This window comes from Daucus carota, chromosome 6 (assembly GCF_001625215.2).
Source record: "Daucus carota subsp. sativus chromosome 6, DH1 v3.0, whole genome shotgun sequence".
NCBI lineage: Eukaryota > Viridiplantae > Streptophyta > Magnoliopsida > Apiales > Apiaceae > Daucus > Daucus carota.
The window spans coordinates 3716093-3776608 of NC_030386.2; the positions used below are offsets into that span (position 1 = coordinate 3716093).

Sequence of the window (60516 nt, forward strand, 5' to 3'; positions counted from 1 at the left end):
ACTCATTCTGATTTAGTCATCAAAGAATCAGGAACGATATCATCACTCGCCATCAAAAACTCTCAATCCTCGATCACATGTGTAGAGTGCGCATCTTCAACTTTGTTATTTCCCTTCATCTCTTTAAATGATCTCAAGTCTTCTTTAAAGTTCGGACAGAACATCTGCATATGACCTGTTTCACCACAATAATAGCACTCAAAAGTACTCATATCCTTCTTACTCGGCCGAGATTAACTTCTTCCTTGCGAGTCATTGTGCGCGCTATTCCTCCCCCTTTCAGCACTTTTGACAACTAAAAATGTCTCACCACTTTGAGAGACAACATCCTTTGTCATCCTCTCATTATCTCTTAATGCCTTTACACATCATCAAGCGCAAGAGATGTCCTACCTGCTAACAAAGTCTCCTTAAAATATTTGAAGGACTTCGGTAATGATGAAAACGGCAACAAAGCTTGTTCCTCCTCTTTCATCGGCTCATTAACATTAGCCAGATGATATACAGCTGATTAAAACAACTAATGTGATCATGGGGATTACCTTCTTCATCCAGTTTTAAGGAGTACAACTCTGTCTTCAAATTAAGTCGGTTGGTCAACGACTTCGAAGCGTATATGCTTGCTAACTTGTCCCATATCTCCTTCGATGTCGAATCCTTCAATTCGTTATATCTCACATCGGGTGCAAGTGCCAGCCTGATTGTACTCGCTGCTCTCTTCTGGATTTTTTCCCAATCTGTATCACTCATCTCTTTTGACTTTGTCTTCTCTAAGGCATCATCAAGTCCTTGTTTGATTAACACATTCTTGACGGTTAATTGCCACATAGTGAAATCCGTCTTCCCATCATACTTGGGTGCATCAATCCTCAACGATTTTAGATCCTCAATCAAGCCAAAAATCAACTCAAGATGAACTAACAACTCACACAGCCTACTTCGTGATTGCCTCCACTTTAACGTCGAATCTACTCCTCGAACCTGAGCTCTTGATACAAGTTTGTTAGGATCACATCCACTATAGATTGACGTTAATCAAACATAATAACAAGCACGAAAGTAAAAAACACAAACAATTAACGTGAAAACACCTCAAGGAAAGGTAAAAACACAAATCCACTAAATATGAATGTATTACAAGATTGGAGTCACTCCCTCACTCAACACTCTCGAATACAAACCCCTGAGCTGATCACAAAAGTTCTCTCTTGTGTATCTCTCACACAACTTTCTAACTTTTGCAATGCATAAAACTCCTACAAATAGTTATATTTATAGGCACCCAAATATTCTAATCATAATATACTTCAAATCCTGTTTATGATAATTACCATCTTTTCTATCTTAGATAGAAATTTTTTCGCAATTAATATTCTACCAAGAATTGGATTACCTCAATTATAATAAATAAGATATTTTCTCCGATTAGGATTGTTGACTTATTTAAAAATTCAGGACATAACCCAACATTATCCTCTCGTATTATAAAGTTGGCCAAGCATTTTGTTTAAATATCAAAGTTTGTTTTATGAACTCACTAGAAACTCTCCAACATAAACCTAGGCATGTCACATTCTTTTAATTATTCACGCCACATTGGCAAGATATTATCGGCCCATATATTTGTGTTGTTCGCCCCAAATAGGTTTTGGACCAAGCTCGATATGTTGAAGACAATGGCCTTGAAAATTCTCCTACGGGCCCATTACCATCTTTAAGACTCTGACCAATACAAAATGAAGTCATTTGGATCTTTTGTAGTATTACCTGACAAGTTTTGACTTTCCTTTATAAATTCTCAATTAAGTTACTTTTTTTTTTTTTTTTGAAGAATTAAGTTACTTTTTTATCAAATTCAAGTTGAATTAGATTAAATATAAAGTGTTTTTCGCTAGAAAATCATTTGAAATCAGGGTAGTGTCAAAACCATTCGGATGAAGGGCAAGGAAAATATTTCAAAGAGACAAGGGGGCTGGTAAATTTTTCGCGTCTTAGTTTCAATGATAGCAAACAACCGCTTTGACTATTTTATAAACCTCTTAAGAGTATCGTATCTGAGCTCTTATTATTGTTAATCAGTACCTACATATAAAGTTAAAGAAAACGGAAATGTTATATCGAGAGCAAACTTTTATATCTAGAACTGAAAAAATATAAAAAGACGAAATTATCCTCATATTGTGTTTTTTTTTTTGCTGTTATTGTGTATGCACGAGATCAGTTTTGTCTTTTCATGTTTGTTTGCTTGCTCTGGAAATTAAAATTTTGCTCAGGATATAGCATTTCCCAAAAGTATAGAGTGCTCGGATAATTGATGGGAATGGTAATTAGAGTGGGAATCAAGACTGTGAGAAAAGATATGAAAAAATGATTTATTTTTCAAAAGAGAATCAGATTCTCATTTCACACAAAAATTTTGTTAATCCTAATTTAATATGTATGCGCGGATCATGTTTATAAAGACTATTTTCGTGAAAACACTGATCTGTGTGTCATAGAAGAAATGCCTTACAATTATATATACAAAATACATGCGCGATACAGGGAAGTTGTAGCAACTTTGGTGGTAGAAGCTCATATATCTTGGCCAAACTTCGCAAAAGTCTTTTGCCACTTCCGAAAGTTATGTTTATTTCACAAAATATCGCACAGCATTTATCTAGCCCGGGAACATTTACTCCTGTTGCTGTTAATGAACACTTGAAACATAATTAATCGCGAAATCAAGATTATATTAATAACAAAGTCAATGCTACACCATTGCATCCATGTTGGAATCTATGTTTGACAATTGATTGTGCATAAAATACTTTCACTAATTGTTCCTTGAACGCAAAGGAAGCGTCATCGGGAAAATGCAAGACAAATTTGCTCCCTCTCCGTCTTTGTTGGACCTTGTACATCTCTAATGCACAACACAAACTTAATTTTAAATTTTTTTTAACCGACTTATGATTAGAGGTTATTTTAAAATATATCTTCAATAATTTAATTTTTTAATAAAAATTATTCATAAATTAATTTTATTTTTATTATTACATTTTTAATAACTCACAAATTATTAATAAGTCGGAATCATCCAAATATTCCCTCCGTCTCAAGATACACGTCACTTTTGACTTTTAACTAGTTAAACTGACTATAGTTTGACTATAATTTATATGTATTATATAATTGAAAAATAAAAAATATATAATTAGGAAATACATCTGATTTATTTTAAGATGTAACATTTTATTTTTCAAAATAATAAATAAATAAATAATCTTTTATATATAGTAAAAAATAGGTCAATTTGATTTCTTGGAAAAGAGAAAGAGACTTTTTGAGACGGATGGAGTAGTTATTTTAAACTCTCAATTTATTACTCCCTCCGTCCCATTTTAACTGCTTTTGACTTTTTTACACGTATTTTAAGATGTTAAAAAAATCATATCTAAACATAATCATTCTTTATAAAATTTATATCACATAAAAGTTTAGAATCTAAACTTTAATTTGATATAAAAATTGAATTTTTTTATTAAGTGTAGATATAGGTTTTCTGCATCTCAATATACGTGTCAAAAAGTCAAACATCAGTTAAAATGGGAGAGATATAAATTTTATAACTCAATTAAGTAGACTCCAAATATATACATGGCACAGATAGTGCTTGATGGAAAAGCAAAGTCATTCTGATGGATGTCAACTCTTAATTAAAGACAATTAAAAATTGTAACCAAAGTGTCCATACCACCACATATAAGTTGTAGTCAAATCCTTCTCTCAGTCCATCTCCTGAAATCCTTCAACATAATTGCATTTCCCCCATGATCTATTTTGTTCATACTTCCTACTATGGTATTAAAGACTCCACACCAATGTTCTTATTCACCAACTTGTAAAAACATCTTCATTTCACTCTTCTTTCTCCTCCTCTTGATCTTTTGTGGGGTTTCTATAAATAAAATACTTTGTCAAGACCACAATATTTATCAGAACCTCGTGCAGAATAGGAGATTATTACTGGCTAAAAAGTTCGATTTTTCGCCATTTCAGCATCCTCACCACCGCCACCGCCATCACCACCATCATTCAAGACATGCTGCCCCGGCTGAACCAGAGATCGATCCTCGATACGGTGTCGATAAACGCCTCGTGCCTAGCGGTCCGAACCCATTGCACCATTGAGGTCCATGCATTCTGGAGATTTTTGTGTTGATGTTAAAGTACGAGAAAACATCCTTTATTGCATTATATTTTTCCTTCAATTTTTCAACAAATTTAAATGAGTATTTCTTATGTAAATGTTTGAGTCCTGAGGATCTTTGATTAACCTGTACTAGACCATCCCATCTGTTTGTATTTATAATATTTGTATGATAGTAAAGCAAAAGAAACAATTTGCATGATTATTAAACTCGGAATTCCTGGATCAAAGAGAGTCGAGTAATTGCATCGAACATATATTTTGCTGTTCAAAACTCATGTTACTATGTTAGGCCAGTTAAACGAGTATAACTTCACAACAATATTACAATATTGTCCGTTTTAGAACTAGCCCGCACCACTTTGTTTTTGGACACCTCCCAACAAGCTCGTTCTATTAGAATTGTTCTGGCTAGCTTATATTTTGCTTTTTGCCACTCCACGATCGATGTGGGACAACTCCTAACAGATGATAAATATTTTCTTCCAGATCTTTTGAGTAAATTTCAAACTTCAGTATGTTCCGGAAATATTGATTTAATTATATTAACAATTATTTGCAAATTGTCGAAAAATTCAACGTAGTGGTTATAATCATCGAGTTGAGAAAGGTCATTGGGAGCACTACTCACTACACTCAAACATGGGATTTACTTTCTTTCCAGCAATAATGAAGGTATGTCATCAATTTAATTAAAAAAATCTCGTGTCAATTCTTCTCTTGATAAAATATTTTTTAAAACTATCATTTGTCAGGATGCTGAGACCTAACAATTATAATCCTAATATTGTTATTAAATTTAAATATATAGTTTTCTTGTAACATAAATTTATTAGAGTTTACTTTCGATAGATTAAGAGGATCCAATCCTTTTACTTTTTAAGATATTTTCGGGATAAGCCAGGTCGAATCCAGGACCTGATACGACTGAGGATAAGTTCTTAACCACTGAGTTATCCAACCGCGCTCGTATCGAAAGCTTTTCTTATAAAAATAGATGACTTAATGTCATTCAGGGGAGAAATATCATAAAAAATTTCTTATTGAGCGTTTTCTTTTCTTTTCACCGGATGTATATTACCCCATTCGATTATCATGGATGAGGCTCGATTAAAATTCGAATATCTTGTCGGTTTGTTCAATTGTCCTGGTCCATTTAAAAAGCTTCTGGTTAATTAGTGTCGGGCCATCCCCATACTTCAGAAAGAAATATGAAGCCCAATAACTCAATAACAAGCCTTACAACTTGGTCCTAAAAGTTTTGGAAACTTGTGAGTTGGAAAATCCAATGTACAGCCCAAAATGTAAATATGAGCCCCAGGGTACTGAAACATGGGCTAGAGGCCCGGATTTACCATATGAATAATTTTATCAGATGCTCAATATAAAAATTCGAAATGCATATCGCAAGTTTCGATAATTTCAGAGAAGATGTAAAGAAATAAGTGACCCACTCACTAATAAGCGACACATCACACATGACATGATTAAGAAATGTTGTGACTAAAATATAAGAGAATTAGGTTAGTGTATCAATTTAATTTTCTTGCGCATGGATAAAAGGTGGATGGCTCTCTCTTGTCATTATCATCAAGTCGTGTAATATTGTAATTATATTTAGAAATTTCGCAATGGTGACAGGTAAATTCTCGGTCCAAATTAGATGAGCTATTTAATTCTGAGTATATAATTTGAAATGTATTTATCATCTATTTTCATAATTTAATTTTTTAATTATAAATAAATAATATTTAAATTTTAAACTACAAGTAAAATTTAAAAATAAATCATATGATTATATATTTTTTGAGTTGAAAATAAATTTAATGATGAAAAACCATACTGCATCTAAAAAATAGTCGAACAAACATAAAACAGAAACAATCGCCGATTAATCTATTAATTTGTTCAAGATAAGATATTTACAAGACCCTCTGCACCACATCCGGTTGGAGTTAATCATGTTTGAGATATCGACCATAATTTCAATCTCTTAACAGTTTTTATCACTAAATCAAAATCATCATGCTCTCACAAATAAAGGACAGAAAAATCAGAACTCATCAATTAGCGAAACAATCTAACCCTCGCAGAGGAGAGACTACACCAAACTGAAATAATAACTAATAGATCTAGAGCAGAAGCGCAAAAAACAAGAGAAAACAGACTGAAAATTCACCTGTTTGAAACAGTAAAAAAAGACAGCGAAATCTCCGATTGTATATCTATGAATTCTCCTGAGAATAGATCCGAAGCAGAACCACGAAAACAAGATAAATTGGACTGAAAATCCACCCGCTTGAAATCAAGAAAGCGAAATCTCCGATGGTTTTAGATTTAAGTTTCCCGAAAAGAAGTGTTATTCAAAAATTAGGAAGAAAACAAAGCAATTAACTGAGACTTTCCACTCGTGAAAACCGATAAAAATCAGGCAACTACGACAAGGGAGAGTTAGAAAAAAATAAGGTTAACAGAGAGGCTAGAGAAATAGATAAATCATATAATTATATAATTGATATAACTTAAAATGTGTGTCTAAAACTAACAAGTTCATATTATATGAGAGATGAAATAATTTATAGATTTGAAATAGGTATAAGATGACAAGGATCAAGGATAATGTATAAGTTTGAACTGATTTTTGATTTAAGAATAATGAAAATGTTAATTGTGATTCTATAACATGTTTTTCATGCAAAGATCGATCCTAAATTGTGAATCGGCCCCTTAATGAACAGTCAATGAAATATATTTTCGAAAAGGACCAATTAGAGGTAATGTATAATTGTATAATTGGCTTATTTGGAATTTAGCCAATTTAAATGATAAAACACTTCTATGGATTTTTTAAAACCACTAGAATATTGGTATATTAAATAAAAGGTAGAAAATGTGGTTACGAAGTTGAGAGTTCTCATGAAATGCATGTTTCTTCTGCTGCCAAATTTCTATCAAGGAGTTCTCAAATATTGTTGGTCAAACCTTCTTTTGACTTATCAAATCCCCACTCAAAGATCAATTGAATAGACCTCCACAAATTAATATTTGATAAATCAATACATATTTCAAGTTTAATATATAGGATTAATATATATTTCATTTTACTAAGTTAGTATAACTTATTGATCTCAAAATTATTAGCTACTAGCTTTTCTTGCCCGCGCTCCGCGCACGGGTGTCTTGATATTGTAGTTGGTTTTTTGTGGCGTAGTAAAATAATTTTTGTAATTAAGAATAAAAAATTAAACTATCAAATAATCCCAAATGAAGAATAAAATTAAAAAATATATATATAATCCAAAATAAACATAGTCCGGATGATAACCTCATAATCTATAAAGAATTTGAGCATAATTTCAAATACTTATTATATTATTATTTCACAAAAATCTAAATATTGTAGTACGATTATTCAGCATTCTTGGAGATATTATAATCCGAGATCTGGAAGCTATACATATCCATCACGATCAAGCCTGGAACAATATAAAAAATTTATAAATTATTCTCATATTATTTTGATATGAAATATATAATTATACGATTCTGTGTGAATAAATGAGCAAATTAAATAAATAACTATGTCTCATGCTATATACCGCACTCAAATTTAAATTAACATCAACTTTTGATATCGGTGTGTTGATAAAACTTATATTTCTTGTAGTTGTATAGATTGTCACCAAACATGTTTCAGAATTAAATATATTTAGATGTGTATATGATTGTGACGAATGCAAATTATGATCCAACCTTCACACATTTGAACCTTCATACTTGCTAGAACCAAGATCACCGCCGTTTCTAAATCGTCTTGATAAATATGAATCAAATATTCTGCGAGTTCTCCACTCAAGTCAACAATGATTGACTCCCTACATACCTATACATGCATGTAATAAGTTAAAGTATGAAATATTTCTCAATTAATATTTTATAGTATATCTATTTATCATTTTACCTCCCATTACAATACATTATTATATTAAAAAAGTGTAACTGTAAATTTATATATTTATTAAACGTAGCGACAAAAATCTTTGTATATATGTTGTTACTGTAGTATATGCAATTTTAGAGTTGGAATTGACGTAGGTATTTTATAATAGCAGATGTGCAGTTTTTTTTTTGTGAGAATAGAGATCTGCAATATATACAAAAACAACATTTCAATAAAAAAGAAACTAAATATATAAGAGTTTTTGATTATGTAGTTTATGTTAGTAGCAGATTTAATTTAGCGAGTAAAATAGTGAATGAGATTTTATATTATAATATTTGATGAGTATTCAAATTCAAAATCTATAATAGATAGAATTTATTTTTCAGAATTATCAATGACTAAAATGCATTTAAAATAGATATTTTTTCTGTTACAGTTTTTTGGCATAGTAATGTATTTAAATTACGTAATATTTTTTGGCATTGTACTGAATTAAGACATTGATTTTTTATAAAATATTTAACTAAAAATTTTAACTATATGATAATATTTTTATAATGAATTATTTAACTAAACTATGATATTTTGGCATACCAATGAATTGTATCGTTTTGGGAATAGTAATGAATTATTTAACTAAATTTAAATATTCTGAAAGATATATATATATATATATATATATATATATATATATTATTTTTATACACTTTATTTTATCACAAATTAATAAATTGATAAAAAAAAAATACGTTAGCAAGCTAGCAATTCAGATCCTTCAGATCGAGTATCATCCATAAAATTTAGGTCTGATGTTCCATGTATTAGTCAGAATACATGATTTGTATTTCATCGAGCATTCAGAGATAACAATCAAATAACACCAATTAGTTATGTCAATTAAATACAAATGCTATAATGTATACAGAAATTCAGAGATAGTCAACCTACATATATAATTGATGTTATTCTCAAGATATTAAAAATGATATTAAACAAATCTACATATATAATTGATGTTATTCTCAAGATATTAAAAATGATATTAAACAAATCTACATCTAACAAATGATATTAAAAATGTTATTCTCAACCTACATATATAATTGATGTTATTCTCAACCTACATATTCTCAAGATATTAAACAAAGACTACACCAATGTAAATAGGGAGACAATTACATTGACATCATTTTGTTAGACTTCCCTATCTCACGTGATACTTCCTCAATGTTAACTGCATTGCTAGCCTCATCGTCTACATTTCTCACTCCCGTCTGACCATTTCAGATCCCTTTACTACTTCCTTTGTATTGAGAATCTGGCTGATGAGCTTTACCAAAGTTTCACACACCAAATAGTCTCCGCGTCAACTCCTTTGAATATCTGCTGCTCAAATCAATAATTAGTTGTTTCAAAGGACTTTGAGATTGTTAAAAGAGCACCCAAACTTTCGTAATTCCTTTCTAGATGCTTGTAGACAACCGACAACTATCTAAGCAATTGTATCATACATACACATAAGTTATACATACATATGTAAATTCTAATGATTGATATTAAATTCCAATAAATGATTTCATTTGTTATATAATCAATCTAAATAAGTATTAATAAAATTTTTCACAAACTTGCACAGAAAAGGCTGAGATTCAATTTACCAAGTGAGACAACAATATATCATTCTCCTTTTATTGACAACGCTAAAATTTGTATCAGATGAATCTGTATAGCCAGATTGGTGTGTTGCTAATCAGAGGAACTGAGCGGCCAGACAAATGGTCATTTAAGTATTTTATATACACATACACAAAAATTAATAATTAGTGTCAATTAAATGATAAATATGATAATCACGCCAGTAAAACATATGATAACACCAAAAATCAGTTGAATGTAGTAGGAAATACGATGCCTTTAGGTTATTTGAGTCCCACAACTTGTCTCAGCCATGCTTTCTTCATTGCAATATAGTTTCCTCGGCCTTTGATAGTTACAAATTATAAAAAGAGATTCCATTAACATTCACATCCATATATCTTGTAAATTAAAAACATGTTTGAAATTTTAAAAGAATTGCTTACAGATATAGAAAAAAGAATGAAAATCTCAAACTATAAAGTCAAAAAAGAAAAAGAAAAAGGAAAACAAAGATGAATACAAACAATCAAAGATATAAGCATGTAGTCTTGATAACGGTTATATATATACCCACTCTCTACCAAATATATAGATATATAGACATATACATATAAATAGATATGAAATCAATCAAACAAATTACCATAAATAAAATCATTGTTTTGAATCTTGTCATACTATTGTTCAACGAAAGCTATAATCAAGGAAATTTGAATATCAAATTGAAGAGAGACAACCAATATGATTTCAATTTTGCAATACTTACTTTGAATTCAAATTTTTAGATGGTAATGGAAAGAAACAAATGAAATTCACTCGCTTCCCATTCTGAAGCACCAATCATGCATATAATCAAGCAGACCTACATATGCCTTCTAAATTGCTTACAATTTCTGATCCAAAAAAGATATTATTCTTCAAACAAAATTAAAAAAAATTCAAACCAATTAAATATTTAAAAAACACCGATTATGCAGCTGATTGAGCATGCTTAAATATCAACTAAATGCTGCTTCACACACCTTACCATTACGACGCTATGTTACTGCTCTGATATATAAATTTGAACTAATTTTATATTTATTTTAAAATAAAAAATTAGAGAGTAAAACATATATAATGGCGTATCTCAAATTTTTTATATATAAGAATTACTTTATTAAAATTGAAATAAAATAAAATAATGAAGAAAACAATAACACATAAATGAATTTAACAACACAATAGTCGGATCATAATTTTTTAAAGTATAACATATTTAATGGTGCATCAATACCTTATTCTTTTTTGTATAATCTTATGAAAATATTTTAACACTACTTTATTTTTAAATATTTTAAGAAAAGACGATTAGCAGTTTAAGAGGTAGTAATCACTATTCCAACATATTGAATTTTTAATGCAGTATCATACAAAAAATCTTGTAAGTGCTTAGGAAGTCTTTCCATGTTTAATTCGAAATAGATAATAAGCTAACAATTACAATTAAAAATAGGTTAATATACAAAATATACATGTAGTTGTGAATAAATTAAATATATAAAGATAAGAAAAATATTGTTTGAAATTTTTTAAATACATTTTAATTTTAAATATTTTAAGAAAAGGCAATCAGCAATTTGAGAGATAATTATATTTTTAAATTTTTAATTTTTCATGCAACATCGTACAATAAAGTCTTGAGAGCGCTTAAGAAGTCTTCCCATAAATGGTAAGATGAATTTGAATTTTTAAAATAAATAATAAGAATTGATTTGATTTTGAATTTAGAAATAATTAATGATGATTAGTTTCATATCTTGGAGAGTATTTGAGAAGTCTTTTCATTCATAAATTAGAGATAGAGGAAGTCAATAACTACATTTAAAAAATATGCTAAAAATTAGGAAGGAAATGATTTTTATTTAAGACAATTAAAATGAAAAGTAAGAATGCATGCATAATTTGTGGGACTTTCTAAAACTTGACTTATATAAATCAGTTGATTAGATGGCGCTGCTTATGTGACATAATTAAAATATGTGGTTTTATGACGTGTCATTTTACGAATTACGTGTATTTTTAAATATACAAAATATACATGTAGTTGTGAATAAATTAAATGTATAAAGATAAGAAAATTATTGTTTGAAATTTTTTTAAATAAATTTTAATTTTAAATATTTTAAGAAAAGGCAATCAGCAATTTAAGAGATAATTATATATTTAAATTTTTAATTTTTCATCCAACATCGTACAATAAAATCTTCAGAGTGCTTAGGAAGTCTTCCCATAAATGGTAAGATGAATTTGAAATTTTAAAATAAATGATAAGAATTGATTTGATTTCGAATTTAGAAATAATTAATGATGATTAGTTTCATATCTTGGAGAGTACTTAAGAAGTCTTTTCTTCATAAATTAGAGATAGAGGAAGTCAATAACTACATTTAAAAAAATATGCTAAAAATTAGGAAGGAATGATTTTTATTTAAGACAATTAAAATTAAAAGCAAGAATGCTTGCATAATTTGTGGGATTGTCTAAAACTTGACTTATATAAATCAGTTGATTAGATGGTGCTGGTGATGTCAACGCTGACATATTAATATGGTGGTTTTCAAAAAGATGTGGTGATTTTCAAAAAGATGTCATATTAAAGATGTCTTTAATAGAGAATTAAACTGATAATCAGAGCTGACAATCAACGCTGATTTGATAATTAAGACAAATAAAATCAAAAGTAAGAATTCATGCATGATTTGTGGGACTGTTTGAAACTTAACATTTATTAATCAGTTGATTAGATGGCACTGCTGATGTGGCATTAAAAAATACGTGGCTTTATGACGTGTCATTTAACGAATTACGTGGACTTTGTGACTGGGCATCGTTCAGGAATTATGATATAATAGATTTAACAAGTTCATCAATATTAAGAAATATATGATTAATTTAAGTTATCTTAAATGATTGTTAAATAATCAACTTAGTGTATATCGGATTATAATTTAATACTTTAGCATTAACTTAAGATTTGATTGAATGGTACGTAAATGACAAAGAAAATAGTGATTTACTATAATGGGTGGAGTGCAATTGAAATTGGTGTTTTCTTGTAAGTTTTCAGTTACCAAGATAACTATGCTTTCCTTAAACAAATTTTCACAACAAAATTTTACACCACTTAAACAAGTAAAACACATTTCTTCATTTGGAAGTCATAATCAAAAAGTCCCAACTTGAATGTTAGATAGGAGTATATTTTAGTACAGTTGGAAGCTTATAAAAGTGTTTAGATAAAATTATATTTGAGTACTCTTGGGTAAACTAAAATTTACAAGTTAGTTATGGATATAGAGTAATGGTCTTGCAATTTATTATGCTTGCTTTCCAGTTGTTCAAGCTAATTAGAGATAGGAGTATATGATAGTAAGGTCATCCGCGGAAAAATATAATAAGTTAATTATTCTTAACAAGTAAACATTATTTTGTACATAAGAAGTCACTAGTGATGACAATATTTTTATTTCCAAACTGCATTTGTGATGAATTGAATTATAGTAGTTGTGTGGTACTTGAAATATATATGGTTGAAAAGCAATTGGTGAGGGACATAAATATGAATCTAATTTTGTAGGCTTTTCATAAAAATTCCTGCAAAGTTGGGCAATCTGTTTTCACCATATCTGTTATGAATTATAATATGTGAGACCTCATCTCTGCTGGATCTTCTTTCCACTTTTAAAGCAGACATCCATCCCATGTTGACTCAACAATACACTTTGACGTCTAAAAACTTCTTTACCCACATCTTTTAGTTTTGGTTAAACACGAACGTTAAGTAGTGTGAAGGAGTAACCAAGTGGTAAAATAATGGAATTTTTTAATATTTATTTGATATATTAAAAATGATAAAGGACGGAGAGTGACATCTCAATATGAAAAATGCAAAATAAGAGAATAAAAAAATTAACTGATTTTTAGATTAATATAAAAAGAAATTGGAGTTAGGGATTCCAAATACAAGAAACGACAAGTCCCTCAACATTCTAAACTACTGTTCCACCGCTGACAGAGAGACACGTGTAGGGAATTCGAGACATACAGGTGTATGGCCAAGATTCAGGTTTCCTACCCTTATACCCTAATTCTTGGCTTATATATAGACCAAAGATAAGAGGTTTAAGGACTCTCTCTTCTCCTCTGCACTTATATTTCTCACACACATATACACTCAGCAAACATAAACACACAAGCAACCACATACAGCAATATCCATACACACTCTCTCTACATTGATAGGTAGCTCATTTTTAGTCCGACTACTTTCAAGTCCGCTGTTACTCTCACGCCGGAGGCGCCTCGGGGTCCAAATCCCCCTTCGACGTTGTTTTGTAGGCATCCATCCAACAGCTACACCACAAGACGACGGAGCACGGCGGAGAAAGGGGCATAACAGGATCTGGAGTTATCACTATTATTCAATCATAACAACAAATTATATATTATCAAAAATTATATTATTTTTTGAAAAGTAAATAAATTTAACATGAAAGTTATCATTTAAATTTAATATAAATTTTCTTTTGTGATAAAGAAACAAGAAAGAAATAGAAATAGAAAAGTTGAACAGAAAGTGTATTAAACTTTTGTGCTGCTAAATTACATTACACTCGAATTGGTGTGTTAATTTTACTTGCTTTACGTAACCTTTTCTAAATCAAACATCTTATCAGCGTACAACCTTATTTATTAGGTAGTTATGCACTTAATATCATCACAACTAAAACTTTTTCTAGTAAGATTTCAGTTTCGTAGATTTAGTGGGTGTTTGGCAACGGCTTAAAAGCCAGCTTCTGAATTTATAAATTAGAAACACTTATTTCGTATCGTTTGTGTAAAAAATCAAGAAGCACTTATAAAAAATTAGGAATGCTACTTTTTGTTTCACGACTTCTGCTTATTTACCAAACACTTTAATCACTTATAAATCTTAACTTGCTTCTAACTTCTACTCCACTTATTTATTTTAAGCAAAAAGCACTTATTTTAAACTTAACCAAACGACCTCTTAATATAGCGGAACCGAAAGAGCACACGTTTGCTTTTTTGTGAAATGTTTCGATTTTAATTTGTGAAAGTTAACCGTTTCTCGTTGACAAACTTTAAATTGCGACCCCGCCTAAATTAGTTATAATCCAAGTATCTTCGATCCTACTTGAAGAAGTTGCTACTTGCTAGCTTTGAACCCGGTCATCTACGTCGAGAGTTGAGACGATCATTGCATTGATTTTATTATCTCTGTGACTCTGTTCTACAGGGTCGTTGTTCGGAAACAAGACTCGTCAAGAAGAGTTTGGCTATAATCGATGTTGACTTCTCGTTAACAGATATTTTATTCAGTAACACTACAAAAAATATGAGGTTAAACGATACAATCGACAAGATTTAGAGGGTGCTTGGCAATCTTTTTATTTTAGTAAGGAGGTTTTTTTTTTTTTTTTTTAAATATACTTTATATAATTTTGTACTATAATTATTTTTTTTGTACTATAATTTTGTACTATAATTATTAAAAAAGTGTTTCATATTTGTTTGATAAAAAATAAGATTTTATTTCAAAAAAAATAGTAGAATTTATATATTTTTTTCAAAAATAAGCCCTTAGTAAGTCATATTGTCAAACGACCACTTAATTATCAGTCAATTTAAATTTTTAAGATGTATAATTACAATCATTCTTGAAATGAAATTTATTTTTCCCGTTATCATTTTTAATCCAAAAATGTTAATCTAATGATAAAAAGTAATACGGAATCTGCGATCGAGTCGAACAATAAATAAATTGTAATCAACTTTTCTCATGAAAAGACAGTTTAAAGATATTTTGAAAATAATGTATATACAAATATAAGTAACCACTTCATACATTCTCGTTAAACTAGTGGTACCTCTTCATCATACCCTGATGGAACTTTTGTTTGAGTCATCAAACAAAACTGCAATACCATTGAAAATTTCATACCAAATCAAGACTCCGTTTACAATTAAGAAGCGAAAATAAACATCTCACTAAGAAGAAAAAACAACATGAAAATATAAACCGAAAATTAAAACAAAAGCAAACTAAAAACAATTGTAAATGAAAAACTTAGATCTCATAGCTGAAATCACAAAATAGATGATTAACTCTCGAATTCGATAAAGTTCCGCTCGAATTGAAGAAAAAAAAAAATAAATCGAAAAGCTCTAATGACGATGTAAATCTAGAAAAGCAAATTAACCTAATCAAAAGATAGAATCCTTCCTCAAAGATGAAAATTAATGAAATAAATAAAAGGGTTTAGAGATTTCAAGCGATAGAAATCGATGAAAGCCTCTGAAATAATGAAAACAATTATTTCAAGCACGTAGAGTATTTTAAATTTTCATTTTCTTCGTTATCGTTGTCTTGTGTGCAATCACAATTACCATCATTTTACGGATCGGGGGTACAAAATTTGATTTTGAATTATGATTAACTTTTTTTCTCATGATTACCATTATTATTAATCTTAATATATATCTTTGAATTATTATAAAATTCTATAATCTAAAGACATAGTTAAAGAAAAAAACAAAATATATAGTAAAAATAATCTTCATTTTCAAATACCTCAAGAAAGATTCAAAGTCTCGCAAGTCTCCATTACAAGATGAAAATAAATATACATCAATTAGTACTACGACTTATTATTAGTAGACCAAAAATAATTTCATAAAGATCAAGTCGTAAACCACTCCGAACAAGTAACCTAAAACCGGCTATAACCGGTCGCCTACCTCACTATAAATTCATCACTCTCCTCTCTCTTCTCCCCACAAACAAAATAAATCGAATCATCATTCAAATCATAAAAATCTCGCGTTTACGGAAAAAACGACATGAACTCTCCGATGCCTAAAAAAATCTCTCCGGCGCCGGAAAAACTCGCCGCCGGGTTCCTGACCTCGGTGGTCTCTCTCTGGCTGATTTGCAGCAAACACGCAACGCGAACGTCGAAGAAGATCGCGCCGAAGAAGGTCATGGCGAGGTTGAGTCACAAGGCGATACAGTTCCGGCAGAGAAAGAGCGGCGGGGAGGCGAAGACAGGCGGAGAAGACGGCGGCGTGTGGCGGAGGGCGATACTGATGGGAGATAAATGCGAGCCGTTGGATTATTCAGGAGTGATATATTATGATAGTGAGGGGAATAGGTTGAGTGAGGTTCCGGTGAGGTCGCCGAGGGCGAGTCCGCTGCCGAGTTATGCGTATAAGTCGGAGAAAGAGAAGAGTCGTCTCGGGTGGTGACGGAACCAGGAAAGACTAACTCGGGCTGAAATTCGAGTTGAGTCGGAAAAATTAATGAATTTTATCTTTTCGGTTATGTTTTATTTTTGAAATCTTCGGTAAAATTGATTCGGGCGGTGATCGGTTTTTTTACTGTGGAAGGGAAGTAGGTTAAAAATGGTGATTAGGTTGTGTGTAAGAAAGGTCCCTTGGAATGATGGTGGTGTATAGTTTGTAAGTGTTTTTAATTGTGTACAAAAGTTTCGGATGATTTCGAAGTGGATTAATTAGCTTTCTATATTTTCTATATCTTGCCAAAAAATACTCACCTGTCTCATTTAATTTATAAGCTATTTTTTGTCATGTTTTTTAAACTTTTTCTAAAGTTATATTTTTCTAGATTTTAATTTTTCTGAATAAATTCAATTAATTCATAAATAAAATTATTCAAATGTAATTAATAATTTATAAGTTAAATTTACTTATTATTTCTTATCATTTTTTATTTTAAATTATAATTCACTCTTTTTGAAAAACTCCAAATAACGGCCAAGTAAAAGAAGAGCAAAGGATGTTACCAATGTACCATTTACAGAATTAAAGTTGTAATGTGATCGAATTTTACTGACATGAAAAAGAAAGTTCTCATTGGATAAAAAGAAATGAATAGATATTTGTTTCATGAATGACAAGTTTCTGTTTCTGAGACAACCTGTTATGTAATTATTGTAATTCTTTGAAAAGATAAAAGTTTATTGGAACTTTATTATATATCTTGATATTTTAAGGCTGATCATTTAATATACAATGTATATGGATATTAAAATGATATATGATACTAATATTGATATATTGATATGTATATAATAATAGTTTTCCAATCATAGAGTTGAGTCATGTTAATGGCGTTAGCTATAATCGTTGGCTAAATTAGATCTGTAAGATCTTGTGTAAAATTAGCCGAATCATAAGACATTGTGCTTAAATAATATTGTTATATGGGTTGGCTATAATTCAAAAATAGTATGTAATTAATATCTAGATTGTTATAAATACAATATATCAATTTAATATGATATATAATTTGTAATCAGTGAAAAGGAGGAAAATAAACTGCAGGAGATGACGTGAAATTCACCACACATATGCAGTGGTTCGACAAATATAGTCATCGATAGAGGAATGGTTTTAATTATAAACAAAGATTTGCTATGGTCTGGAGGATTGTTTTTTATGGGCATTGACTATTATTTTTAATTTTGATAAGCGAACTAGACCTTGCCTAAGGGTTTCCGTAGTTGAATATGCTCTTGATACCTTGGGCAAGCACCTTAGAATTTAAATGATAGGTTTTTAAATTTATTATTTTACTTTATTTGATATTAAATTTCATTTAATTATTAGTAACATTTTTGTAACTTTCATTCTCAATTCTTATTTGCGTCAACATTCCCTATATTTTAAACGAATTACTTTGGAGTCATCGTTTTCTGCCTGTTATACGCAAAAATCACCATAAAGACCCGGCCCATAAAAGAAGACTATGATGGGCTCAAGATTGGACCAAGCCCAAACTAGCCATATCAATCAGAAGAACGCACTTCAAGAAGATTGGGCGCGCCCTATCTTCAGGGCGCGCCAAGTTGAAGCTTACAGAGAAAGATCGTCATTTGAAGGGCAGAAGGGGACATATTTTACCTAGGGGGACGCCCTTGGGTGTGTATAGATCCTACTGTTAATTTGTCGAAGACTCTACCTTGTAGTCTGAGGAGTTGCCCTCCTTGGGAGATAGAGAATGAAGACTAGAGGAGGCCTTGCTCTGTAGTCTGGCGAGTTGTCCTTGTCGGGGAGCATGTGGAACCTTCTCGAAGGCGCGCCCTGGAAGGCTCTATCTCTGTAGTTTGGCGGGTTGTCCCTGTCGGGGAGTAGAGAAGCGTCCTTGCATTTGGGGTAAGCCTTGGGTGCTCGAGAGTCTACAAGGCCCAAGGCTAGGCCTCATCGTATTGGACCCCTTTCGGGAGGAAGATTCTAGAAGGGGAGGCCCAGCCCGCTTGGGTCTCTTAGGAGAAAGAACTACGTACCGGCTTGATCCCCTATAAATAGGGGTACGTAGGCACATCGTGGGCAGAGGTAACTCTTGGGAACGAGAGGCCAGTGAATGGACCCCTAGTTTTCTTCGCGATCTTGAACCCTATGCCTACGATCTCAGCCACATCCAAACACAACCAATCACCACCCCCTATTCCGACGAACAACCGCCGCGACAAATCTTGATTCACGCCGCGAACCTCATCTTTGTTAACCTACCAGTTTTCTCCGTTAACACTGCCTAAAATTACACATTATATAGATTACGATATTACAATCTTAATTGACTTGTTTGTTTGTGTAATTAAGTAATTAAGTAATTGACTTGGAGGACAAAATCTTCAATCTCGTAGCAACCATTAAGTCCATAACTAGTTGCAGGCTTGCAGCATGGACATGTGAAATATTGTTCATGTAATAATTGAAATATAAATTGTCAAACGGAGAACTCGTCTGTCTTGCGTATCTACGCCCACCTTTGACTTTGTTTTATCCGGTCCGAGTGTCATTATCTCAAAAATAATTTATATTGCATCAAATTTTACTGGTTTCTTCCCAGTTGACGCCGGTGGAGAACGAGTCCTCTTCAAAAAGTTCAACTATCGAGAATGTGTTCATTAATCTTAGCTTTACCCCACAGCGGGTGAAATGTCTACGTATGTATTTCGTCTATTTTTGTGTTTTGCGTATTTAATGATTAAAATTACGGTCTTTCTAATGTGTGCCCAAGGGCACACAATAATCATTAAATTCTATAAAAATGACCTATTTTGATTGGTGGAGTTGATGTGAATGCAGAGGGGCCATTCTCATTTATTATTCATCCACCAATTAAAATGAGCTATTTTTATTGGAGTTGGGGACTATTTTGTGCCTTTGAGCACACCATAGAAAATCCCTTAAAATTATTATCAATCAATTTTATGTTTGTCAATTAAATATGGTTTACGAGTTCTTATATTTCAGGATTTTAGTATACTCCTGTTTTTTGTTTAAGTAAATTTAACTGAAAATTTTCACTACTAATTATATCTTAAATTTTCGTAAGATCGTATTTATCAAGTTTGGAACAGAGAGAATGGGTAAAAAAATAATAAAATATGTTGAACTCGAACATAAATGATGAATTATTAATAATGCGAGATGCATATATATCCTGTTTAGACCTGTAAGATGTCGCACATTAGTTGACACTTGAAAGTAGCTTGACTATGTGTTTGAATACTCGGGTGTACAATCAGTGTTGGATCCACGGATATTTTTTTAGGGTTATCAAACAAATTTCTAAAAACAATTATATGTTTTCAGATTTTTCAGGACTAGGAGGACACTTGTATAATTTTATAAAATTTAAAATGATGAAAAAAACAAATTAATTGAGACCGTCACGATTTATGAATAACTTATATCTCAAAGATAATTTTAACCATGCAAAAATTTAAAACAAATTCATTAAAAAGAAAATAACTCAAACTAACTTCAGATTTTAACCGCAGCCGCTATCGTTTGAGTGCGTACTGGGTAAACCCACGAGCTCACGTAACTTCAGATTTTAAGTTGGTTTTTAAAGTCAGTTTTTTGACTTCTGGTTTCTTTTTAACTATAAGATTTTAAGTCAAAACACTAATTATACAAACCGACAGCTTAAATAATTTAAAGTGGAAACTGGCTTTAAAATCTAAACTTTAAGATTTGAAGTCAAAAAACTTATTATACAAACAGATAGCCATTTAACTTAAAATGGAAAACGATTTAAAATCTGGACTTTAAATTCAGATAAATAGGCTCAGACCAATAGGCTCAGATAGCTATTTTACAGTGGAAAATGGATTAAAATCTGAACTTTAAATCCAGACAAATAGACTCGTGATCTTTGTCTTTGAATAATCAGCTAAACTCCGAGTACAAATTAAATTAGTTATGATTATTGCTATATCTTGTCATCGAACAAAACTGACCGATTTAACCATCACCATATCTTAGTATTCACCTTATAAACAAAACCTTACGGGCACACTTAAACAAACAATTATTATATCTTAATCTACTCTTGAGACAACTATCGTAGTATTTTAATCTTATCTCGACGAAAAACTGATTATTGCATCTTTATCTTCCTCAAGACAAAACCCTATTACCGACCATTACCAACCGACGAGTACTTAAATTAACATGTCAAGTTGTCAACAGAATTGTGAAGTCATGCAGAAAGTACGTTAAATCAAATGCACCTCTGGGCTCTAACTCAAATTTTGTGCAACATAGACTCATAGAGTACTAAACAAGGCCAAGCCCATCTGGTGGGTCGGGTAAGAATAAAGGCCCAGGAAGAAATATAGTACTAGGAACAACTCAGATAATAGAGGTTGGAAGGTGAAGTCTAAGACGGATGACGATGGCCGATGGGACCGTTTGGGTTAACTTAAAAGAAGTGACTTATTACTTATAATAAAGAAGTGGAGTAGAAGTGAGAAGTAAATAAGTTAATAAAGTGTTTGGAAAAGAAGTAGAAACTATGAGAGAGAAGCTAGCATTCTCAGCTTCTTAAAAGTGCTTCTACTTCTTTACACAAACGGGTCAAGAGATGCAGAAGCAGCTTCTGCTTCTCTCAACCAAACAGCCCAATGTTTGGTATTGGACCTATTGCTTGCTTATAGTTCTCGTGACTCACTTGTGTTTATTGTTTGCACGTATTTTAAATTTAATTTTATAATATTTTTCTAATTTACTTTTTGAATAAAATTTAAACAGCAAATTTTCTTTTATTCAGGAAAATTTTTAAAAATATTATAAAACAATATCTGATATATAGTTGATAAGAGTCTTAAAATACGTAAAAATGTGTAATATAAAGACCTTGCTGGATAGAGGGAGGGAGTACTATTATAGTGTCCTCTAATCTGCTGCATCAAATGAATCGAGAATATACTTGTGATGATTTTCAATTGTCAAAAAATTTCATTCTATTTCATAGATCATAGACCGATCGGGAACAGACAATTGTGACTGAATAAATACACAGAATCTGTGGCAATTGCAAGGTCTTAACTGCGATATAAACGTAGTTTGTGCAAAATTAACACAAATATAATCTAAATATATCAATGCCATCTAAATATATTAATGTCACAGCTATAGTTATACGATAAGTAAAGTGAAGATAACTTAAGACGAAGCGAATTACTTAAAAGTAGCTTACACGACTCAAAGATCTTACACACTATGTCAACATTAAAAACAAATGCAAACCACATCACTAACCCGATACAAAAATCCATCACGCTAATCGGGTCACAACCCGCCACGACTCCAACACATCACACATCTTTTCAAACCGACCCGAATTCAACCCGCCCGACCCATCAAGCACCCGGAGCCGCATCCTTAACTTTGCTATGCAAATACCCACCATACTCTCTAGCATAGTCCTTGACATGACTCGCTGTATCCACGATCCGACTCCTCGCGTAGTCGACCCGATCCGACCCGACCGGATGCATGCCACTAGAGTACCTATAAATCCACGACGCCGCGGCAAACGACCCGAGTCCGAACCCGCAAACGGATAAAATCCCGGAAATGGCGAGGAATAAAACGGCCCCCACTGGGACCCATATGGGACTCGAGATTAAAATCAGGGGTGTAAAGAAGATTAAGCCTAGCACTGTAGCGGTTATAGTAAGGCCCGTGAGAAACAGCAAGATGGCTCCGGATATCACGAGTGTTAAGAAGCCTACGAGCTGGCTCGAGTTGGGTGCGTGCTCGTGGAGTCTACGGAGGAACTCGTTGCCTTGAGTTTGGCCGGAGCGGGGTGGTCTTTGAGCTACCATGACTGTGTTTCGGTCATCCATTTCTGCAGAGGGAGAGAGAGATTCGGAGAGAGATGGGAGAGGGGGAGAGAGAGATGAGAGAGAGAGAGGGGGGGTGGGAGAGAGATGGGAGAGGGGGGGAGAGAGATGAATGAAGGGTTGTTTAGTGAAGTAGAAAGAGAGGGAGAGATGCGTGGAGGTGGTGACACGTGTGAGGTGTGAGGGACATGCAGATGCACACGTGTGAGATGGGAGTTTGGACGGGTTCTTGTGGCAGGGATAAGATTGGGTGGGTTTAGGTGTATGATTAGATCATGTATTTTGTTTGATCATAATTTTATACAACTCGAAACTAAAATATTGTGGGAATGTTTTGTATTGTTTTTGCAGTTATTGTTGTGAAGGGAAAAGATGAGTGTGCTTGCAAATCGGGTCTTTAATTTGTAGTGATTAATCAAAATAATTGAACTTAATGAAATTTAAATATATTGTTGTTGTAGTTATTATTGTGAAGGGAAAAGATGAAATACTGTTGTAAATAGGATCTTCTTTTGTAGCGACTAATCAAAATAATTGAACTTAATGAAATTTAAATTATTAAAATAAATTAACTGAAAAGATAGCTAACTAATTCTATCACACTAATTTATCTAAATATATATTCTATTTAAATCAAAAAAATTCCAAATCAAAGCAATATGTTATTAATCAACAAATCTGTTGACGAATGGGAACTTTTAAATTTGTGATAAGGACTAATTACTTCACAAAATTTTGGATTCAATTCCGGTTCGTCTCTAAACTTGTTAAAACTAATTGAAAATTCGTAAAACATATAATTCAATTAATCAAAAATTATGATCGTGCGCACATAATTAAGAGAGGCTAACATGTTTGAATTGAATTTTGTGAAATTTAAATTTGAATTTAAACTCAAAAACTTTATTTGTCAATTATCTTTTACTTTTTACGATATTTCCTCTAATCTGATGATAGTTATCTTTTTCAACATATCTGTCACGATTTAACTAATATAATAATTTTTAACTTGAGTTAATGTTACAAATTACATAATTATACTTATAATTTAAATATATAGATAAAAATAAATTAATATTTGAGAGAGTTGTATCTCATAATGAAAGTAACAAATCCCTGATCATAATATAAAGAAAATAAGATTGGACAATGTAGAAGAATTTACATCCCAATCTTTTAAAGATTATTGTATGTCGTTGAGTTTAAAATGGAGCATTCTATTGCGAGACCATTACTTACGAGAACAAATTTACCAAATTCTGCATGGAGGCATGCGATTTGTACTAATGAACCTTCCATTAGTCGGCTTTACACATTGCCTCTAATTTAGTTTTCTATGAAAGGACTAAGCATACAGAGATCGACTGTCACTTAATTCGCCAGAAAATAAAGCAAGGCATCATAGTGACACATCATCTTTGTACCACGGAGCAGCCTGCAGATTTATTCACAAAGTCTTTGCCGTCTTACTAGATGAGGTATTCAATTTCCCCAAGAGTTCACATCGACGGGAAGGTTTGTCACCTCGATGTCGGCTCTTCGCCACCTGGGGCTATAGTATGTTCCAAGGGTTAGGCTGTTCGCCTATTAAAGCGGTACGTGAGCTGGGTTCAGAATGTCGTGAGACAGTTCAGTCCGCCCCCTTTCTTGAAAAAATTCACACGCGGCCACTTGCACCGCTTTCTTACCAATTAGAAGGAATAAAAAGGGAGCCGCTTAGGCGCGCAACACTAAGTAATCCAAGCCAACCCACATTACTGACTAACGTCAAAGAATTAACAAAAAACTATTCTATTGTTTCCAGATATAATAATTGGTTAAATTCGAAGCAAGTATCCTCCTTTCGACGAAGGTTTGACGAACTCAAGACCTGGAGTCAAATTGAGGCTATGATGCTCATACTCAGAAGAAGAATGTTCTGAAAAGCTCCAATGACAGTTGTGAAACAAATGGCACATAACAAACAAAGCAGGGGTAGTTAGTTAGGAATTCAGTTACAGTCCAGTTGTGTGTGTGTGTATATATATATATATATATATGTGCAAGTCTCTCTGTAACTCAGAAGATGAATTAGTAAATACATTTAACTTGTGTAGAGAAATAGTGTACATATCTTTTTTTAGTTTTAATGGAAGTTTACATCAAGATGCAACCTGAGTTTACATTACTAACACTATGATTTACTCTTTTTTGTTTGTCATCAAAATTGTTGAGTTAACATGCTCTCGAATTAATGATGGACTCTTTGTTTTTCCGGTTTTATAATTGTTGTCACAATTGAAATTTTTGGCTTCCCTCGCAAAAACATTTGCTCTCCATTCCATTTATATATAGGTGTATATATCTAAAATGAGTCTGAATCCTCTGTCCCGTTGTTGTATCCCTCAATATGCCCCCCTTCTTCTATTGGTCAGTTCTCTACATTAGATGTGATCTTTAATTTCTCCAGTATTATTACTTTGATAGTTTCTCATCAAAGTTTGAAGTTTGTTAGTTTCTTTCAAATTTATATAACATATATCTTAGTCACAAATATATTGATATATGAAAGAAATTTATCAATAATTTAGGTGAAGCAACTATTACTAAATATTTTGATAAAAAAAAACTATACATCGTGAAGTTAATATTTTATGCAAAAGAAAATATAAAGTTGACATTTAAAATGTAATAACATTAGAAAAGTTTGTCTAGTGTGTGCCATAAACACATGCTAAGTACTAAATTCTACGAATTTGGATGGCTTTAATTGGTGTGGTTTTTACAAATGCAAATGCAGGGGATCCATCATTATTAAAGACGGTAGGCTAATCAAAAATTTCTAAATTTATAAATTTTAGCACTTGGTATGTACCCATGCGTACAGCATGAAAAACCGATATTCTAATTATATATTAATAACTAAAACTAATAAATTTTAAGGAGAGAAATCATGTGAGATATAAAAAAAATACTATCAATTAAACAAAGGGGACATATAAGGAGACAAAGGAAGGGGACAAAGGATCCGGATTAGTATTATATCTGTAGTTTTGTTGATTCTTGCTCTGCCGTGTATATATATGTGCCATGTCTATATATGCCCGTGCCCACGAAAGCGCTTAATATGTTGTCTGAATCAAATACATACAATGATAGTTTTAGGCAGGGGATTAAAACACTGTGCATTGTCATTACTGACTTATCTTCTGCAATTTTTTTTAATGAACACAATTTAAATAGAGACAGCATGTTATGACGGCAAAGCCTTATATGATGACTAAAGATATTGCTAAAAGGGCCTCCTGGAAGACTCCTGATGCAATGAGACGCGACCTCTTAACCCATTCAGATTTTTTTTATAAAACTGCATTGGCATTACTGTTTATTTTGTCAAGCACCTAGACAGAATAAGTCACATAATGGAGAAGCATAAGATAGTCCTAATAGTATCATATAAGATAGTCCATATAGTATCTTCATCTGAACTGCTGCTTGTGACAAAATCATTGCATGAGCACAGAATGACGCACTGCAGTTTATGCAGGTTTTTAAATTTCCCTTTATGTTTTTTGCTTCCTGCACAATTCAATTAATGTGTAAAAATTTAAAATGATCGTGTACCACGCTCATGCAATGGCCTTCAACTACTTCGCTTCATTTCAACTGCAAATTTCCAGCAAAATAAAAAGTTTTGAGTAGAGAAAAAAAATCAAACAAAATAACCATACAGGCTGGCTAAATAGGCTGTCACTTGGATGGTTATGCTTTTTTTGTCGTAGGGTAAGCTTAGGTAGTGAATTTTTGATAGCCCTTGGTTCCTTGCGAATCAGTTAGAATATCGGTTCTTCATCATTTTAAACAATGCAGGATGGACTATGGGGTGTGGACAGATAATAGCAGAGGCATTTACAACAAATGGGATGGAGTTGCTCGCTCTACTACTCAGGTAATATAAGTCCTTTATAATGTTATCTGGAAGTTTGTGAAGAAGAAAACTTGTGCAAATGATAAAAAAAACCCAGATTTGTGATGCCTACATTTAATAGCTTAAAAACAGAAAATTTTGGCAGCCTAATCTTCTCAGTTCTCACCTTATGGCATTTAGTTTACATCAGTTGTTTCCTTACTCCAAAGTTAAGTTCTTAGGTGTTGACTGAACATTGCCGTAAGTGGTTTAATTGGATCATCATACTTAAATGATCAACATATATCTCAGTGCATAAACATGCCAAGCTCATGTAATCAAACTTGCGGGTAAAGGAAGTCATCATCTAGCCTTGCGCCCCATGATTCGAAACCTCTGCAAGTTTAAAATATACTTCTTGCTTTTAGGTGCAATGGTCATACAGATATACAGATTCAGTACTTGGCAGAACATACAAGAAGATAGCACTATGGAACAAAGCTGACGATCAAAATTGGAATATGAGGAACAGCTTTGTCAAATGTCTCCTACTGAGGTGTCTAATCCTTCATTTTGTGTCGAAAGATATTCCAGTTTACTGTGTTACATTGTGTTAATGCAGGTCTTTCTTCTATTGGAACATGTTGGTGCATTTAGACAATGTTGGATTCACATGACAATATACTTTGTCATTTAAATATTAACCTTCTGATTAGTTTTGTTTTTTTAGATTTTTAAACATTAAACAGAGTACATCTTAAATATACATATCAAAAAAATTTTAATCGCGTGGAACGCTTTTTCCTCTCTAGTAATTTAATAAACTAACTACCACGTCTATTTTCTTCTCATTTCCCCAACTCCGACCCGCTTCTGCTTAGTACCCCCTCGAAAATGGTCTCGATTACGGCGTTTATGAGGTCCACATTCTTTCTCGTAGTTTACCGTGAGAACATTGAGAATAATTTTTCGTATTTTAATAAAGAAATTACGGAACACTGTAATGCAAAAAAAATTAACATACGTTGAACCAGACCTGTTTATATGGATTGAATATATTATCCTCAACATGTCATTATTGTGATGGAACATGGAACTGAGAAAGAATTTTAATTTATCGAGGTTATCTATTTTTCGGGGGATTTTGGTTAGTAATTAATGGCTTGAACTACATTTCTACAAGATAAGAACTAGAATAGATTTGAAGTGCAAGGTTCTAACAAAATAAAATTTGTGAATTGAATCGGGGAAGTTTATAGTTTCAAAGATTTAAGTAGATTTGTTGGAAATGAGGAGAGAGTGGTGAATAGAGTTGTTGAATGCGAATAGAATAGAAACTCCTCTGAACAAGGTTGATATTCTAGAGATCGTGTTTTTGAATTTTAAGATATCCCAACCCCCCTCATTTATAAAAATGTAAGCTACATGTTATATGGTGTTAGAGGAGGCCCCTTTATAGATCTTATACTTTAACACTCCCCCTCATTCGAAATCCCATTATTTAGGTTGAAGAGTGGATCACGGGCGCCCATCTTTGGGGCATAACTTGCCTTCGTGTCCATCTTAAATTGTGAGAATATTGGGGGTGGCAGGGGCTCGAACTCGAGACCTCCTGCCAAACCTGGCTCTGATACCATGTAGAGAACCATTCCCTCTAAAACCTTAAGGTGTTAGAGGAGGCCCCTTTATGGATCTTATACTTTAACACATTGTTTCTCCAATATTTTATGCAATTTTTTCAAGTTGTTTACTCTGTTGATTCTCCCTCTCCTCCCTTGTATATAAAGCCCTATTTTCGTGAGCTTTCTCTTACAAATCTCACCAATCTCCTCTATAAATTCTGCTATGATAAGAGCATCTCCGAGGGTATAAACTTGTTAGCTATATCATCCACTTGACATCAATGTGTCATCTAGTTGGCATATTTAGAGATCATGTAAAATTTGAAACACTCCAACCATTCACCCTTTAGCAAAAAAAATATAGAAAATCATAATTGATGAACTATATTTGTTGAATTAATGTACTTTTTATGTGTAATTTTTCCTAATCACAATTATACATAACCCCCTTTGAGCACATGTCTTCATCGTTAGCAAAAATTTTACATTATGAGGATAGCTAACAATTTTACAAATCTCTTTAGGAGATGCTCTAACAGAGGATTAAGTTTTCACACCATACGATCCTTAACTATGATTTGTTCTTCTCGCAGAAGAAATCTTTGATAAATGTTAATGAACGTATGAAACTGTAATTCGTCAAGTTATTTGAAAAGTGAATCCACCGTTTCCACAGAGCTAACTGAATGTTTTGCAGGCAAGCTCCTGCTCCTTGGACTTGGAAGCACACCGCAAATGTCCAACGACTTGAAAAGGGCCAGCTATTTCTGAAACTTGGATTACTATTTAACAAATCAATTAATCATATAATCACTTTTCCTTCACTGCATGGTAAATAATGACTGTAGACCTCTTTTAACATATCACTGCCTTCGTCCCGAACACAAATTCAGATCCTTCCAATTGCTCACCAACTTTTAGAACACGGCTGGCTTGTACGATAAAGCTTGCTGAGTGTTATGATTATTGTGCCTTTTGGCCTTTGGGCATCAGTATTTATGGTTTCTTTCGATAAAAAGTTGATTTCTACTTTTATTGACCCGTTTGTGTAAAAAGCCAGAAGCACTTATAAAAAGCGGAGAATACTTGTTTTTGTTTTAGGATTTCTACTTCTTTCCCAAACAGTTTAATTACTTATAAGTCTTAATTTACTTTTCACCTTAATTAGTAAAATGGTGAACTAATCACATTTTTAGTCAGAAATGTTGTTCGCGTTTTGTTTAACCTTACTCAGTAAAATGGTGAACTAATCACATTTTTAATGTCTTTTATCCGTCTTTTCGTTTAGTGGTTGCAGATGAAGTTTCGAATTGAGAGGCCGACATAAGAACCAGGTTGGAACCTTTTGTCCATTTCTTGGTACTCCCTCCGTCCCAAAAAGCTTTTCTCGTTTGATATGTCGGGACTGTTCATAACATGAGACAAATGACTAATTTACGTCTAATTTATAATACTAAATATAGTCATGAGTGATCTTGTTGGGTTCGTATTTACGAGTACTTTAATACAGTGAAATTTTTATATTTAATACTAATATAAAATTAAAGATATTAATGATCAAAAGTGTGTGTTGGCAAACGTGAAAAGGAGAAACAGGAAAAGTATTTAGGGACGGAGGGAGTACCACATTGTATGGTTTACTTTGACACGACTCGACTTAATTCTATTTGGTTGGTCATATAAATGGGAAAAACGTTGCGGCTGGGCTTGTTACAATCAATTTATTCCATATGTTTCACCAATGTAGTCAGCGTGAAGTCGTTTATACTTGAAGTATGGGATCTTTGGTCTCAATAAATATCTTGATTAATTATTCGTTTATTTGACTTGAATATAATCAGTTGATTTGAAATATGGGTAAAAATATTTGCGGCACCGAGCTCAGGCTCTGAGCTCAAGTCACAAAATCATGCTCCGAGCTCGGAATTTGCTCCCGCAGGTCACGTAAGCCAGAAAAAAAATATGTAATTATACAACCGATTGATTATGGTGCGTCTTTGATCGGAATTTGCCCGAAAACGAGACATGCTAATTGTATACTCCCCCGAGTTGTATACACAGGGGAGGGGCACGCACTTTTTTTTTGCTAAATAAGGGCACGCACTTTAGTGCTTCTCCAAAATACATTTCTATAACTTATTTTTGATTTTTTTTTATTTAGAGAAAGAAAATTTTAAAAATAAATTATAGGACTATATTTTATCGAATCATTAAAGTGCGTCCAAATAATGAACGTATAGAATCCATAGAGACGGAGGGAGTATTTTTTATATAAATATATAGTCCGGAAATTTCTTTATCGGCCACGTGTGACACAGTAATATGTGAGCAACCTGTTTTTGAAAATTACAGGAACAGGTGTCGAAAATGATTCAGCATCAACCTTACAGCAGCCTAGTCTTGAAAATTCTGCACTGCATGTAGGGATGAAGTTGAGTGATTCTCATGCAATCGTACATTTTAGAATTTATGCACGTTATTCTTTACTTGTGGACAATAAATCATCCCCTGTTGTGCTATATATAGAATTTCATGTCCATGCATAACTCATCCACACTCACCACTTGCTTGAGCTGAAATGGATGTGCAATCTGTAATTGCTGTCCTCTGTTTTCTTATCATAGTTTTCCACTTTTTATCAGAGAGAGCTGTTAAGGCTTCTCGAAAGTTGCCTCCAGGACCGCAAAAACTTCCTATAATTGGCAACATTCACCAGCTAGCTGGTGAAGTGCAGCATCGTGTGATAACAGAGTTGTCGAAGAAATATGGCCCGATTATGCACTTGCAGCTTGCTGAGATCCCGGTCCTTGTGGTGTCATCGTCGTCGATAGCTAAAGAAGTCATGAAGACTCATGATCTCGCGTTTTCAAACCGTTCACAGCTTCAAGTGAGCAAGATTATGCTGGAGGGGTGTAAAGATGTGGTGTTCAATGAGTATGATGACTATTGGAGGCAAATGAGGAAGATTTGTACTGTTGAGCTTCTCACTGCAAGTAAAGTTAATTCATTTCAATCGATTCGTGAGGATGAAGGGTGGAAACTTGTGGAATCTATCAAGAGTTCTTTGGATTCTCCGGTGAATCTTACTCATAAGTTTGGTGCATTGGCTAATGCTATCACATGTCGTGCAGCTATCGGGCAAAGAAGTAAGTATCAAGATGAGTTGGTTCATTTAATTGACACCATGACTGCTCTGGGGAATGGATTTGATATTGCTGATTTGTTCCCTTCTTATGGGTTTCTTCATAATGTCAGTGGAATTAAATCTAAATTGTTGAAGATCCGGACTCAGATGCATGAGATCTTTCACAACATTATTAAGGAGCATGAAGAAAAACGGGCCAGCGCAAAATTAGATGAGAATGGTCGCGTAGTTGGAGAGGAAGATTTAGTCGATGTTCTTTTGCGAGTTCAAGAAAAAGGTGGCCTTCAGTTTCCTATCTCCTCTAAGAACATTCAAGGCATCATTTCTGTAAGTTTCTGCAGATCATATCTTTCGTCTGTGTACTTGCTGGCTAGTTAAGTCTTTCGTATCAGTTCCTTCTTCGTATATGATTTGCAGGACATGCTGACAGCTGGAACTGACACGGCTGCTGTAGTACTTGATTGGGCCATGTCTGAACTGATAAGAAATCCGAAAGTCATGGAGAAGGCACAAGCTGAAGTTAGGAAGGCCTTCAAAGGGAAAACAAAAATACGAGAAGCTGATCTCCAGGAATTAACTTATTTAAAGCTCGTAATCAAAGAAACTCTGAGGCTGCATCCACCAGCACCTCTTTTACTTCCTAGAGAATGCCGAGAACAATGTGAAGTCGAAGGATACACTATTCCTGTGAGGACCAAGCTTATGGTAAACGCATGGGCAATACACAGAGATCCTGCATACTGGCCAAACGCAGAAAGTTTTGAACCGGAAAGATTCATGAACAAATCTATTGATTACAATGGCACAAATCCTAACTTCATTCCATTCGGAGGAGGAAGGCGATCATGCCCTGGAATTGCATTTGGCATAGCTACAATGGAGTTACCTCTTGCTTTACTATTGTATCATTTTAACTGGCAACTGCCAAATGGATCAAAGCCGGAAGATTTGGACATGAATGAAGTCTTGGGAGCTACCCTAAAAAGAAAAACTAGCTTACTTTTAAGTGCAACTTCTTGTACTCCATCTTAAAAGGATGAAGCTAAGCATTAGTAATAATTAAGGAATAATGTTCTGGTAATTCGAGTGCAGTGTATATGGTACTACAAATGAAGACCTAGCAAGCTGAACATTAAGCGGATGCAGCTTTATATAGCTGTATGTACTGATTATACTTGATGAGTATATTTCACTTGTTCATGTACTAATTATATAAGGTTTGTTCATATCTTCACATTCGGTTAGATTGTTAAAAAGATTGGAAATTTATGACTCTCATCAGCAAGAAATCACTATCATCCACATCAATTTCCAGTTCCCAGCTAAACAAGTAATGAAAATTCATGACCTTGCATTTTCGAATCGTTCACAGCAAGATTTTGTTGGAGGGTTGTAAAGATGCAGTGTTCAATGAGTATGATAATTATTGGAGGCAAATGAGGAAGGTATGTACTGGTGAGCTTCTCACTGCAAGTCAAAATCAGGTTCGTTTCATTCAATTCGTGAGGATGAAGAGTGCAAAATTGTTAAATCTATTACGAATGATTTGGATTCTCTGGAAAATCTTACTCGCAGGTTTGGTGCATTGGCTAATGCTATAACATGAAAGGCAGGTGCAGCTATGGGGCAAAAAAAGCAAGTATCAATGTGAGTTGGTTCATTTGCTTGACACAATCACCGCTCTGGGGAATGGTTTTGATATTGTTGATTTGTTCTCTCTTATGGATTTTTTCATAATGTCAGTGAAATTAAATTTAAATTGTTGAACATCCGGAGTCAGATAGATGCATGAGGTCTTTTATAACATTGTCAAGCAGCACAAGAGATGAAAATGGTAATGGAAAAGAAACTCTGAGGCAGTGAGGCTACATCCAGCAGCACCTCTGTTACTTCCCTGCATACTGGCCAAATGCAGAAAGTTTTGAACCAGAAAGATTCATGAACAAATCTATTGATTACAATGGCCCAAATCCTAATTTCATTCCATTCGGAGGAGGAAGGCGATCATGCCCTGGAATAGCATTTGGCATAGCTATAATGGGGTTACCTCTTGCTTTACTATTGTATCATTTCAAATTTCGACTGTCAAATGGATAAAAGCCAGAAGATCTGGATATGAATCAAGTCTTAGGAGCTACTCTTAAAAGAAGACTAGCTTACTTCCAAGTGCTACTTCTTGTAGCCAAACATTAAAATAGTTTAGCCAGGCATCTTTAATTTAATCTTAAGTAATAACCTGCTTAAAACCTGTCACCGTGGCTTATAATATTTATTATTTTATTATAATATATTTTATGATATTTAATTTGGAGGCATTTAGTATATATGAAACGTGTACATAAATTACAAGTTTTGTGCTTAGTCTGTAATATTGAAGTGGAGACAACTATGCATTGCCTAGTATCTTGTTAGTTCGCTAAACAGTGTGTTTGTCGATTTAATGCAGAGGGGGATTTTATGTCGTGGATGGGGCTGTTGCTGTCTTCTGCAGATGCAAAAAAGCAAGCTGAGGTTGTCACATTATACTGGCATATATGGTGATCGAGGAATGATAAAGCTGGAATCACAAAACATCATCGGTTAACAGGATTGTGGCTACAACAACGCAATATCTTACACGGTGACAGGGAGCCTAAAATAGATTTTACACAGTTCATGTTGAAGGATATGGAGCACATATATACTTGGGTTAAACCTCTAACCAATGAAGTTAAGATATCGGTTCATGCAGCTGTCACTGTGATGGAGTTGGTTTCGGCCTTGTGATCTGCAGCATTTAGTATCTCCGGTGACTGCAGAAGAGATGACGATTAAAGAAGCACTGGGCTGGAGTGACTATGTTGATAGAGAAAGGTGGATTATAGTGGGAACTGGGAACGGACTGTCTGGATCAAGTGCAAGCAATAATTCACAGTTAAAACCCCACCCCATGAGGTCGTAGCATGTTTCTGTAAATATTGTTTGCCATAACCTTACTAAGGCGGCATCCTATGATTATTGAGGTCATATTGTTTAATTATAGGACTTGTGTTGTAGTTGAAATTCAATATTGTATAGGCGGTTATTAATGATGAAATTCCCAATTAATTTACATCATAACCTTGTGCTCAACATTATAATCTCCATCAAAATTAAACTACATTAGCAACAACCTTAAACATGTCAGTGTTGCTAGCGGAGCTTTGATGAGAAGCTTAATTACTAATTCCAACAATTGGGTTCTCTCCATCGATCCAACTTATGGTTGATTGCTTCTTCTCTGTCCTCCGACTTGTAGAACAGGGTTTGCATGTCCAAGGAATTAGTTTGAAGGGTAGACTCGCTGCTTATTGCCCGACTTATTGTCAAATTCGTTTAAACTCCTCCTCATAGCTAGCTAGTATAACCTTCGGGGTTCGTTTCCCTTCTCTATTACTACTTCCGTTTTGAAATATAAGTCGTTTCACTTTTTTTGCACCGTTTTGAAATATAGGTCGTTTGATTTTTTTTGCACGCATTTTTAAGTGATTTGACCGCATGCTAAAAATTATTATTTTTAAAATTTTACAATTCTGAATAAAAATATGTGATATATATTTTTATTCAGAAAAAGAAAATTTCAAAAATAATAATTTTTAACATGCGGTCAAGAAACTTAGAAATACGTGCAAAAAAGTAAAGTAACCTATACTTATGATCGGTTTGATTGGAATTCGATGCTGGAAAAGAATGTCTCGAAAATGGTTTCATTTATATTGTCCGGAAACACTTAAGGTTTAACAACGTGAAATGGAACAGATTATATTTATATTGAACTTGTCAGGTTTTCATCGGATTAGGGCAATATTTAATTTAAAGATGTTATATTTATAATGATAATTTAGCGATTACCATTGCCCCAAAGATGTCGCATTCTATGTTTGCGACAAGAAAGCTGCATTTCTTATCCAATTTTTTTAAATTACATCGACATTGAAAACAGGTATACATTAAGACGTGATCAGCACGAAATTATCATCAAAGGTTCGGGATCAAAGCATACCCTTATTACATAAGTTTGTCCATCTTGAGTCCAGACTATTTTTATCCTGATTTCGAATATTATAAACTTAATCAAAAAGGAAAACACACAGATATATATTCTATACAATACAGGAGTGCATGTTACCTCATTTGACATAGCATCACGAATATAAATTAAAAATTTGTTTTGACATTTAATATTCACACAACAACTAATTTAAGTAAACAACACAACATAAAATGATTCGTAATAAGAGTGAAGACAGAGGTTAATAGACAAATTCAATCCACCAAATTAGAAAAGACAAAACATCAAGAACACTTCGAACTCATGTAACCAATTGTATACAGTCCAATTGAAAGCGATCAATTGAAAACGATGAAGGAGTAATGAGGAGACGTACCTTCATTTTGGTGGTCGAGAAGTTCTCTTCTCGGCTAAAATAAGAGCAATGCAATGCTGCGTTTGGAGTACATGATTGAGCTTCTAATCACGTTGTCGCATTCAAATAGGGTTTAGAGTGTAGTAACAGTTACGGTAAGTTTTTAGGACAGAGTGGTTTAATGGTTCTTTTATTACTCCTACCTGTTTTTTGTACCTGTAAATTAAAATATTTCCAACCTATCAATTTAAAATGTTTGAATATATATTGTTTGATAATAAGATAAAGAAACACTAATAATAATATTTGATTTTTTAATCATATTAGAGCGAATCAGAAAAATGAACATATAATAATATATGAATTTTTTATTATATGAAATATATACTTGAGACTATTAAATTATATTATACAACGTCCTATCATCTGTATTATTTGAATACAATACAACAATTTACATATATAGTGATAACAATAATTGAATTTTTTACTGTTTAGGCACAAAAATATAAACATGTTATGATATATGGATTTTTATACATATGAAATGTATGTTGTCGAATGCTGAAATTTATTTTATTTCGGTCTCTCCTTGGTATATTATTATTTTTGTATACAATCATATTTTTCAGTTTGTATCTTATCTAATTATCGCACATTATATTATTCCAGTGTATCCTATTATTATTATTATTATTATTATTATTATTATTATTATTATTATTATTATTATTATTATTATTATTGATTTCCCAACTTTATTTATGTTAAGAACTAAAAAAATTAAACATATGATAATATATGAATTCTTTTCTGATTTATATATATATGAATGTCAAGTATCGGTCACAGTCTATTTTAATTTTTAAAGGTTTGTCTATCAGTTAAGGTGGTTTTGGCGATTCTAAATGTATAGGGATTTCTTGATGTACAACTTTTTATATATTTTAGAGTATTATTATAAAATACAGGCACGAATCGTATGACTTAGAATCAGAATTTAATATAAATCTTATTAATTTAACATAAGGATTCATGATAAATCTATGAAGATATAATTATATTTTCGATGATAGTAATCTTTAAATTACCTGTGACTATTTATAAGGTATATATACCATTTAAAACTAGAAAAAACAATAAATTCAAAACTATAAGATTGTAGCGGAAAAACAATATAAAAATATATGACCGACAAATTTAAAATAATTTCAAAAAAAATCTTCTTAGAGCACGCGAAGCGCGGGTGAAATTACCTAGTTATATCTAATTTGTATTATATTCGATGATGAAGATATTAATTTATTAGTTTATATTTATTTTTCTGACTTGTTTAGGATTAATTAGTATTAAATTAATTTTCTAAAATTCAATGCATGATTTTATGTGATTTAGTTTTATATTTAAAATCTTATTTGGTGATTAGGTAATTATCGCAAATCTCCTGTGAGGAAAGTATTTGTGGATTTCCATGTAACAAATAATATCTAAATTTAGTGGATTATATAACTTGGATTAGAAGCAAGTTGACACGAGGACATAATTAAGGACTATAATCTATCAAATTAAATGCAGGCATGCAGGCTGAGACTTGAGTAAATGAGAACAGAATCAACTTAGTTTGAGAACAGAATCAAGTCAGTTTTTAGTTTCTAACGACCCAGGACATTGAATATTATAAATGAAACTACTAAACTCAAGATTCTTTCTCACAAGAAAGAAGGAATAATCTACTGCTCTTGGGTGGTTATCGAACTCTTCTTTCTTTTTGTCCCAGAAACGTGAGCCAATTCCAGAAAGAACTTGATTTGCAGGTCTCCACTTCCATCTTTCGCCCAACCAGGTCCTCTGGTGTTGCGAATACGTACAAAATCTATGCCATGGCGATTGCCTGCTCCGGTAACAGCTACTGCATGTTGACAATAATTGTGACCCTTGGGATGAGGCGGCTCATCATAGATGCCTACACCATCAAACTTATCCAAACCTTCACATATATCACACCCACCACAGTAGAAAATGGAACCAAATGCCATTCCTTGGTGAATAAATTGCGTTATTGACTCCAGACTAAAACTAGGCTGACCGTGAAGGGGTGTACCTGGCTGGTAGATGATTGTATCCGGAACAAGGCAGTCGTAGTGGTCAATGAAAATCCTATCACCCCTGCCACGCCAGATCTTCGAAAACACATCTACATCAAAAGTCCTTTGAATTTGCCTCTCCTTAAACTCCTCCGTAGGGTAGTTTTTCAACAACGCAACGCCACAGTCCTTTACATAAGCAAAAGCTTGACTAGCGGTACCTCCATAATACCCATAATTGTCAACCTCATTCTTGAGATCAAGAAAGCTGTAGACCCAATCTGAGAGGTCCTGGGTTGAAGTCATAATTTCCGAGAGATCTTGAATTGAAGGGTGTTCTTGGGAATAGGTCCCGCTTACAATGAATGCTGCCACATAAGCCCAGCAGTTTCTCCTTTGTCCCTGGTCCTCAACTGGTATTGAAGCAATTACATCATTCTTCTCTGTCCAATCTATCAACACTTGGTCCTTGGTTTAAAACAGAAAGAAATATAAAATTAGTAAACAGTATATGTGCCTACAGTCTTATCCTAGTTTCATTACATGAGTTTCCTAATAAAATACACATCTCATACCTCATAACTCTTATACTTAAGAAAGAAGCTATGTTCCCCACAGTACAATTCCAAGAGGGTCTTAAGTTTCAAGGCTGCCTGAGAATACATTTCCTTCACCATCGAGGGCAAAAACTCCTCAAAATAAGTGATGTCACAGAAAGTCTTATGCCCATTTTCAGTCTTCTTGTACGCAATGTCCAGTGTTACATACTAGCATGACAAAAAAAACCAGGATGACTATGACTATATGATTCTGAAAAGCAACATAATAGACATAGCTTTATTTCTAGAGTTAAGAGAGAAGTATTATACTTTTTTCTCTGTTCGAAGAATCTCAGCAATTTCTGAAACTGCTTCTTCTTTGAATGTGCCAAGATCATTTCCAAAGGTGAAAGTGGTTACCAATTTTATCAGAGGCATAGTTGTTGTTTGTTTGTGGCCTGCCTGCCTCTGAATATAGAGAGAAATAGTATTAGAATCAGAGCATGAGTTGGTGATAACCTTTAGATCAAGACTACAGTATTCATCAACATACCAGTTAACAATGTGCAGGAATGATAATATCAACTAGTACAGACGATTTTTTATCTTTGAATTTATTTTTTATGAATACCAAACATAGTAAAAATGTCTCTGGACTACACCTAAACACATTAGAATTATACACATAAACACAAGATTTATTTAATAATCTGCTCAAAAGAAGAGAAGTCGAGCAACAGGTACCAAAGGCCGGAGAGTGAGCCATGGCAATCGAGTTGGACGGTTCTCACGAAACCCGGACTCAGAACATGTTCCGAGTCCAACTCGATAAAACATCCATTTATTAAACTTGATTAAAATGGTCTTGAAACTCCATTTTTTAGCTATTTTTAGTCATATATGGTTTCCGAGTCCAACTCGATAAAACATCCATTTATTAAACTTCATTAAAATGGTCTTGAAACTCCATTTTTTAGCTATTTTTAGTCATATATGGTCTCGATTAAACTTGAAAACCCCAATTCAAACCAACCCCAACTATCGAGGGCCAAGATAAAAATGAAACCCGAATGAAATTTCTAGGAGTCTAGACAACAAAATCAAACCACAACTAGCTCTAAAATTTGGGGCGAACCAAACACATTGCATATATGCATCGCTGAGGAAAAAAAAATTTGTAAAAATAACAACAATACACTAAGAACTACTTAAGCACATGAAAGATTTTGAGATTGTGAAGAAATAAACAAAAATGCAAAGGTACAGAGTCTTACAAACTCTCAAGTGAACGAAGAGTCACGTTGAAATCCTACACCAGCTTTTTCTTTTTCTCCAAGTTTCGTGTAGATTTAAGTGGTGTGCACTCTTATGGAAATATTAGGAGGGCTGTAAGAATTGTAAGTTTCATAAATGGATGTATTTTTCTAACATGTAAAATTATTCGAGTAGATTTTGTTGTAATTATCTTATTTAAATAAATAAAGGAGTTACATCAAAAAAGTAATTATATAATACTGAAAAAAGTATAGTTATAAAAATAGAGAGAAAAATAATTATACTCAATATTTACAAAACAAATGAAAGTACTCCCTCCGTCTCACAATACATGTCACTTTGATTTTTTCACGTAATTTGAGTTGCAAATAAAACATATGTCTATATATTATTTTTCAAATTTTCTTTTTCTGAATAAAAATATGGATGTTATACTTTTATTCAGAAAAAGAAAATTTGAAAAATAATGTATAGAAGTATGTTTTATTTGCACATCAAATTATGTGCAAAAAGTCAAAGCGACATGTATTTTGAGATGGAGGGAGTATTATAAAATGCAAATTTTTTGAACACTTATATACATAAGTAATAAGTTCTATATTATTCATGTGTACATGATCTCTCTTGATAGTATTACAAATTTTTGTTTATTTATATGATTGAAAACTGATTATTTTTTCTTAAAAGTCAAAAAGAAGGTGTAAAAATATATTACTACAATCACACAGGGATACAATTGTAACTCTATTTTAAAAATTTTAGTAGTGAGCTATCCTATGTGCCCATGGCTTAACAAATCTAATTAAAACATATCCCCTTGTAATCTTCTACCACTTGTACCAATTGTTGCTCTTTAGACTATCCCCTTTCCTCACTGATACAATTGTAACATGATCATACATCATACATGTTAGTTGAATACTATCATATGAAAAAAGTATATTGGTAAGGCATAAGCTGCAACACCTTTGTAATGCATAGCCATGATCATTACCCTGCATTGTTATTTTTGCACCAAACCAACATTAACATTTACAGGATGTTATCCTTCCTTGTCTGCTGGTTTTTAATTTAATCAACATAAGTTTATATATTTTGTCTGCTACTCTTAGTCTCGTCCCATCCTGTTCTTTCGGGCTCTGGCCACCCCGAAAGAATTGGAGCCCGGTTCTGGCTTCTTATTAGCAGTCAATTAAGCATCACGGTTTCAATATAAGAAGGGTGGTTGCTCATGCCAAAGCTGAGCCCAATTCTTTTTTGATATAAGTAGCCACACCATATTGCTTATCATAATTGCAATCTAGTTATCAAGGGTGCATTTGAAATAACTGTTTCCCCTCAAGTTCCTGTTAGAATCTGCAAAATTTTAAGTTCCAGTTCGTATATAAATGATGTTTTTAATTGGAAAGTACATCTTCCATGTAAAATCCTTAAGAATATAGTCCTAATTTAGCAGTGGGTTCATAATTAACAAGTTGACTAAAACAAAATGACAAGTAACAAGATCAATATTATAGTATCCTCAACTCAATACTAAACCCTTTAAATTGATAAGATATTTGGTTGAAAAGGGAGTTTTCCAACCTTCATTCAAAGTATCTTGAGGGAAAAGGTGTTGTTTTCACCACATTGCATTATTTTTATTTGTCAAATTCTTTTTTCGATCAACTCACCTTTCTTCTTTCTACCAACTCCTGAAATCGAATCAAATCTGGTGTGTAAAAATGATCAAAGCACAGAGGAGTGATACAATCCCCTGCTCATCTCTTAAAACTATTATCATCGGTTTGTTAATAATTTCGAACAAATGGCTAAGACACAAGCTAAAGGAACCAAATGATGTAATACCAATAAGCTTTAACCATCTGCATGAATGGCAAAACACTACTCTCTAATTATCCTTCTTCTTGTGGCGATGGCACTCAGAAACCTCAACCCCGCTTCATCTCCGCCACTACACCATCTTGCTCCACTCCAATCAATTACAAGTTGATGCAATCATACACGGTCTGCCTCACCTAAGCACCTGCACAATTTTGTCAAAAAAAAAAAAAAAAAGCACCTGCACAATCTGGACAGCTTGCAAACTTCCACTATTCTTTGACTGGCTGCTTGTAAGCTTGTACTTGATCCTGAACTCATTTCTGGCATTACCCCTGCTGCCAAAGTTATAACCACGTTTCCTGAAAATACCGTTCTGAAATTTACCCCTCTCTGCGATGAACCTCTCACTGCTCCCAACTGTAAACAGGCAATATCTAGATTTCGTTAAAACTATCAGAGAGCTCCAGGTCTTTTCTTACAAGAAAAACAATAGCAATTTAACTGACTATTTCTTCTGTTGATTGCACTCAAAATCCTCAACCTCCAATGCATCTCCCCCACAGCGCCACTACATCATCTTGCTCCGTCAACCATTTATTTGTCAAACCAAGGCACCTTCATAATCTAGGCCAAGTTGTTGAAAAGTACCTTAACCAGAAGTCCAGAAGAACCATCCTCCTCACAACTCCACTCCATGTTTGTCCCCATACTGTTGCTGTCATTTCACAACTCCGCTACCTAAGACATTGAAATTGACCTTTATCTAATCCCTTATCACATAATTAAACAACCCTGCCAGTTATTCTTAATCTCTACTAGTATTTATATATTGATACCTCCACTACTCCTACCACCACTGGCTAGTTGCAAAAATCTTTATACAAAATGGACACACTACCAAATTGGGCAATGGGCAGGGGCAGAGTCACTACAGCTAAAGCAGCCAAAGTGATGTAATAGCGATAAGCTTCCCATGGTAACCATCTGCACGAATGGCAAAACACTACTCTCTAAACATCGAGAAGGAGCTCGTAAGAAAGACATGGGTTTAAAAAAAAAATAGCAATTAAGCTGAACTACCCAAAAAAGTACAAATATGAAAGATACATAAGAACATACAGAAATGATGCCTTGAATGTTCGTAGAGGTTATGGAAAATTAAAGGCCACCTTTCATCATGCTCCTTAAAGATGTACAAATGATCTCATGCATTTGACTCTGAATATTCAACAATTTAGATTTTAATCCACTGATATTACGGAAAAAACTATAATAAGGAAACAAATCAGTAATATCAAATTCATTCCCCATAGCCGTAAAAAAAATTGCTAAATACCCCAGACCCATCATCATTGCCTCAATTAGATGAACCAACTCATGTTGATACGTCCTTCTTTGCCTGATAGATGCACGAAATAATCCAGCTTTAGCCAATGAACCAAACTTGTGAGTACAATATATAGCAGAATGCAAATTGCAAAGAATGCTCAATAGATTCAGGTAACCTATATGGCTATTTGCTGATTAAAGAATCATCAGGTCATTATAAATTACAACTTCCTGAAACTTTGCATCATCGTAGGTAGCTGTTAAGGAAAACATTACAACCAAATGACTACAAATCTGATGTGTAAACACTTCGCCTTCAAATGTTCACGAGCATTATTGTCTTTTTCCGGTTTTATTGTCTTCAACTGTTCCGGTTTCTTTGACGGACAGACTAAAGCAAAGTGTCAAAAACCCTAAATGTAAATTTGTGATACCAAAGTAAAACCTTCAAGTCCACTTTGAACAAATGACAGAAATTAGAAGCGTAGCATTCCGAATGATAGCTGCCTAAGTACAGGATATTTGTTGATAAATTTCATGCCCTAGAAAGTTTTAAAGGTCTCATGGAACTGAGAGCAGAAACATTTCATTACTCAACAAGGTAACTTTAAGTTATACCCAACGAACTAGCGGCCAAAGGGCATACTTAAAAACTTTACAACCCTATAAAATATACATCTTCTACTTTGCATTATCCTTGTTCAACTCGTATTGGAAGACAAATTTTGCAGGGTCATCCAAGTGCTCTAAAGCAAACCAAAATATTGCTCTTCCTCTCCACCCCAACCCAAATAAATGCACAACACATAGTTTTATGTCATGTGGATTTTAACCCACAACAGAGCAGCAACAATTACTATATAACTACATTCTATCAACCACTAAGTTTACTTGATAAATGATAACACAAGAACAATATAATACAAAGAATTACCAATAAAAGTTGCAATACCAAGATAAAGTCAAAACTCTAAATTTAAAATTATGATACTAAAGTAAAACCTTCTGGTCCATTTGAACACATAACATTAATGACAAGCAGAGGCATTCCGATTGAAACAAGTTTTATAGGTATGATGAAACTGGGAGCAAAAACATTTCATTACTCAACAAGGGAACTTTAAGTTATACCCAACGAACTCGCCCCATGAAGTATAATAAAATACAAAGGATTACCACTAAAAATAATGAACAAAATCAGCTTTTAAAAGGTATTTGAGATCTAATAACATCTTCTTCTTTTTTAAAACACTGACCCATGAGTGGAGTGACATGCTTAAAGGCAACATCTCCTTACTTTGCCCTGTAGACTGTGACACGATGCCACTGGACTGAACACGGATTTGTTAGAATGTCAAACTCTTCCGGATGCTTAGTTAATGAATAAAAACAAAACGAATAAATAAGTGCAGCTAGGAAAATGGCTGGCAGCAAGGTGGTCAAATAAGCGTGAGTAAATGAAATGGGTTGCTGTCCAGAGTACACACATGAAAGTCTCAAAGCCAGCTACATGCAGTTTAATCTTTCAAGTCAAATACGTGTAGTAATAAAAGAAACATGGACGTGGCACTCTACAATGTTTACATGCAGCAGCTTACTGAAAAACCATGCAGCAGTCTTGTTTGAATCCTAAAAATTAAGGTAGGCTGGGCAGATAAATAGAAAAGTAACAGCTAGCTGGTCATGTGTAATATTAATGAAGCCCGGATAAAAGGTGGCTGCCTAGCTTGTTTACGTAAGGAATTAGGACAGCAACTACACTATATATAGTATATACTGGTGTGCATGAATGTTAAAGATACACAGAAGTAAAAAAAAAAAAAAGAGAATAGTCGAGAGAGAAAAGTAAGGAGCTGTAGCTCGTTAGTTAGAAAGAAAAGAAGGCAGCAGCCTTGTGTTCAAGTTGTTACAAAATAAAACAAGCTGTAGCTTTATATATCGAGTGAAACAAGAAATACAAGTTTGTGTGTTTATTTTTATCAGATCTTTAGTTTACATTTTTTTATATTTGGTGCGTAAAGCTTATCACGTTTCCAACAGGATTAGCATAATATATGATCGCTTGGGTCTTCATTCTCAAAATGGCGTTGGATGATTCTGCATCCCTCCTGTTTCACAATTGTCGGTCTCTTGAGAAGTGGAGTGTGGCCCAGTTGCCCCACCTACAAGTATAGCCAAATTGTAGCACATGAAGTTTTAGAAATAGCATATCACAGGCCCCTGCATATGGGTGAAAAGTACCTCAGCCACAAGAGCAGCCCTGGGCGGAAATGCCTGCATCTTCTCCTCCCGTATACTGATGCTGCCATCCACCTCGCAACTCTGCTAAGTCGTAGAATACTGACATGACTATTGTGAGCATGACGTATGTAAGTCGTATTTTTTTTTTCCCACAATGTGGCTATGGAAAGAAATTTACAGCATCCTCTTTGTCTTACATATATGAACTTTAAATCTGTTTAATATAATGTGTTGCTTTGAGATTGAGATGTTGGGGCCTTTCAGCCATTTTTTATGCATTATGTATCTATGTAGCTGCTGTTCACAGTTATTCTGTCGGTCATAAACTGGCAACAGTGTAGCTTTTGATTTTGTTAGCTGAATCTCTCTTATATGGAGATATCCAGGGGATTTAAGAATATTTTCTACTTTAAATTGCTTGTACTCTTGAATTTATTCACACAGAAATGTAGTCTAAGTATTGGTGTAATTTGTACCCTCTTGTATTTGATCTTTGTTTTTTCTATGTGAACCAGGCTTCATCAAAAAGTTCTAGTAATAATATCTGTGAAATGTGTGGACAGGAATTTGAATCAAGGTATGCTTGAAGTACTTCATTAATATTTGCTAGTTTGGATATTCTCTGTAGTATGTCCTTCAATCACTGATCTTTGCATTGGTGCCATTATTGTACAGGACTAAACTAAGAATTTGGGATGCTGCCTGCTCTGTTGGGTTGCCATTGTCAATCCCAGAGCAGAGCGAAGTCCAGTACACATTGTTGTCATGTGTATTCTTGACAATTTTGATTTTTGACATGTATGATTCTTTTATCTAAGCCAAGAAGCCAATAATTCTTAGAACTTAATTTTTAATTTACACATTGCTAGTGAAGTTGATATTTTTCTACTCTCTCCGTAATGTATTTTGTTCTGCAGTGCTATGGATATTGAGTTTAGGCTCGTCTCTTGATACTAAGAAATTCGAGGGTTACTGCATGTATGTCTTTGAGCCATGTGTGTGCTTCTCTTTTGTATTTCCCTAACCGCTTCTAAAGAAGGCAGGGTTCATGCCTGCATGTCTCTGAGCCGTGCGTGCGCTTCTTTTTCTCATTTCCTCAACTGTCTAAGGAAGCATGTTATAACCTTAATTCAAGTTTTTCAGTATGTCAGATATGTATAGAAATATTAGGGAAAATGAACTTCGAGAGAACAGGAAATCTTGCTCAACGATGAGGTTTGGTTATAGTGGTATGATGTATGAGTTATGTTTGTTCGTTAGAGTAGTGCGGGATATGAGTTTAGAATGACAGAAGGGTTTACGAGGTATGAGTGAATGATGAGGTTTTGAGTCAGTTTGGCTAAACTTATGACTTATGAGTCTTATATGATAAGTTGGGAGTTTAAAATGTTTGTTTGAGTAAATATGATTTATTAATGACTTAAAAGTTATTAAAAATATAAAAATAAAAATAAAATTGATTTACGGGAACTTATGACTTAGGAGTAATTTTTATCAAAAAAAGTGAAAAAAAATAAAGTCAGTGAAAAATGTACCTCAAACTAACTTTTGAATTTGAGTCAGTTTCTAACTTTAAGCCGACTTCTGACTTATTATACAAACATATATTTTTCAGCTTGAAATTGAATACAGCTTTAAATCCCGACTTAAAGTCGGGACAAATAGGCTCTTTATTAGGTTAGTTTGTTAGAGTGGTACGAGACTACGAGATATGAGTTTAGTTGACATAAAGGTTTACGAAGTATGAGTGGCTGATTCAATGTATGAGTTTGGTGATTTTGTTAAGAGTGGTACGGTTGCAAGAGACGTGTTTAGAATGAAAGATGTTTAGAATGAAAGATGAATATTAAATAGTTTGATTACTGGGGTACGGGACATTAGTTTAAGGGCATGAATGAGTGGTTTGATAGAGTTCGGCTGGTTTTTTAAAATGGTACTCCCTCCGTTCCTAAATAATACTCCCTCCCTCCCATTGTATGTGACCTCATTTCTTTTTTGGGATGTTCCAAAAAAATGAACCGACAATTCTTACTATTTTTTAACATTATTTTTACTATTACACCCGCTACCTCTATATTTTATACTCTCTTTCTATTAACTATATCTTATACTCTCTTTCTATTAAATAAACACTATTACACCCACTACTTTCCTCCAGTATCTCAAATCTATTATTAAATATTGATGGGTCTCACCACTTTACCCACTTTTCAACTACATTTACTACAATTTTCTTAATCTCCGTGAAAATCAAACAGTTCACATAAAATGGAACGGAGGGAGTAGTCGCTTTGACTTTTTGCACGTGTTTTGAGATGCAATAAAAACGTATTTCTACACATTATTTGAATCTTCTTTTTTTAAATAAAAATATAGATGTCAAACTTTTATTCAAAAGAAAATTTGAAAAATAATACGTATATTTTTTGTACACCTCAAATTACGTGCACAAAGTCAAAGCGACTATTATTTAAGAACGGAGGGAGTACAAGACAATACCTCATACATTTTTTTATAATGTACTGTATGAGTTTAAGGACAGAGTATATAACTTCTGAAAACTTTTGAATACCTCTTGTACTTTGCATTTTTCTAGTTCAACTCTAATTGGAAGACAAATTTTGCAGGGTCATCCAAGTGCTCTAAAGCAAACCAAAATATTGCTCTTCCTCTCCACCCCAACCCAAATAAATGCACAACGCATAGTTTTATGTCATGTGGATTCTAGCCCAAAACAGAGCAGCTTCACCTCAGGTTAATTACACTCAGAATCCTCAACCCCCGCTTCATTTCCGCCAGTACGTCTTGCTACGCTCCAGCCAATTATAAGTTGATGCAATCATACACGCGTTACCTCACCAAGACACCTTCACAATTTCTACCATTACCCCTGCAACAAAGTAACCACGTTCCCTGATATGCTGTTATGAAATTTACCTCTCTGAGATAAACCTCTCACTGCTCCCAACTATAAACAGGCAATATATTGATTTTGTTATAACTATCAGAGCTCTCCAGGTCTTTTACTACAAGAAAAACATTAGCAATTCAGCTCACTATTTCTCTTGTTGATTGCACTCCAAATCCCTCAACTGCTGATTCACTCTCCTCCGCTACATCCTCTTGCTAGCCTTCAATCATTTATTTATCAAAGCAATCATATACACCCCGCTTCACCAAGGCATCTTCACAATCTCGGCCAAGTTGTAGAAGCTCTGATTTTAATGTTTATAGAGTTTCCTTTTTGCTGCTAATTCTGACAACAATATCATACTAGCCCCAAGGTACATTAAAATACAAAGAATTACCACTAAAAGAATGTAAAATTTCCTTTTTTAAAAAGAAATATGAGATGTTAACTTCTGTTAACAACAAAAGAGAAACACTCACCCATGGCTGGAGTGACATGCTTATCGGCAACATCTCCCGACTTTGCCCCGTAGATTGTGACACAATGCCACTGGACCGAACACCGATTAGCATATATGATCATTTGGGCACAAGAGAAGTCCTGCGCAGAAATACCAGCATGTTCTCCTCCCGTATACTGATGCTGCCATCCATCTCACTACTCTGCTAAGTCATACAATACTGACAGAGGCCTTAATTAATATCTAATCCCCTAGCACCTACTTGAAAAAGCACCAGTTTTGTTCTACACTCTACATACCACATATACAATAAATACCCAGGGGGATTACGCTAGCTCGTTGGTTGTGATACTAGTATTCTCATCAACAGCACTTGGCTCTCAAGATATTTAGTTTTTTCCAAAGTACGTAGACGACACATTAATCATCAAGAATCCCAATTATAATATTTAGGATTATGGGTAGGTATTTATAAATATAGAGGATAACTAGTAGATGAGAAAGTGTTATTTGGAATAGTAAGCAAACATTAACAACATACAAATCAAATGAAGTAGTAGGGTCCGATGGACAGAAGCAAGTGCCAAGTATAAAAGCAGAAATTATAATGTATTCCCAGATTCTGGTATTCTTAAGTTCTCCGATGACTATTCAAATTGCATGGCATCCTTGCTTACCAGGAAAGGAGCATAGTCAAATTGCAAAGAGTGTGGGGGACGTTCGCTTACAGCTGCTTTACCTAAAGAGAACGATGAAAAGAAAGTGCAGCAGATCAAAAATAGTACCAATAACATATACTTGATGTGGTACAACAATTTGTGGTAAATGGCTGTACTAGATTTCAAGGACTTGAAAACAAATGGATTCCAAAATTTACTTAACTATCGATTTAAAAAAGACAATTCATTCATATATCTCCTATTTTATCAGCACAGATAAAAAAAAGAAATATAAGAAATTCTTTCATATTTCTTTTTTTTTTGTCAGGAATTCTTTCATATTTCTGAACTACAACCAACCTCAAAACCCTGCATACAATTCTTTCAAGCATGCGACCTATTCCGTGAACTACCCAACGAACTAGCCCCATGAAATGCTCCACACTAGGGCCAAAGAGCAAGCTTGAAAACTTTAAAAACCTATAAAAATACCTCTTCTACTTTGCATTTTCCTTGTTCAGCTCGTATTTGATGACTATTTGCAGGGTCATCCAAGTCTTCTAAAGCAAAACAAGATATTGCTCTTCCTCTCCACCCCGACCTAAATAAGTGCACAACACATGGTTTTATGTCATGTGGATTTTAACCTGCAACAGAGCCGTAACAATTACTATACAAGTACATTCTACCAACCACTTAGTTTACTTGATAACACAAGAACAATAAAATACAAAGAATTACCACTAAAAATAATGAACAAAATCAGCTTTTAAAAGATATTTGAGATCTGATAACAACTTTTTTTTCAGAAACACTCACCCATGACTGGAGTGACATGCTTAAAGGCAACATCTCCCTACTTTGCCCTGTAGACTGTGACACATGCCACTGGACTGAACACGGATTAGCATATATATGATCACTTGGGCCTTCATTCTCAAATGATAATTCTGCATCCCTCCTGTTACACAATCGTCGGTCTCTTGAGAAGTGGAGTGTGGCCCAGTTGCCCCACCTACAAGTATAGCCAAATTGTAGCACATGAAGTATAAATCCCAAAACCAACATGAAGTTTTAGAAATAGCATATCACAGGCCCCTGCATATGGGTGAAAAGTACCTCAGCCAGAGCAGCCCTGGGCGGAAATGCCTGCATCTTCTCCTCCTGTATACTGATGTTGCCATCCATCTCGCAACTCTGCTAAGTCGTAGCATACTGACATGGACCTTAACTAATATCTAATCCCCTAGCACCTACTGTTTTGTTGTCCACTCCACATACGACATATACAATAAATACCCAGGGGGCTTACACTAGCTTGTTGGTTGTGATACGAGTATTCTCATCAACAGCACTTGGTTCTCAAGATATTTAGTTTTTTGCAAAGTACACATACGACACATTCTACATACACATCTACATACACAATGTAGTTGTGTATGTTTATGCTAATTCCCTAAAATTCTATGACACATTCTGCATACACAATGAATTGCACCGGTATACTAAATTATAAACTAGACATGTAAAATCACTATACAGGAAAGAACAGCATAACTAAGTACATGGACCAAATTCCAATAATATATTAGTTGAAATGCAGGCAAAAGTGCATCAATGACAATGAATGAGTAGTCAAAACTAAGAAAAAAACATGTAAGAGCAAACATTTAAAACAAAGTGGTTGGAATTTCTGTGTTATCTTCGAGCTCAGAGAACAAGTTTAAAAGGTTTCACAAAAGTTAGAGCATAAATATTCCATCACTCAATAAGGGAACTTCAGGTTAGAAAAAACAATCACCCAGGAGTGAAACACTTAACATGAATATTCACGTGGTACAGAATCTACAGACCCGAGAAGAGTTTTTTTTACAAATTATTTTCGCTCCTTACTTGCAACAACAGCAAGCATAGATGAATTAGACCCACTTTCTCACCCCTTCTGACTGATCCTTCGAACACCTTTTAACTCTAAGGAACCTGTTGTAAGACCAGGATCAGCAGCAGCAGATGGACCAAGTGGCGTGTCAAATTCACACAATATTGCAATTTTTCACTCCTGACCCGTGTGCATAGAGTGATTGTGTACAGGCTTAGCTTCTGCAAAATTAAGCTGTGCAATGCCTCGCATTGGAATTTGTACGACCACTGGGATCCGCCATGTATCCCTGAGACGTGTGTCCAAATTCTACACTCTCTGCTTCTCTATTACTACGTCAGAAGTGATTACAGTTTTTTGAATGTTCCATTAGACAATTATCAGTTTTCCATGCTTCTTTAAAAAGTTTTTGCAGAGAATATTTAATTGTTCATCTCCTGAAGGCATATTCCGTCAATTATTATATATGTCAATTATTTATCATGAGAATACAGAGAGAACTCGACAATTTTTTCATATATTTCGACTTTTATCTAACACAACAATATATAAAAGAGAGTCTTTCATATATATAATTCAAGTTATTTCAAATAACTTTGTCTTATTTTCACTATGACTTATTCATAAAAGGGAATATGTTTTCTTTTAAATATTAAATCCAAAGATATTATATATATACCGAAAAATAAACCCACAACTATTACTCACATCACAGATCCATAAATAATCAAAAATGATGTCCTGAAATAATTTCATATGACTTTTTTTTAATTAAAGTAACATGATCGATACTTAGCATAACACACAAAATTACCTTACAAATAATAAATACTATTATGTAATAAATATTTTTTTATAAGCATATACAATTCACAATGAAAAATACAAGTTAAAGTTTTTTTCTCATCTGTTCCTAGTGTTACATCCAAATTTTATCCTCCCCTGATGGGCTGGATCATTGTTAAACGGCTTGAAGTGGCTTGAAAACATAATAATAGTAAAATACAAAGAATTACCGGTACAAGCAATGTTCATATTTAGCTTTCAGAAGATACTTAATGAGATGATAACTTTAAAGAACAGTTTTAAAATAAAACACACACCCAGGAGTAACATGCTTAATGGCAACATCCGCCGACTTGAGGCGTTCCCTGTCCTCTTTTGTTTTACCAATGTCAGCAATTAAAGCAGATAATCAAGCATAAAAAAGACTTGCTAAAAACTAGTATAAGCATGATGCCAAAAAAACCTTACTAAAAACTCGAAGAGCCAGCATCTTAATACGTTTATCATACTCATATTTTCTACTCCCAGTGCCTCTGGCTCCCTACAGATCACAAAATTTAAAATTAAAAAAAAAAAAATCTAACATAATCCAGCAAAGGTTGAAAATGCATTTTGAAATGTTTGATGGACTTGGTAGAAGCCATCCAGCAATACCAAGATCAAGTGAAAACTCTAAATGTAAAATTATGATACTAAAGTAAAACCTTCTGGTCCATTTGAACACATAACGTAAATGACAAGCAGAGGCATTCTGATTGAAACAAGTATTATAGGTATGATGAAACTGGGAGCAAAAACATTTCATTACTCAACAAGGGAACTTAAGTTATACCCAACGAACTCGCCCCATGAAATACAATAAAATACAAAGAATTACCACTAAAAATAATGAACAAAATCAGCTTTTAAAAGGTATTTGAGATCTAATAACATCTTTTTTAAAAAAAACACTGACCCATGAGTGCAGTGACATGCTTAAAGGCAACATCTCCCTACTTTTCCCTGTAGACTGTGACACGATGCCACTGGACTGAACACGGATTAGCATAATATATGATCGCGTGGGCATTCATTATCAAAATGGCATTAGATGATTCTGCATCCCTCCTGTTTCACAATTGTCGGTCTCTTGAGAAGTGGAGTGTGGCCCAGTTGCCCCACCTACAAGTATAGCCAAATTGTAGCAAATGAAGTATAAATCCCAAAACCAACATGAAGTTTTAGAAATAGCATATCACAGGCCCCTGCATATGGGTGAAAAGTACCTCAGCCACAAGAGCAGCCCTGGGCGGAAATGCCTGCATCTTCTCCTCCTTATACTGATGTTGCCATCCATCTCGCAACTCTGCTAAGTCGTAGCATACTGACATGGACCTTAACTAATATCTAATCCCCTAGCACCTACTGTTTTGTTGTCCACTCCACATACGACATATACAATAAATACCCAGGGGGCTTACACTAGCTTGTTGGTTGTGATACGAGTATTCTCATCAACAGCACTTGGTTCTCAAGATATTTAGTCTTTTGCAAAGTACACAGACGACGACACATTAATCATGGAGAATCCCAATAATATTTACAATTACGGGTAGGTACTAATAAAAATAGGCAACGAGGTTAACTAATAGATGAGAAAGTGTTAACTGGAATAATAAGCAAACATTAACAACATAGAAATCAAACGAAGTAGTAGGGTCCGATAGATAAAAGCAGAAATTACAATGTATCGAAAGAAATTGTGAATATGACAAAGTCTAGCGGTAAAACATAAACGCAGACACAAATTACATTACAGGATGTAAACATCACCGTCACGAACAAAAGGCCTACCGGGGGGTAGTGGCAATTTGGGTCTTTTAAAATCATACACTACTTCTATTTCTTCTTCTTGTTGTTGTTCTTCTTCTTCTTTGGGTTGGCACCGCTTAGCAGAAGCAGAAGCAGCGGGTCGGGTGGTGGTAGTTTTATCATCCTCCAGCAGAGTATAACCAGCAGCTGCGGAATATGAAAAACCAAACCAAATAATCAAAATATATTCAAAATCAATCAGGGAGAAATCAAAATTATGATATATGTTGCTCATACCTTCGATTTCCTCGAGGCAAAAGTTACGACACATTCTCTCAAAAAGACGCAAATCCTCATCATAGCTTCTGTTGACGACCATCTTCTTCTTTGGATCGAGAACCATCTTCTTGTTTGGATCGAGAACCATCTTCTTCTCCGGATCGAGAACCATCTTCTTCTCCGGATCGAGAACCATCTTCTTCTCCAAATCTACGCCTAATCCTGTAACCTTTTTGTCGTCGCCATCCTTCATCTTAGCCACATCCATTATCCAATTCAATCGCACCCAATTCAATCTATGCGACCTAATAATGGGTTTATATCACAATTCCAACTGCATAACCTAATAAATAAGTCATTTCCAAATGACTTGTTCATTTTTTTGGTTTGACCGGTCAAACTAATTAGATCAAAATAAAACATTATGCTAGTAAAAATATATAATCTATTTTAGAATATTAATTTCATATCTTTAAAATTTAATAAATATAAATCATAAATTCCGGTCAAAATTGACAAGTGATATTTAGTATTCTATCATTATTATTCACTAATTATCTTTTTCATTTAATTAGTTTCTATATTTCATGTGACTAGTCCGTTTTTAAATTTTAATCGATCAAATTAACAAACTTTTTATTGAATTTTAAGAATTATTATTCTCAAATTACAAAAAATTAAATATTATATTTAATTAAATTTTAAGAATTGTATTTGCTTTTTTTTTACTAGTGGAAAATTTAGACAACTGGTTCCACATTTTAGCAATGTGGGCTTAAATTTACCACATTTTCAAGGATACGGTGAAATCTTAGATTCTAGATTTTGGTATCAAAAGTTTTATATTTTCTCTTATTTCTCCAGATCAGATGAGATCAGATTAACAGAGAGATCATGGTGGCCAAATCAGATCCAGGACAAACAAATTGTCTCTAGCAGTATAACCAAGTCGTACAACATGGTTAACAGAGAGATCATGGTGGCCAAATCACGATTTGCAAGAATCTCATCCAATAACGGTCAATTTAGAAATTAAGCACAGATCTAAGGTAATTCTCATCATTTTTAAATTTTTTTAATAATCTCCAATCTTACTATTCCCAAATTCAGTGCCTCTCAATATCAGAGTTTATCGAATCAGAGTATGCTTCTTCATCTTCAAATCTCAGCTGGTCATGATCAATAAAGTCTTCCAGTCCAGTTATCTTCTTATCATCAAAAGATACATGAATGGATTCCATAACTACTCTTGTTCTCAGATTGTAGACTCTGAAGGCCTTAGTTGATAGTGGATAAACAACAAAAATTCCTTCATCAGCTTTTAAGTCAAATTTAGTCAACTGTTCAGGATGACTTTTGAGAACAAAACATTTACATCCAAATACATGAAAGTATTTCAGATTTGGCTTCCTGCTATTAACCATCTCAAATGGTGTTTTTCCATGCCTATTTATCAAGGTAGCATTTTGTATGAAGCAAGCAGTCTGCACAGCTTCAGCCCAGAAATAAGTTGGCAGTTTCGCTTCTTCCAGCATGGTTCCGGCAGCTTCTATCATAGTTCTGTTCTTTCTCTCCACTACACCATTTTGATGAGGTGTTCCAGGTGCAGAGAATTCTTGCTTAATTCCATTTGATTTGCAGAACTCTTCCATGTACACCAGATATACATGGGTATATTATACCCATGTATATCTGGTGTACTCACATCAACAATAACCAGAGTATATCTTTTCTTTGGGAATCATCTTATGAGGCTCATCTCCAACTGCAACAGAGATTTTGGTTGGCATGTGCGGACCATCATAAATTATATCCAAGTATTCAGGATCTGTGGCCTCCAGAAACATGACCATCTTCACCTTCCAGACTGGATACTCAGATGCCCTAAGGATCGGAGCCCTAATTGACTCATATCTATTGTTTGAAGTTTGTGATTTTTCAAACATGATTGTGTGATAAAGATCTCACTGTAGGTATATCAACAAACCTGGCTCTGATACCACTTGTTAGGCCGTATACTAGTAGTATATAGATAAATTTAGTGAACACAATCAAGAATAATACGCAAGAGTAAGAGAATAAATTAATCAAACTCTTATTTAATTTATCAAAATTCAATCACAGTAGCTTACAAATAATCTCTTAATGATTTTTATTTTATCACTAAGAGCTGCTAGGTTACAAGAATAATATGCTCAATGCTTAACTCATCTAGAGTAAACCCTAAGCTGTGTTTATGTACACAGTTACACGATATATACTGATTGATTCTATACTGATCTGCTTCCTAAAATAAATCAATCACTAGTTATCTTCTGTTGTCCTGAGTTGTGCGATCTCCTCAATATTTATCTTCCTTGTTTATCCAGATTCGCTTCTAGAAATCAGGCGCCTACAAACTCTGACCATCGTAAACTCTGATATAGCTTGTAGTCCGTAAACTCTGATTTCCAGTTCAACTCTGATATGCAATTCTGAAACTAAACCAGTCAGTTAGCCAAGACATCATCAAATATGTAACAAGTTGTCATAGCCACTTTGTCATGACAACTTAATTAAGACTGGCTCAATTAAATAATTTATTTCGAACTTAATCATTTAATTTAAATTCAGAATTTAAATTAAAACTCCTTTAAACATTCAAAGTGTGTGACCCTTTAGGTTATTATTACGTTGGCAATAATTTTAATATCCAATAATAAAATTATAAACAATGAGCGGCATCTAGTAATACATCATTGCTACCCAAGTAATAATAATAATTGGTGATTCAATTAAACCTTTTGTGAATAATGTACAATGTAATATAATCCCTTTAACCTTATATTATAGATCAGACTCAAGGCATGTATTGTGTCATCCTCTTCATCGTCTAATCCGAATTTCCTTGATCAATGAGTAGACTATTAAACAAATCAATATTTGAGCACGGCCATGCATTTTATAGTCTCACTCAATCAAGAGGCCAATAATATCACTCCTAAAATAGGAGGGTTAAATCCTTTCTAGATCATTCATATTTCTCATACGATTCATAATATACCCAATGTACATTTCATCATCACCCGGTCAAAGGTAACTTTTAGTGCAACCAAAGTATATTAATTCTCATATAGAAATATAATGATATCAAGTCAGAGGATCATTACATCATTATCACAGTGAGAATTTCCAATGACACTTATTAACATGTAAAATCTCACGGTGGGTCATTCCAGTGCCATGTGTCGATACATGCACTTATGTTCTTGACTTTAGCATCACTATACCTATGATCAATGAGATGTGATCATCAGTCAACAAACATACTAGTCTTAATGCATCATTATTGTCCCTTAACAATGATACTCGACTAGGGACATTTAGGAATATTGATATTATTCTCATAATCTCATTTCTAAGTCACGTACTTAGAGATATAGAATTACATATAATATTCCAAGGACATTTATTACGCTTTCAATTTATTACGCAGTAAATGAGGACATAATAAATATTTATTCAATAATCAATATAACATAATCCATAAATGTCTACAATAGAACACAATAGCATTGTCTCTAGGACACCAATACTAACAACTGGTCGTCTAGAAGGTCTGGTTCTAGGCATCTGAAACAGGTATATAGATATTTTGTAAGGGTGAGCAATGAATCGTTCAACAGTACCAATATGAATAAACAAGAGATATAATCATAAAACAATTTATAAGAGCAAGAGTATAGAAATCATGCATGCTTTGAATATAAAGCAATAAACCATCATTTGATATAAAACTGGAAATCAACTTTTACTAGCATGCTTTAAAACGTAAAAATCATAAGTTTTTGGTTCCAAAATTTATCATTAGCATACTATAACAGAATTTAATCTCAAAATGAATTATCAGATATAATGGACGCTAACAAGTGAAGATAGCTGATCAGTCTATCAACACCGGACGGCGACGAGGCCATCACGAATAAATGTATCATTTTCTAACAAGTTTATATATCATGTGATTATACGTTTTGAACTTCAATAAATTTGTTTAGTATTTACACTCTTGAAAATTCGCTTATTGTATGTGAGATCATAATCTTGATATGTATTTTGGAATTCTTGGGTACTAAGGTTTGGTTCTTGACTTCTTGTGATGTGTTATTTGTTTTGTAGATTGTTTGGTATGTTAAAGGTAGGTGTTGTTTCATCTGCATGATTTCAGATCATTTGATAGAATAATGTTTAATTTTGTTGGGATTCATTTCTCTTTATCATCTTTTTGTTATAATTCTTTTTTTTGTTAGTATTATCATTATTTTCATTATATCATGCCATGATATGATTACGTGATTTGTGCCTTTTAATTTAGTTATTGTTTGATTCAGTCATTGGTTTCTTTAACATTTATGTTGTTTTCATGTATAAGAACATTTGTTTGCATAGCATTCTGTATTAGTTTTGAATTGCTCCCCACTTGCCCAAATTTGATCTTTTAAATATGTATAACCGCATTTTTACTAGCATGACACAGTGGCTATGACAACTTGTTACATTTGGCTAACTGACTGGTTTAGTTTCAGAATTGCATATCAGAGTTTAACTTGAAATCAGAGTTTACGGACTACAAGCTATATCAGAGTTTACGATGGTCAGAGTTTGTAGGCGCCTAATTTCTAGGAGCGAATCTGGATAAACAATGAATATAAATATTGAGGAGATCGCACAACTCAGGACAACAGAAGATAACTAGTGATTGATTTATTTTAGGAAGCAGATCAGTATAGAATCAATCAGTATATATCGTGTAACTGTGTACATAAACACAGCTTAGGATTTACTCTAGATGAGTTAAGCATTGAGCATATTATTCTTGTAACCTGGCAGCTCTTAGTGATAAAATAAAAATCATTAAGAGATTATTTGTAAGCTGCTGTGATTGAATTTTGATAAATTAAATAAGAGTTTGATTAATTTATTCTCTTACTCTTGCGTATTATTCTTGATTGTGTTCACTAAATTTATCTATATACTACTAGTATACGGCCTAACAAGTTGTATCAGAGCCAGGTTTGTTGATATACCTACAGTGAGATCTTTATCACACAATCATGTTTGAAAAATCACAAACTTCAAACAATAGATATGAGTCAATTAGGGCTCCGATCCTTAGGGCATCTGAGTATCCAGTCTGGAAGGTGAAGATGGTCATGTTTCTGGAGGCCACAGATCCTGAATACTTGGATATAATTTATGATGGTCCGCACATGCCAACCAAAATCTCTGTTGCAGTTGGAGATGAGCCTCATAAGATGATTCCCAAAGAAAAGATATACTCTGGTTATTGTTGATGTGAGTACACCAGATATACATGGGTATAATATACCCATGTATATCTGGTGTACATGGAAGAGTTCTGCAAATCAAATGGAATTAAGCAAGAATTCTCTGCACCTGGAACACCTCATCAAAATGGTGTAGTGGAGAGAAAGAACAGAACTATGATAGAAGCTGCCGGAACCATGCTGGAAGAAGCGAAACTGCCAACTTATTTCTGGGCTGAAGCTGTGCAGACTGCTTGCTTCATACAAAATGCTACCTTGATAAATAGGCATGGAAAAACACCATTTGAGATGGTTAATAGCAGGAAGCCAAATCTGAAATACTTTCATGTATTTGGATGTAAATGTTTTGTTCTCAAAAGTCATCCTGAACAGTTGACTAAATTTGACTTAAAAGCTGATGAAGGAATTTTTGTTGTTTATCCACTATCAACTAAGGCCTTCAGAGTCTACAATCTGAGAACAAGAGTAGTTATGGAATCCATTCATGTATCTTTTGATGATAAGAAGATAACTGGACTGGAAGACTTTATTGATCATGACCAGCTGAGATTTGAAGATGAAGAAGCATACTCTGATTCGATAAACTCTGATATTGAGAGGCACTGAATTTGGGAATAGTAAGATTGGAGATTATTAAAAAAATTTAAAAATGATGAGAATTACCTTAGATCTGTGCTTAATTTCTAAATTGACCGTTATTGGATGAGATTCTTGCAAATCGTGATTTGGCCACCATGATCTCTCTGTTAACCATGTTGTACGACTTGGTTATACTGCTAGAGACAATTTGTTTGTCCTGGATCTGATTTGGCCACCATGATCTCTCTGTTAATCTGATCTCATCTGATCTGGAGAAATAAGAGAAAATATAAAACTTTTGATACCAAAATCTAGAATCTAAGATTTCACCGTATCCTTGAAAATGTGGTAAATTTAAGCCCACATTGCTAAAATGTGGAACCAGTTGTCTAAATTTTCCACTAGTAAAAAAAAAGCAAATACAGTTCTTAAAATTTAATTAAATATAATATTTAATTTTTTGTAATTTGAGAATAATAATTCTTAAAATTCAATAAAAAGTTTGTTAATTTGATCGAT

At 33.5% G+C, this 60516-nt stretch overlaps 5 protein-coding genes and 1 long non-coding RNA gene across 6 annotated transcripts; 2 read left to right on the top strand and 4 right to left on the bottom strand.

The window, feature by feature from the left end:
* Positions 1 to 16679: 16679 nt before the first annotated feature.
* Positions 16680 to 17084, top strand: LOC108225635 (uncharacterized). The gene has a single exon (XM_017400563.1). The coding sequence runs from the start codon at positions 16680 to 16682 to the stop codon at positions 17082 to 17084; it is 405 nt and encodes a 134-aa protein (XP_017256052.1).
* Positions 17085 to 22227: 5143 nt separating this feature from the next.
* LOC108226704 (oleosin G) lies at positions 22228 to 23130 on the bottom strand. Its single transcript, XM_017401701.2, has one exon. The coding sequence runs from the start codon at positions 23000 to 23002 to the stop codon at positions 22514 to 22516; it is 489 nt and encodes a 162-aa protein (XP_017257190.1). The 5' UTR covers positions 23003 to 23130; the 3' UTR covers positions 22228 to 22513.
* Positions 23131 to 31061: 7931 nt separating this feature from the next.
* Positions 31062 to 32886, top strand: LOC108226676 (cytochrome P450 CYP71D313). Its single transcript, XM_017401670.2, has 2 exons — positions 31062 to 31979; positions 32070 to 32886. Exons 1-2 carry the CDS (start codon positions 31086 to 31088, stop codon positions 32682 to 32684), a joined length of 1509 nt encoding a protein of 502 aa, XP_017257159.1. The 5' UTR covers positions 31062 to 31085; the 3' UTR covers positions 32685 to 32886.
* Positions 32887 to 37704: 4818 nt separating this feature from the next.
* On the bottom strand, positions 37705 to 39098 carry LOC108226992 (uncharacterized). Its single transcript, XM_017401988.2, has 3 exons — positions 38991 to 39098; positions 38697 to 38888; positions 37705 to 38589 (listed from the first exon to the last, which is right to left on the bottom strand). Exons 1-3 carry the CDS (start codon positions 39096 to 39098, stop codon positions 37768 to 37770), a joined length of 1122 nt encoding a protein of 373 aa, XP_017257477.1. The 3' UTR covers positions 37705 to 37767.
* Positions 39099 to 41530: 2432 nt separating this feature from the next.
* Positions 41531 to 43221, bottom strand: LOC135147326 (uncharacterized). Its single transcript, XR_010284794.1, has 3 exons — positions 43096 to 43221; positions 42879 to 42977; positions 41531 to 42743 (listed from the first exon to the last, which is right to left on the bottom strand). It is a non-coding gene; the product is annotated as an uncharacterized LOC135147326 (long non-coding RNA).
* Positions 43222 to 53704: 10483 nt separating this feature from the next.
* LOC108227704 (uncharacterized) lies at positions 53705 to 54465 on the bottom strand. The gene is made up of 2 exons (XM_017403006.2): positions 54113 to 54465; positions 53705 to 54022 (listed from the first exon to the last, which is right to left on the bottom strand). The coding sequence occupies exons 1-2, from the start codon at positions 54360 to 54362 to the stop codon at positions 53817 to 53819; spliced, it is 456 nt and encodes a 151-aa protein (XP_017258495.1). The 5' UTR covers positions 54363 to 54465; the 3' UTR covers positions 53705 to 53816.
* Between the last annotated feature and the right edge of the window lie 6051 nt (positions 54466 to 60516).

Bases quoted from the DNA above. Each gene is read 5' to 3' on its own strand.
- LOC108225635 (XM_017400563.1), top strand. From the start codon at position 16,680: ATGAACTCTCCGATGCCTAAAAAAATCTCTCCGGCGCCGGAAAAACTC.
- LOC108226704 (XM_017401701.2), bottom strand. From the start codon at position 23,002: ATGGATGACCGAAACACAGTCATGGTAGCTCAAAGACCACCCCGCTCC.
- LOC108226676 (XM_017401670.2), top strand. From the start codon at position 31,086: ATGGATGTGCAATCTGTAATTGCTGTCCTCTGTTTTCTTATCATAGTT. The intron at 31,980-32,069 runs GTAAGTTTCTGC...TATGATTTGCAG, and splicing joins ACATTCAAGGCATCATTTCT to GACATGCTGACAGCTGGAAC.
- LOC108226992 (XM_017401988.2), bottom strand. From the start codon at position 39,098: ATGCCTCTGATAAAATTGGTAACCACTTTCACCTTTGGAAATGATCTT. The intron at 38,889-38,990 runs GTATAATACTTC...TTGTCATGCTAG, and splicing joins TTCTTCGAACAGAGAAAAAA to TATGTAACACTGGACATTGC. The intron at 38,590-38,696 runs GTATGAGATGTG...TTTTAAACCAAG, and splicing joins TTAAGTATAAGAGTTATGAG to GACCAAGTGTTGATAGATTG.
- LOC108227704 (XM_017403006.2), bottom strand. From the start codon at position 54,362: ATGGATGTGGCTAAGATGAAGGATGGCGACGACAAAAAGGTTACAGGA. The intron at 54,023-54,112 runs GTATGAGCAACA...CATATTCCGCAG, and splicing joins TTGCCTCGAGGAAATCGAAG to CTGCTGGTTATACTCTGCTG.